Below are 57250 nucleotides of genomic sequence, written 5' to 3'. Positions count from 1 at the left end.
GAATTTCTCTAAGGAAATTCACCTCACCTAATGAATAGCTCAGCAGCTAAGAGCACTTGTTTCTATTGTAGAGGACATAGGTTGGTTCCAAGCAATCACACAGTGGCTCACAACCATTTATAACTCCAGTCCAAGGGGATCTGACACCTCTTCTGACCTCTGTGGGCACCAGGCACACCCATGGTACATATTCTTGCAAGTAGGCAAAACACTCATACTCACAAAACAAAATAAATCTTTAAAAAAAAAGTTGGCTTTTGTTTGTTTTTTGTTTTGTTTTAATTTTGAGGCCATCCCAGACTGTAAAAGACTCTGTCTTGAGTTAGGCAGTTGTGATGCATGCCTTTAATCCCAGTACTTGGGAGGCAGAGGCAGGTAGATCTCTGTGAGTTCAAGTCCAGCCTTGTATAAGACAGGCTACTGGACAGCTAGGGCTACACAGGAAGAAACTTGCCTCAACAAAACAACAGCAAACAAACAAACAAAAAGACCCTGTCTCAAAAGAACAAAATTAGTAAATAAATATAAAATAAATAGGCTAGGTTTGCTACACCCTATTGTATCTCAGTAAAGCTGGATAATTTTTCTTGTTTACATCTATTTATTTATGTGGGGACAGCAAGCATGGAAGGTCAAAGGAAAAAGTTATTCATCCTTCTTCCCTAGGTGAGTGCCTGAGAGTCTCCCAAGAAGCAGGCTGGAGGATCTAAGAGGCCCCACGGCATGCTGTTATCAGATCACAGCTCACAACTCTGAATTTTCCAGAATCCAATACCCTAGACTCTCCTGAAGGCCAACATTCCAGAAGCTGGAGGAAGAACTGGTGAATCAAGGCTCCCCAGCCTGCTCCTCAACCCTGAAAGGCACTGTTAATCACAGCTTCTAGTCAGGGTTCTGAATCCTGCTATATGTAAATCATTTCTGGAGAAACAACTTGCTAAGTCATTGGCAAGTGTCACGCCTTGCATGGGCTGTTTTCTCAGAAGAACTCTGAAGAATGGGGCCTGAAGGTTCTGAGTCAAGCAGAGCGAGGCTGCTGCTACTAGCTCAGGGCAATGATAACAAAGACCTGAGCTGCACAGCTCAGCCAAACAAGGCCCTAGGTGGGACACTGGAATTGAGCCTCTGTCGCATTCTCCTACTGGCCTCCTTTCTGTTCCTGTTGCTATCAAACTTGTTGCAGCCACAGGGCCTTTGCACCTGCTGGTCCTTCTGCTGGGAACCCTAATTCCTCAGATCTTCAAAAGGCCACCTTACCAGGTGATAGACATACTCATCACCTTCTTCGTGGGAACAGATGTAGACATGCCATGACTCATCAACTTTTGTACTCTTGTTATGTTTTATATTTATTGTGTGTGTGTGTGTGTGAGAGAGAGAGAGAGAGAGAGAGAGAACATCAGACGACAACCTGTGGGGAGAGGTTCTATTGGCGGAGGCCACTCAGACTCCAAATAATCACACACAAACTATATTATTTAAATCACTGCTTGGCTAATCACTTAAGCATGTTGCTAGCTATCTCTTATATCTTTGGTTAACCCATTTCTATTAATCTGTGCATAGCCACATGACTGTGACTTACCAGCAAGCTTCCGGCATGTCTGTCTCCAGCGGCTACATGGCATCTCACTGACTCTGCCTACTCTCTCTCTATATATATCTCTTTCAACTTGGCTATGCTAAACCATTGGCCAAAATCAGTTTCTTTATTAATGAATAAAAGCACACCACACATACAGAAGGACTTCCCACACCATTTTCCTTTTCTGTTTAAATAAAAAGGAGGGTTTTAACTTTAATATAGTAAGATTACATATAACAAAACAGGTATCAAACAAGGATGACAGTTACAATATTTATATCTACTTTATCTTTTATCATAACTAAGGAAAACTATAACTATCTATTCTTCAATTCCATCAAAGACTCCAGAACGATATAATATTACCTAAGGAAACAGGAAGGGTATTGTAAGCAACTTCCAAAACTCAAGAATTGACAGAGAGTCACCCAAAGTTCTTCTGTAACATTGTGGGCACTCATCTTCAGCCTACAGACCATAGTATCTGGCAGAATTTTCCACAGGTTCTCATCCTCTGAGGAAACAAAAAAAGAATCTCTTTTCCAAAGCAACAAATCCTTAGACCCAAATTTTGAAGTTAAGATACCTTTAAAATATATATGTAGGTTTAGCTTAGCAGCCCATACAATTAAATGTCTCTCTGTACTTAGCTCATTCACAGTCAAAAAATTCAAAGAAAACACAATAATATACACAATCCAGACTCTCTGCGTATATTCCATCTTTACATGGCTTATTTTTCTTTACTCCTTTTATCTATGACTGCACTCTGTCTCTTTAAAGACTTTGTTTTATTTTTTAAAACCATTTGTTTCTTTTTATAACTCTCTGTATTCTTCTTCTCTCTCCAAAGCATATGTACATTTTTTTCATATGTACATTTTTTAAACACACTGTGACCCATTTAGAGGTCTTTTTTTCTTTAAATATAAATCTGTCTTCATTGCTTATCTGTAATCCTTTTCTGACCAGGACCGCTTCTTAAAATGCAAAGTGGCATGGCTAGGACTAAGGCTGCTTTGCCTTTTGACTCTGCCCAGACCAACATGGCAGAGGCATTTCCACCACCTCCGCAAGCTGTGCACATCACCCCAGTTCCAGGTACGTCATGCCGTGAAGTAGTTTGTAACACGCTGCTCACAAGCCCTATTTAAATGTTCCATATTCAGACCTTCTGAAAAGAGTCAGAGCCGGCTCTTTAAGAAGCTGTGCAGCCTTCTTTGCCAAGGCTGAGTCAGGAAGACCTGTCTTAAAGGAGCTGTGGCAAGCCAGCAAACAGAGCAAGAAGCTGCATTAAACTCTGTCTTTTTGGATGTGTGTCTAGAATTCCTTTTCAAGCTCTCTCAGGTTTTTAAGTGGATTTAGTTAATCTGGTGCCAATTTGTTGGCAGAGGCCACCAGACTCGAAATAATCACACAGAAACTGTATTATTTAAATCACTGCTTGGCCAATCACTTAAGTGTATTGCTAGATAGCTCTTATATCTTTGGTTAACCTATTTCTATTAATCTGTGCATCGCCATGTGGCTGTGATTTACTGGCAAAGTTCTGGCATGTCTGTCTAAGGCAGCAGATACATGCATGGCTTCTCACTGACTCTGCCTTTTCTCTCTCTCTCTCTCTCTCTCTCTCTCTCTCTCTCTCTCTGTTAAACCATTGGCCGAAAGCAGCTTCTTTATTAACCAATAAAAGCAACACATATACAGAAGGACTTCCCACACCAAGGTTCTCTTGAGGGTTTCAGGAATTGACTCAAGTCTTCAGGTTTTGTGACAAGTGCCTTCACCTGGTGAGCCATCTGTGTGTCCCTCAAACTTGTTTACTCTAAGTAGGTCAATGATGGATGTGATGCAGCGAGTCTATAATCCTTGTATTTAGAAGGCTCAGACAGGAGGATTGCTTTGAGTTTAAAGCCAAGTTGAACTACATAATATATTCTAGTCTAACCTGGCCACAGTGTGAGACCCTCTCTCAAACAAACAAACAAAACCAGGCATAGTAGCGTACTACCTTTAACCATAGCACTGGGAGGCAGAGGCAGACAGATCTCTGGGTTCGAGCCCAGCCTGGTCTACAGAGTGAGTTCCAGGACAGCAGGGACTGTATAGAGAAATTCTGTCTCTAAAAACAGCAAGAAGAAATATGGAAACACGAGGAAAAAAAAAAAACCCTGAAGCTGGGGCTGGAGAGAAGGCTCAGAGGTTTTTTGTTTGTTTGTTTGTTCGTTTTTGTTTGTTTGTTTGTTTGTTTTTCGAGACAGGGTTTCTCTGTGGCTTTGGAGCCTGTCCTGGAACTAGCTCTGTAGATAGACCAGGCTGGTCTCGAACTCACAGAGATCCGCCTGCCTCTGCCTCCTGAGTGCTGGGATTAAAGGCGTGCGCCACCATCGCCCAGCTGAGAAGCTCAGAGGTTAAAAGCACTGGTTGCTCTTCTTCCAGAGGTCCTGACTTCAATTCCCAGCACCCACATGGTGGCTCACAACCATCTGTAATGAGATCTGGTGCCCTCTTCTGGGCATGCAGGCATTCATACTGGTAGAATACTGAATACATAATAAAGAAATATTTAAAAACAAACAAAAAAACTGAGGCTGGGGTTAGAGAAATGGCTCAGCAGCTAAGAACATTTGTTTCTATTGTAGAGGACCTAGGTTGGTTCCAAGCACTTGCACAGTATCTCACAACCATCCATAACTCCAGTCCCAGGGGATCTGACACCTCTTCTGACCTCTGTGGGCACCAGGCACACCCATGGCCCACGTACTTGTGAACTAGGGGGGAAGAGGGAGACAGGCTTTCTCTGTGTAGTTTTGGAGCCTGTCCTAGAACTAGCTCTTGTAAACCAGGCTGACCTCGAACTCACAGAGATCCGCCTGCCTCTGCCTCCTGAGTGCTAGGATTAAAGGCATGTGCTACCACAACCTGGCTTATTGTTTTCAATTATCCCTGCTACACAACTTAAATTCACTCATTCAAAACTGTAAGTGTGGCCAGTGTAAATCATGCTTGTGACAGTAGATGTAAACAGGTGGCCCTAATTGTGACCAAGGACAGGTGCCCTAGGACGCTTGACAGAAGGATGTGAGATCTACTACTGGGGATCCCTGGAGGGGGCATGCTGAGCAGACCAGAGAGAGCCAAGAAGTGTCTGGCCTTCGGAGCAGTCACCCTTGCTGTTACTGCTCCAGGCAGGAGGTACTCAGAGAGGAAAGACCCCGTCCTCCCATGAGTGACTCTCTCAGAAAATTCCTTGGAGATTTCCCCAGTCAATGCCAATAAGCAGCCACGTAGGACCAGTGCCAGCCAAGTCTGCCTTCTTTACAAACAGAAGGATCGCTTTAGCCTGAGGCCCCCAGTCACAAAACCCTAGCGATGTGGGAAAACCGGGGTGTTAACCCACTCAGGCGTCCACTGGATCTGAAGGTTGTGACGTCACCTCTAGGGACAAGAACAGCTGAGAAAAACCCATCTGTCAGTCATAACTCCCAACAACTCGTTGTGTTTTGGGTTGGCATCTGAAGGCATCTCAGGGCCCCCCCAGACAGCAGGGATGGGAGGCTCCACTCTATAAACCTTCCCCCACTTGACTGACCCAGATCCTGAGGGACAGCAGCAGCCCCTCGGCCACCAGCAGCCTCTCCTGCAGACCACCATCAGGGAACAAGAACTTGAGGCCAGGGATTCAGCCTCTCCTAAGGAAAGAGGCGCCAGCAGCCCCAGGGCCCACCTGGCGGCGGTTTCAACCTACTGGGGCCCACGTCTCTCAGCATTCACCATCCAGATGCCAGAGGCAGAGACTAGGGATGTGGCCCAGTTGGTAAAGGCGGGAAGTCCCAGGTTGCTCCTAGGTGGGTCATCACAGCTTTGGGGAGGAAGAGCTGGAGGTAGGAGGATGGGAAGTTAAAGGTCCTCTACAACTACAAAGGAAGTTCAAGACTGGACAAGAATACAGAGGTCCTCTGTCAAAGCAAAACCAAAAGCCTGGTGCAGCTTCTCTGCCCTTGACAGGGACACAGCGTGTCCAAGGAGCCATGGTAAAAAGAAAAAAAAAATGGCGGCTTGTGCCGGAGCAAAGGGGCACACGGGTATGTGGTGGTCAGAACACTAGGGGAGCAAACGAGGTGGGGCATGACCTGGTATGGGTGAAGTCCAGGGGTTGATGGCTTTGTCACATCACGTGATCAGAAAGACCTCCCCGAGAAAGTGGCTTCTTGAAGTAGGAGAGAGAAGGAGCCAGGCAAACAGAGGAGGCCAGTTGCAGCCAGTGCAAAGGCCCTGAGGTAGGAGTGGGCTACCCCTGAGGCTGGCAGGGTGAGGGACGGAAGAAGAGGAGAGGTCTGGTAAGGGGAGAGGGTGGGTGGGATTCTATACCTGCTGAGAGGCCACCATGGGGTGTGTCTCTTCCCAGGCAGGCAGTTGAGATCTGCTATGTTGAAAACAGGTGTGGAGGAAGGGCACATAGGGGCTCTCTGCTTCGTCAGGATAAAGGAAATGGAGGCTCCCACCAGGCAGGGGCAGTGAGGAGACAAGGAACCAAATTCTAGACCAAGTTTGGGGTAAAACTGAGGCAGTTTGCTGATGACTGGATATGAGCAAGGAACAAGAAGGAAGGCAGTGAGCACAGGCTGGACCAGGCTTCCTTAGAGCTGGGGAAGGTGACAGTCCTGACAGAAGAATGGCCAATTCTGACTGTGGGGTCTGTGATCAGGGACAGCTTCTCCTAAGAGAGAACTCTTTCTGAGACCTAAATAAAGGAAGAGGAAGAAAGGGATGCTGGGCAGACCTTAAGAAGGCTTTAGGGGGACTTCCAACAGCCCCAGGAGACCCCAGTGTTGAAGACAAAGGGAGTGAGCCCCAGAGGACGTCAGAAGTGGGCAAAGCCAGTCCAGGCTGCTGACTCAGCTCTGAGAAGGGAAGGGGCTCGGACTGCGAGCGACCCAATCAGATTGAGAACTGCTGGGTGAGAAATAGCGCTGGCTGAGTCATCTCAAGCCTGCTGCTTCAAGCCTGCCTCGCAGCTCACTGGGCCTTCATGCGACTCCCTAGGAGAGGGCCCCTCATCTCCAAATGACCAGGTCAGCCCCTTGGGGCCCCTGTGTGGGGAGTGTCCCACTGCACGGGTTCAGCTGGTCCCCATGGCCTTCCCCAGGACTCAGATGAAAACAAACAGCACACAGAGACTCAATTTGTGTCATCAAAGTCGATATGTGATTGGCAGTATCCAGGTGTGTGAAAGAGAAAAGGGGGAACAGCTCTCGTGGTCCAGGCTGCTGAAGGAGCTCTTTGTGATGCTTCTCTAGCATGCTGGAAGACCTGCGTTCAAACTCCTGCATTGCGTAAAACCCAGGGTGGCAGCATAAACCTATAATCCTAACATTTATGGAAGTAGAGGCAGGAAGATCAGAAGTTCAAGGTTATCCTCAGTTAGACAGCAAGTGTGAAGTCAGCCTGGGCTACTTGAGAAGTTATAGCAAAAGTGGAAGTAGGAGGGCATGGTTGGTATAAATCTTTAATTTAATCCCAGCTCTGGGAGGTAGAGGCAGGTAGACCTCTGTGAGTTCAAGGTCAGCCTGGTATATAGAAGGAGTTCCAGGACAGCCAGGGTGACACACTGAGACCCTGGTTTATATAGGGAGTTCCAGGACAGCCAAGGCTATACAATGAGACCCTGTTTCAAAATAAATAAATAAATAAGTAAAAGCCATGCCTACAACCCCAGTTCTGAGGTGGAAGAGGGCCAATATCCCAGAACTTCCTTTGTAGACCAGGCTAGCCTTGAATTTACAGACATCCCCTCTCCTCTGCCTCTGCTGGGTTAGAGGCATGCATCACTGTGACATTTGCTCTCTCCAGTGATTTTCTGTGAGAGCTCTTTGAGCCTGTAGGATGCTCTTCGCATGGAACTTAACCCTGGGGATGCTGAAGGGACACCCAAGGCAGGAGTCCCCTGTCATACGGGGGTCTGCTGGCAAGTCTACCCAGCCAGTGCTCATCGCTCCCTGACTGGCCTCAGCATGCTACATGGGTCGAGTTCATGCTACATGAACTTCTGACCACTACCTCCTAAAAACTGAGATCATGGTTTAGATTACGCAGTGCCAAGGCCAGAACATGCTAGGCAAGCACTCTGCCAACTGAGTCACATCTCCAGCCCTGAAAACATTGCGTCACTGGCTTGGGACAGCAACCCTCAGAGGCAGGGAAGGTCTTCCTGTGCTGGGCAGTGTATAGATGAAGACAGATCTCTGGGTCCCAGGCCTGTTCCTGGACAGACAACAATAATTAATTTACTTGTTAATTTACTGAGCACTTGTTCTGCGCGTGTCAGCCACCATGGTGAAAGCTGACCCACCACTCCCAATCTGAAAGTTCAAACTCCAAAACATCCCCAAATTCAAAATTCTTCTAGTGCTGATATTATGCCATACGTGGAAAATTCTGTCCCTGGCCTTATGTGATGTTTGGTCCTCACTGCCCTCTTGACTGGGTTCAGAGTCACCTGGGAAATACGCCACTGGACGTGTCTGTGAGGACATTTCCTCAGAACCTTTGCTGAGGAAGGAAGACACACCCTGAATGTGGGTGGCACCATCCCCATGGGCTGGGATCCTTGGCTCTGTCAAAAGAAGTGAGCGGAGCACCAGTGTCCAGCTCTCTCTGCTTCTGCACTGCAGACACAACGCGACTGGCCACTTCATGTTCCTGTCACTAGGCCTTCCTCGTTGTGTGGAGTTATGTCCCTCTGAAGCCAGGAGCCCAAAGCCTTCCTTCCTTCCTTAAGCCGCTCTGGTCAGGTTTGTTCTAATTTATACAGGTGTGTGGAGGTGACTTCAGTACTCACTCTCTCCTTCTGCGGTGTGGGACCGTGGGCCAGAACTCAAGTCATTGGGCTCCTGCGGCAAGCGCATTTACCCCAAGAGAAATCTCGCTGGCCCTTGTGTCAGGCTTTTCCCCCCATAGCTGCATGCATGAATTGTGAGTTTGGATTTGTGACTCACACCCAAGATGTTTCAATATGTATGCAAATATTTAAAAATCCTGAAATCTAAACTAGTCCTAGCTTCAAGCATTCCAGACCAGGGACAGTGTACTTGAAATAGCTTCCATTGGTTTGCCAGGGCTAGGACAAAACACCAGAGACCGGAACACTCACTCAACAGAAAGCTAACCGCTCCTAGTTAGGAGGCTGAAGGCCAAAGTCAGGGTTTCTGACCCTTGACTTGTGGACAGCTACCCTCTCACAGGTTCCTCCACAGCCTCTTTGTGCACGCCCCTTGCTGAAATCCCCATTTAAAAGGCAGCCATCCTCTGGAGTGGGGCCCCACCTTACCTTGCTCACCTTCCTAAAGGCTTTCCCTCCAGATAAAGTCATGTAATGAGGTGTCTAGAGTTTGAACACACAAGTTGGGGTTTCGGGACACACTTTTAGTACATGCTCACTTCTCTGCTCCACACCACACAAAGTGGGCATTATAGAAGGTGGGTTTTTTTTTAATTATTTTTTATTTTATGTGGATTGGTGTGAAGGTATCAAATCCTCAGAGTTACAGACAGTTGTTAGCTGTCATGTGGGTGCTGGGAAATGAACCCAGGTCCTCTGGAAGAACAGGCAGTACTCTTAACCGCTGAGCCATCTCTCCAGCCCCTAGAAGATGTTTTGTAGATCAGGTGCTGAGTTAAGGAGACTGGAGAGATGACTTCGTGGTAAAGAGCACTTGTTGCTCTCCAAAGGACCCAAATTTGATTCTCAGCGCTCACACTGGGCAGTTCACAACTGCCTGTAAGTCCAATTAGCCACAGAGGGAGCCTATACACACATCACATACACTACATAGACCTACATAGACATATACACAAGATTAAAAAATGTTTCAAGAAAGATACTGCCGGGCGGTGGTGGCACACGCCTTTAATCCCAGTACTCGGGAGGCAGAGGCAGAGGCAGGCGGATCTCTGTGAGCTGGAGGCCAGCCTGGTCTACCAAGGGAGTTCCGGGACAGGCTCCAAAGCTACAGAGAAACCCTGTCTCGAAAAACCAAAAACAAAAAAGAAAAAAGAAAGAAAGATACTGAGTTGAGGCAGCCATGACGATGTACATTTTTAATCCCAGCCCTCAGGAGATGGAGGCATGAAGATCTCTGTGAGTTTGAGGCCAGCCAGAACTACACAGTTAGAACCAATCTCAAAAGAAAAAAAAAAGATACCAAGTTTAGAGGTGACTTGCTCAAAGTCATATCAGAAAAAAAAAAAAAAGAAAGAAAACCTAGGGGTGCAATCCAGGGGTAGAGTGCTTGCCTAGCACGTATGAGGCCCTGAGTTCAATTCCCAGCAATGGAAGGAGAAGAGATAGGGAAACAGAAGGGCAAAGAGGAGGAAGAGAGGGATGGGAAGGAAATAGAGCAGCTGGTTCCAAGCATCCCACACAGCTGCAGGAAGAGTGTGTAAACACCAACAGGAAGACCCCAGAATCTGATGGTGAGGGGGTGGAGTGTGCAGGTGGCAATAGCCCTGGGGAAAGCCTGCCAGCTGCTGGTGACCCCCAAACACCCCACCAGTGTTCACAACTAGCTCATACCATAACTCTCTGAACCAGTTCTTCTCAGATGTCCCTCAGCAGGCCAAGATGAGGAAATTTGAATGACATACTTAATGGGGTCTGTCCCCACACCCCTCCTCCATGACATCATTTCTGGTCTTCCTGTCTCCTTCCTCTCTACCTTCCAACTCTCAAACTGCTGGGCTGGCCAGCAGGGAAGTCCTGGGCCTCTCCCAGCCCTAATGGACTCAGCGAAGAAGCAGGTGGTGGCCTGATGGCTTGGGGTTTGAGCACCAGCCACGGATCTGTCAAAACCACATCAGAGAAACCGAAACGGCCCCCTGCAGTCAGAATGAAAAGTGAGACCAAGAGAAACTGAGTTCGAGGCCTCAGCTACGGAGAAGCCCAACGATGGCTTCTGTGAAAGACACGCAGCCCCAAGGCTGTTAAATGACTCAGCTCTGGGGCCGTGGTGATGAGCGTGGTACCTCCTGCAGCACGTGTGTGCGCGCGCCTGCTTGTGTACGTGTGCTGGGGCATGTGTGGAGACGGGAATAGGAGGGAGGGTGCATGTAACTGCAAAAAAAAAAAAAAAAAAAAAACACGTTCCTCTTGGGAATTAGAGAAAGAAGTTTATTCTGGAGCCCATTTCAAGTGGTCACAGCTTGGGAACACAGACTTAGGAGACCCTAATTCCCCGTTCCAAAGTGAAAGCAGTTTCATGAAGCTTTTATAGCCTTACAGAACAAAGTAAGTCATAAATCAAGGCAAGTCTAAAATACACTGGTGAGTATGTACACTGTGGGGAAGGGTTTCAGTGAGATGGGGGAAGCTTTCCCATAGGCCCAAGATATTAGTTGAGCTTTTGGGTTGGTGGAAGCCAGTTGTCTGCTAAATTAATAGATCCTAAAAGACTTTTAGAACCAGGCGCAGGATGCTGCATGGGCAAGGAATGACCATACCAGAGGGCTAGAACTAGTCCAAGATAAACCAGCCTTTGGACTTGCATTATTCCACAGAACTGCAGTTCTAACCAATGGGTCTCTTCAGACATGGCTTCTTCCCAGTTTTCACCCACATAAGGGTGTTGTGGGAAGCCGAGATTACAGATATATATATATATATATATATATATATATATCTGTATATATATATATATCTGTATATATATATCTGTATATATATATATATATCTGTATATATATATATATATATATATATGCCACCATTTGTAGTGCCTGTCATTCAAAGGGACATCCAGGGTTAGAGGTGAGCCCTCCCTAATAGGACTAGCTTGTCTTTTGTTTTGTTTTGTTTTTTGAGACAGGGTTTCTCTGTGTCACTTTGGTTCCAGTCCTGGAACTAGCACTTATAGACCAGGCTGGCCTCGAACTCACAGAGATCCGCCTGCCTCTGCCTCCTGAGTGCTGGGATTAAAGGCGTGCACCACCACCGCCTGACCAGGACTATCTTATTTTAAGACACCTGCAATAGTCCCAGGAAGACTCATCTTCCACACAGGGTCACATTCTGAGGTCCCAGGTGTTCATACATTTTGGGGGCCACTAATGAGCCTCCTTCAGAGACTCAGAATGTGGTGAACTCTCCCTGTGTCAATGACCTTGGAACCTTTGAGAAGTAGAGGCTGGGGACAGTCCTCACCTGAAGACCCCACCCTTAGGAGTCCTAGTCTAGCAGGGCAGGAAGACCCAGTGAGCCCACCCAGCCTGGGTCAGGAGACCGTGGAGAAAAGACCCAATGTGGTGACCCAAAGGCTATCGGGAGTCCATATGGCCAGACAGGGACCTTAAGCTCCTGTGTCTGCACCACATGCTCCATCCCCCAAGCATCCCATGTAGGTAGCACTGGAACCCCACTGGGCAGACAAGGAAGCAGGCTTACTTACTAAGTAAGTCTTGGCTTACCCAATGGTAAGGGTGGACACTGAGCCCCAGACAGAGCCCCACCACCACAGCTAGCACTCCAGCTCAGGTTTAGAGTCCTGACTTGCTCAAGGGTGAGGGTGGACACTGACCTCCAAATAGAGTCCTACCACCCACAGCTACCCATGAGCCCATGAGAACAGGAGGCTTGGGACCTGCTGCCTCTCTCTCTGTGGTGGACAGAAACCTCCCAGGAGGTGGAAGAGTTGGCAAGTGTCGCCACAAATACTGATGGCACAGACACATGGATAAACACAGGAAAAGAAACGATTCAAAGAGGAAATTCTATTAATTACCTAGGTTACAGAATAGGGCTAGAGAAAATTAACCAACTCAAAAGAGAAACATGAGCTGGGAACTGCCCCAGGGCTAGCCTGCAGTCCTCCTCCAGAGGTTGAGCCAGGATCCCAGGGTCTTTTTTTTTTAATATTTATTTATTATGTATACAATATTCTGTCTGCGTGTATGCCTGAAGGCCAGAAGAGGGCACCAGACCCCATTACAGATGGTTGTGAACCACCATGTGGTTGCTGGGAATTGAACTCAGGACCTCTGGAAGAGCAGGCAATGCTCTTAACCTCTGAGCCATCTCTCCAGCCCCTCCCTGAGCCTTTTTTATGGGACATTTGCACAATATGCACTGGCATATGTGCAAGCTCTATTTCTTGACCTTAGCCAACAGCAGGAAGGCTCTAAGCCTGCAGGCCAATAGCCTCTCAGGTGTCAATCTTCAGACCGTCCCTCGGCTAGCCTAGTCCCTGTTCACCTACCTCAGCCGTGAGGACCCCACAGACACACCAGATCTTAGACCTGGAAAATCCTTCAGGTCTTCGCTTATCTTCCTCCCCAGGCTGAGACTCTGATAGCTCCCCAATCTGACCCAGCAGACGCAAAGATTCTCAGCATGGGAGCAGGAGCCTGTCCCAACAGTAGGGGCTGGCAAAACCAAGCAGTTTCTGCGTGTGGTCTCGGGGGCTATTGGGTCTGGGAAGAGGAGCCAGTCGCTGACAGTGCCAGACCAGAGGGGCCTGAAACACTCTGTGGTGGGGAAGGACTTAGATCTGTGCCACGATGGGATGTTTATATCGGACTGCCGATCAGAAGGTCTCAGATTCAGTTCTCAGCTCGCTCACCAACATTTTCACAGGAGTTAACGGGGCCAAAGCCTGGACCGGGCAGCCCTAATAAGTCAGATTTGGCCACCTTTTCTCAGTAGTCAATTTTAAAACATAGTGAAAAGCAGAAAAAGGGGAAATTTATTCAATGTGGTCACACTGGGAAGAACAAAGAAATTCAGTGACACCCCTGCCCCCCGACCCCAAGTTCATCTTCTGGGTCCTGACATGAGGTTTCTGTGCAGGGCTAAGCAGTCCTGGTCAGGGCCATCAGCCCTTTTCTTCCTCTTCCTCCTCTCTCTTCTTCTTCCTCCTTCCTCTTTTTTGTTTGTTTGTTTGTTTGTTTTTGTTTTGCTCTGTTTTGGAGATGGGGTTTCTCTACCTAGTCCTGGCTGTCCTGGAACTCGCTCTGTAGACCAGGCTGGCCTCGAACTCAGTGGTCTGCCTGCCTCTGCCTCCCAGAGCTGGAATGAAAGGTGTGCACCACCACACCCAGCTAAACTGGCCCATCCTTTCAAATCCAGTCTTTCCTGCAGCATGGTCTGACAAGTCAGAACTGTGTGATCAGGCTTTCTGCTCTCAGGAAGAGCAGCCTTTTCCTTCTCCCTGCATGGGATTCCTGGGCAATTCCAGTTTCTTGAGCTTTTTGCTTCAACCGTTTGAAAGTCAAAGAATAGCCTTGTTCCTGCCGGGCTGGCTCCATCTCCACCTAAACCCCCACAGGACCCCTGCTGCTGTGGACCCCAGCTCAAGCCACTCTGGCCACATCAGTCTGGATTTCACCTTTTGGTTTTCTGCTCACCTCAGCTGTCCTAGACAGTCACCCTCAGGCCTCAGGAGCTAGTCACAGGGAAAGCCCTGGTCACCCACAGCCCTTCTTCCTCTCTATGGACAGAGCTCTGAGTCCAAAAGTGGTAAGGAATGAAAAAAAAAATATCCCTGGGTTGTGATGGGGCATGCCTTAATCCCAGCATTCAGAAAGCAGAGGCAGAAGGATCTCTGTGAATTCGAGGCCAGCCTGGTCTACAAAGTGAGTTCCAGGCCAACTAGGATTTTTACAGAGAAACCCTGTCTTAAAAAAAAAAAAAGTTAAAAAAGAGAGAAAGAAAAAAAGGCCATGACTGCTCCTAGGTGTGGTGGAGAACGTTTACCGTAGATAAAAACGAGAGCACAGCCAGAGGCAGGAACATCTGGGAGAGTCCAGAGTGACATGACCAGGCTGAGCTGGGCCATGTGAAGAGATGGGGAGTGAGGGGGAAGCAGGTGCAGCAGCCAGGAGGCCAAAGGTACAAAAGGGACGGTCAACAAAATGTCAGGGTATAGGCAGGTGTGCCAGCCATACCCTGTAACAGGTTGGGACTGAGGGATGCTGGGAGAACCTGGCAGCCAGACTAACGGGTAAGAAGGTGCATCCCTATGTGTTCGCAGACAGGCAAAGGCAAAAGCCTGGGGAAGGCTGACCGAGAGTGGATTTGGATGATGCTGATGTACGACAGGCTAGAGCGGGGAGCAGCAAGAGCTGAGGGGAGTCTTAATGTCTTCCTAGGTGCCAACACCCCCTACCTACCACAGTCCAACTTACAGCCTTCCACATGACCACAGTACCTTCATGGGAATCCTGCAGAAGCCATCCACACCTCGACCGTGTCTTGTCTCTTCCATGCACAGGTGCTACATGGCAAGACCCTCTTTCTTGACGCTGGAGGGAGACCCCAGCTCAGATCCCAGCCATGAGACCATGAGGGTGAACCATCTAGACACTACATGGGTAACATCTGCAGCACCCTGGGTGGCTGTATTGTCCCCTTCGCCTCTTATTGGCATTGTCACACTTTTATAAGCAGTGAAAGCCTGCTCAAGAGGTCACACAATATACCTAAGGTCACGATGTTGGGAGGCGGTGCTTCTGAAGCCATATTCCACTCTCCCCATTTGGGCAGAAATGCTCAGAGCAAACCAAGAGCAAGGCTGAGGAGGACCTTGGGCTGGACCAAAATGTGAATTTCAAGATCAGAACAGCATAGAATACTTGTTTTAGAAGTAAATAATCTTGTATTTCACACTACATACACATTCAGAATATAAGACTGGAGGAGACAGGTTTCAGACTCAGTCCTATTCTGAGATTCCTGGAGGCAGGATCACCATTTCAGACTGAGGTAGAGATAAGAGCCAGTGGCTTAGCTGCATTGCTTTTCTGGTCTTCAGGTTGAACCCCAATTATCTGTCTCTGGGTTTTTATTAATTGTGCTACATTTGAAGCCATTTAGACCATCTTGATCTCAAAACACACACAGACACACACAGACAGACACACACACACGCCTCTGAACGGTTCAAGTTCCCATTTGCTCTGTTTTGTTCTATAAATCTGGCATTTAAAAAAAAAAAAAAGGTTTCTTACAAGTACGGGCGTCTGGCCTGCATGTACATCTGTGTCCCACGTGCATGCCTGATGCCTGCAAAGGCCAGAAGTCATCGGGTTTCCTAGAACTAACATTTCAGAAAGTTGTAAGACACCATGTGGGTGCTGGGAATTGAACCCGGGACCTCTGGGAGAATAGCCTATATTAACTGCTGAGCCATTTCCCCAGCCTGAAACTGGAACTTAAGAAAAAAAAAATTATGTTGTGTGTGCTCACGTGTGCAAAAGTATCTACAGAGGCCAGAGAGGGGTGTGGGATCCCCTGCAGCTGGAGTCACAGGCACCAGTGTGCCCTCAATGCCAGGCCTCCGACAGAGCAGTGTGTTAGTGACTGTCCCACTGCCACGGTAAAACACCATGACCAAGGCAACTTACAGAGGAAGGGGCTATTTGGGTTTATTTGGGACTTATGGTTCCAGAAGGTTAGAGTCCATAGTGATGCAGATAGTACAGCAACGTGGCAGTTGGAGCTAGAAGCTGAGAGCTGAAGATTCACATCTAGAACCATGAACAGGACACATGGAGAACACACTCAGAAGAGTGACTCTTTAAACTCCCGAAGCCCACTTCTAGTGAGATACTTCCTCCAACAGAGCCATACACCCCAAGCCTATCGAAACCCAACCACCCATACAGAGCAAACATTCACATGCTAGAGAATCATCTCACTCAAACACAAATACTATGTGCTTTTAAGAGGGAGCCATCACTCAGTGCCAAAGCTGAAAATTTTTATTTTAAAGATTTTATTTATTCTGTATACAGTGTTCTGCCTGCACATATGCCTGAGTGCCAGAAGAGGACACCAGATCTTATTATAGATGGTTGTGTGCCACCACGTGGTTGTTGGGAATTGAACTCAGAACCTATTGACCTCTGAGCTAACTCTCCAGCCCACAAGGCTGAAATGGAATATTACGCAACCCAAAGCACACAAGGGATGGGAGAAACAGGATCCTACTCCCTAACACCTCCAAGCTCTGGTCTGATGTGCTGCTTGGTAAACTATCAGCTTCTCAATTTATCCTTCCTAGGGTTGTAAGCCACCCCGTTTCTAGAACTGGGCCCAGAAAAGGGCATGGAGATGCCAGGGACTTCAAGAGAACCCTTCTGTTGAGATCAAGGACAGAGCTCACCTATTTGATATGAGACACATTTTTAGTGAGTCTGTACATGTGTGTATTTGTGTGTGTGTTTGTGCGTGTGAATGCAGGTGCACACATGCCATGGTGTGCATAAAAAAGGCAGAAGACCACACTGGGTGTTGATCTATACCTTCCATCGTGAGGTAAGGAGTTTCTTTGTTGTTTTTCCAATGTGTAAGCCAGGCTAGGAATTCCTCTGTCTTCACCTCTCATGCCCCCCATAGGATTACAGACACTCAGTACATGTCTGGCTTTCACATGGGTCCTGGGGATTTGAACTCAGGTCCTCAAACTTACATAACAAGATTCTTACCCACTGAGCCATCTCCCCAGGCCTGAGGTACTGTAACACTGACCTTGGTTCTAGCCTGCCTTGGGGAACCACCCCATTTGCCTGGTAGACGGCCTCTATCTAGATCTGAGAGCTACAGAAAAAGCTAGAAGCTCAAGTAGGGCACAGTGGATATGCCTGTAATCCTAATACTCAGGAGGTGGAGGCAGGAGGATTGGAGCAGTTCAAGGTCATCCTTGGATTGTGAGTTCCAGGCCAGCCTAGGCCATGTGAGACTCTATGGCAAAAAGTATACAAAAAAGAAGCCACACTCCAAGTAATGGGTGCTCACTGGGTGCTCGCCTGCAGGTAGCCAGTGTCTCCCTTAGGCAAAGTGAAGCCAGTTGTGACCAGGACACCTGGACATCAAGGAGACCAGCAGGAAAGGCAAGCTATGTGGGGATGGGAAGTATAGGGCCCTGAGTTTTATTTGCATACTACTGACAGAGTCTCTGCCCCCTCCACCCTTGAGTTCCTACCCCAGGAGAAGGAAGGATGGGCCAGCGCCAGGCCTGGACCCTCCCATCTCAACAGCACAGCCACTTCTGTCTTGACAGGTTTCAGCCTCATTGTAGGGGCGTCCATCCATCTCTCAGGTGCTGCCTCCTCAGGGGAGGTTGACGACACAGGTAGAATACTGTTCCCTTCTGAGTGGTCAGTCCACAGGGCTTCTAATGGGCGGGACGGAGCTGGGAAACCTGAGGCTCTGACCAGATTGGTGGTGGGACCTGTGCTGGCAAGGCCTGGAAGGTGAACAGGGAGGTGTCAGCAGGGGTCATCCGGGGATAGGTCGGGCCCAGCATTAGCCTCAATTCCTCCAGCACCTTGAAGTAGACTCGGGCAGGTGGGAAGGAATGCCAAAGTTGGAGAGGCGAAGTTTTCAGGGCCTGAGCCCCCATCGTGATAGGATCTGTCCTACCTGGACCCCCCTCACCCCAGGTCGGGACACACCCTAGACCCTACCAGGCGGGATGGGCTGGTGGCTGACAGATGTCGGCGCTGCGCTCCACAGGAGACAGAGGACCAGAGGTCAAGACTCTTGGGGACACAGCTTTTCTCAGGCTTTGGAGGGAAGATATCCCAGCCCAGCAGACAGTGCTGTGGAGAGAAAAGGTTAGACGCATCTGCCATCCAAAAACACGAGAAAGACCCCTGAGGAGCCACGAGCCTCTCCCTGGGGACCCAGGTATATCTACCCATTCCCAGTCCCTATTAACCTGGCAACTGGCCACCCCAACCCTCCCCAAGATGGACGAGAGGATGTGGGTATTAATGGAGTCCTTTCCACACTGAACTTGGCCCTGAACATCTAAATTGCATGACTTCACTAAACCATCTTCATGACCCCAACATCAAAGATGCTCCCTTTCTACCAGTTTGTAGGGGAGCTGAAGGGTCTTTCCCCTCTTCTCTTCTCCCAATTACAGCTACCCTGTCCTTCACCCAATGTGAGCAGGACGCCCTTTGACTTCCATCCTGACTAGGAAATGAGACGCATGATAGAAACATAAAGGTCTGGGATCAAACCCATCTCTCCAGCCAGCTCCACTCTGCCTCTGTGGCCTGCGTGGGGATGTCTGCATGGCTCTGGGAAACAGCCCTCCTAAGAGCCATGCATATGGCACCCAAGAGCTCAGTAAATAGTGCCCATGTAGACACCCATCTTAGACATCATGTGGGGGATAGGTGACACACCAGCCTAGGTGAAGCCAGAGGCCTGCTAGCATGCAAGAGCCTTGGAGCAAGCTCTCTTCAGGGCTAGTTCAGGATCCTGGCCACACAGGCCAGCCTCTAGCATCTTCGGGCAGGCGGCTTACCCGAGGCAGAGCCAGGGTGTCAGAGGCATCAAAGCTTTTCCGTCTATGAATTCGATAGCGGTGTGGGGGCTCCAGGATGGACAAGGGGATGCTCACCCTGTGCAAGAGGCACAGCATCAAGATCAGCAGAGGCCACGTTCGGTACCCAACTCTAGTTGCAACTGTCCAGTGGGACCTCCAGGGAATTCCAACGCTCTCAACACTCACCTAACCTGCGCGGGCTCCGCCAGAGTCTCAGGTCCCTGTTGGTCCCGGGGTATCCCACATAGGCGGCAAGGGGTACCTGGGTCCACTGGCACAGGAAACAGGCGCCGGTTGACACGGTAACAGTACACACCTGTGAGACCCATGATAAACCACAGTTGCCCCTAAGCCGGGCAATTTGCTGCCAGGGCCTCTGGCTGTCCCTCAACACACAAACCATACCATCCATTGAGGGATCACTCTGGGCCACTTTTCCCCAGCCCCTTTCCTCCCAAAGTCTTGGGTCCACACTCAGGGGCCCCAAGAGCTGTACCCCGCTATCTCTGAAAGCTGCCAGAGAGAGGTGGTTACAAAGGGCAGGACCTAAGCCAGCCGGGCCCCAGCCAGAATGGGTCCCGCACTGCTCAGACACCAGGCTGCCCTCCCCGAGTCGCCAGCTCAGAGTGCCCTGGTGGGAGTGTTCACTCACACTGGTGGCTCTCTTCCACACCACTGCTCTCCTGCAGGCCTGGGAACACAGCTCTGGGGGGAGGGGGCGAGAGAAGATGAGCAGGATGAGTGACAGAGTCCCCTCACCACCCCCCACCCTCCTTGTACACGCCCGCTCACTCAGGGGAGTCGCAGACGCAATCCTCTTTGTTGGCTTCTCGGAACCTCTGAAGCATGGAGAAGAAGGCCTCGGGTTTGCTGGTGACGGGAGAACTAGTGTCCAGGGACCCTGGGGTGGACAAAGCACCAGTGAGGGAGGCAGGGCTAATGGGCTGGGGCCCCACCTGGCCCCAGGACTCTCCACTCACTTGAGGGCCAGCTCTGTTTGAGCACCGGTCTGCCCTGACATAGCCATCCACAGACAACTTTCTCACAGAGCCCTTAACAGAGGCCACACACCCATTTATTCCAGAGACAGGAACTGTGGAGCCCTGGCTGGCCTGGAACTTCATATATAGACCAGGTTGGTCTTGAACTCACAGAGACTGGACTGCCTCCGCCTCTTAAGTGTTGGAATTAAAAATATACTATATAGGGCTGGAGAGATGGCTCACTGGTTAAGAGCATTGCCTGCTCTTCCAAAGGTCATGAGTTCAATTCCCAGCAACCACATGGTGGCTCACAACCATCTGTAATGAGATTTAGTGCCCTCTTCTGGCCTGCGGACACACACACACAGAATATTGTATACATAATAAATAAATAAATATTAAAAAAAATATACTATATACTGTTACTTCAGAGACAAGATCTCATGTAGCCCAGGCTGGCCTCCAACTCAACACTTTTGCCTCTACCACCCAGTACAGAGATTATAGACATATACCTGGCTTACATTCTTTTTTCTTTTTTAAGATTTATTTATTATGTATACAGTGTTCTGCCTGCATGTGTGTCTGCACAACAGAGGAAGGCACCAGATCTCATTATAGAAGGTTGTGAGCCACCATGTGGTTGCTGGGAACTGGACTCAGGACCTCTGGAAGAGCAGCCAGTGCTCTTAACCTCTGAGCCATCTCTCCAGCCCTGCTTACATTCTTACTAGCCGGGAAGAGCAGGAAGCCAGACAAGGTTCCCACTCTGAGGAGGCGATATTCTAAAGGACGAAAGACTAATTAGTCACCAAGGAACTCGGAGATGTGATACTGAATGGTGCCGGGAATCTGGAGGCCAGGGCCAGGGGGCTGAGCGCCACAGGGCAGGAGGCTGCAAGCGAGGTCTGAGAAGGTGACCAGAGCAAAGACCAAGGAAGTCACATTGGCCAATCAAAAGGATAGCCCACTCGGTGAAGAATGCAAGTGCTTGGCATGTGTGAGGAACTCAGGAGCGACAGGATGGACAATGGAGGGTGAGGGTGGAGGGGTGAAGCCTGGAGTCTGAGACATTCGGGGACATGGACCACCAGAATCAAGTCAGCCATGTTTTTACAGGACACATCCTTGAGGTGAGGGAAAGCAGGGACAGTTAAAAGGAGGCAGTGGACTCTAGAGATATACTAAGGAAGAGAATGTTTTAATGCTCAGGACATGAAACATGTAACGGGAGGCAGGTTGAGGCTGGGCCCGAGGTCACAGTCTGACTCCTTAAGTTCACCAAGCTGCCACTTACAGAGATGGGAGGGAGAGCCGCTGCAGGAAGGAGGAGGTGGAAACCAGGACCTCGGTTGCAGAAGTTAGATTACTTTTAAAACTGCATTTTATCTTTATTTATTTGTGTGTCTAAAACACTTCTTTTAGTGGGGTGTGGTGGCATACACCTTTAAACTTCGTCTTCGGGAGGCCGAGACAGGATCTCTGTGAGTTCAAGGACAACCTATTCTATATGGGTAGTTAGTTCCAGGATTACCAAGGGCTACATAGAGACCCTATATCCAAAACCAAATATATGTGTGTGTGTGTGTGTGTGTGTGTGTGTGTGTGTGTGTGCGCACTTAAGGTAGGGCTGGAGAGGTGGTTCAATGGTGAAGAGCACTGGTTGTACCAGGCAGTGGTGGCGCATTTCTTTAATTAATCCCAGCACTCGGGAGGCAGAGGCAGGTGGACCTCAGAGGTCCAGGCCAGCCTGGTCTACAGAGTTTCAGGACAGCCAGGGCTACACAGAGAAACGCTGTCTCGGAAAACAAACAAACGAGCACCGGCTGCTCTTGCAGGGATTCAGTGCCCACCTCCCACACTGGCTCACAACCATCTACAACTCCAGTTCCTGGCTCTGATGTCCGCTTCCGGCCTCTACAGGTACCAGACATGAACGTGATGCAAATACATACAGGCAAGCACACACACACACACACACACACACACACACACACAAATTAACAGTTAAAATTAAAAACAAAAAGCTAAAATGGCAAAATTTCTGCAGCATGCATTTTAGCGCTCAGTTGACAGCAACGAGGCAGAAGAGGCTGGAGGGAAGACAGGAGCCCGGAGGTGCCAGGAGAGGAGCAATAGCGTGAAGATGTTCCCACTAGGGTTGGGCAGGGGCCTGGCCTCTATAAACGCTCAAATATCGAGCAGCCCTGATTCACTCATTCATTCAGCTTCATGGGTATCCGGGCTATGATTAGCCCAACCCCACCCCTCACCTGCAATCCAGTCATAGCCCAGGTATGGCTGGAAGCGCCACCTGCTCTCAGGCATTGCAGACTCTTGGGAGAAGGTCACTTTGGGCTGAAGAAGTAGACAAGGAGGACATGGGCTGGAAAGGCAGGCCTGGCCCAGAGGCGGCTCCGTTTCAGGGGAACAATACACTGGGTATTGACTTAGACTCCAGGTTGGCGCCAACCTCAGCTGGGGAGCTCAGAAATGGGAAGGTAAGTTTGGTCCCACTTTGGGTGTGGCTTTGAACAAGCCTAGGCTCCAAGCCTCAGTCCTCCCACCTGACCAATAGGGTTGCCTCCTTCTTCCAAAAGGGCAAAGATGTACTAGCAATAACTGGACACACCTTACTGGATCTCCTAGAGGCCTCACCTCCTACTGGGAGGCTTGTCCAGGAACAGTCTGTCAGACAGGAAGGGAAAACGGAGGCCCAAAAGCTCCCCAGGATTTCCAGGTGCTCCTGAGTTACCTTAGATGGCTTGCTTGGTCGTGACAGCATGGACTTTGGAACCTGTGTCTCGTGAAGTCCCAGACCTTTTGGTGGCCTCTTCAGACCTTCAGTGGCTAGCAAGGGTACTGAGGGGGGCTGCCGTTCATCCTGGGGCTCCTGGTGTTGGCACGTGACAGATGGCAAAGAGTCCACCCTGTAGCTGTCCTTGCCATAGAAGGACCTATCAGATGTGGCTCCTCGGCGACCGTCCAGTGGGTCCCACTCCTGTCTTTTGTCCTGTGAGCTCGGGGCCACCGAGGAGCTGGAGGAACTCTCTTGGGACAGTGGCATCTCTAAGTTGCCGCTGCTGCTATAGTCCAGGTTTGACTGCAAGAAACAGGTCAGGTTACTCAAGCAGCAGTCTGGCCAGTGCCCAGCCACTCAGGTTCACTCTGGACTCATAGGTCTTCATTCTGCCGTGGCCTCTGGGTGTCCCAGCCCAGTCCCTTCCTCCCATGGCCTCAGTTTTGCAACGTCGGTGAAATGGGTGCATTGGATAAGATAGACCCTGGAAGTGTGGACACAGTCACAGGTGGTAGGCAGTCTTTTCCTCACCGCCTGGGCATTACCAAGGGGGTCACCTACCTCTGACGCTGCTCTGGCCACTGACCGACACATGGCATCGTGCCCAGCCCACAGCTGCTTCAGCAGCCCCAGGCTAAGCAGCCGAAGCTGAATGGGGTCTTTATTCTCTGCCATCTGGGGCATGGGTCTCAGCTTTTCACAGCTTGTCACTGGCTCTGGGCTGGATGATACTCACAGGAGATGCTCAGGCTACGTTCTACCTGAAGTCAAAGGATCAATGACAAAAGATGAGGGAGGGAACCTGTCCCAGAGGCCTGAATTCAAACCAGGACTCTCCTGTACTCTGCAGCCTCACCCTGGTTACTTAACCTCTCTGTGCCTCTTGTCCTAACCTGATAAACATGGCAGCATAGAGTTACCCTACCATGCTGTCACTAGGGCGACACAGGACAGTGCATGTTAAACGCTCAGTACAGCACTCAAAGAATGTCCATCAGTACCAAGCCAGCCAGGATGTCTGGCAGGTCTCCAACATTCTTAATTCCCATCTGTTTTGTGTGCCAACTGTGCTATTTCTTCCCCCCAAAGACCACGCCTCAGAGTGCTGTGGAAGGCTGTTTTTGAATGATTATGGACAACAGGAAAATGCTTGCCTGTTAAGAGACTAAAACTCCCATTGGGCCTTCCTTAGTTATCTGACCCCTGGGCCTGTGAGATGGCTCAGTGGGGAAGGGTCTTATGGCCAAGCCTGACAACCTGGGTTCAGTTTTCAGGGTCTACAGGGTGGAAGGAGAGAGCTGACTCCATGAATTGGCTTCTTATCTCCATACATGTGTCATGGCATGCGCCTGCTCATATAGACAAAAAATGTTTTTAAAATTAATCTCATTCCTAGCCGGGAGGTGGTGGCGCACGCCTTTAATCAATCCCAGCACTCAGGAGGCAGAGGAAGGCTGATCTCTGTGAGTTCGAGGCCAGCCTGGTCTACAAGAGCTAGTTCCAGGACAGGCTCCAAAGCTACAGAGAAACCCTGTCTCAAAAAACAAAAAAACAAACAAACAAACAAACAATTAATCTCATTCCTTTGTCATACAGAAAGAGACTGGTACAGAGTGCTAATTCAAAGCCTAAGAACTTATGTTATCTGGGGCTGGCACTGAGCCCAGGCCCTGCAGCAGTAAGCTTGTTCGCTGACACAAAGCGGCCCCCAGCCACTTTTTGATTTTTTGCTCATGTACCCCAAGGTCACATAGCTAGTGTCAAAGCAGGGTTTGAACTAACCTGTATGTTCCTGGTTGTTGCATAGCAGCTACTACCCCTGACATCCAAGCATCTCCCTCTTGGTGGGAGGTGAGAGTCTCCTCAGAAAGTTGCAAGATTTTAAAGTTGCTTTAAACAATGGCTAGGGACAGAAATCTGGAATGGAGCCACCTGCAAGCTGTACAGGGGTGAATCAGAACCCACACTAGGTGTGTGTGTCAGCGGTGCAGCTGCCTGTCTTTGGGTCACATAAGTTCCTGAAGTGACCCCAATACACTCATTGGTTCACCCATGAGCGACCCAGCTACACCTGGATGGAATAATTTCTTTGCTCTCTTAGCAGTGCTCTGGAGCAAACAGACCTTTGTTGACATATGACTCCCGACTAAGGGTCTGCGCTTAGGGAAGCCTGGCCCTGACAGGGCTGGTAGGTTCCTAGAAACCTCCCTCTTCTCCAGGCAACTTTGGTCCTTCAGAGGTCCAGCTCAGGAGCACCTCCTTTGCTTCTGGAAGGGGTGTCTGCAGTGTAAGGAAGGGCTTCCCACTTTTAGAACCACAGGTCCAGACTCCACCACCAGCACCGGAGTTTTTACTCCGGGTTGGGTCAGAACCCCTGCTCTGTCCCAGCCCTGCGGCCCCACACGTTCCCGGGGACTCGGGTCTCCATGCAGTCTGCAGTGGGGAGCAGAGCAGACCCCAGCCTGTCACTCCCGCGCACCCAGGCAGGGTGCGCATCGGACCTGGAAAAGGCGCTTGCCCCTTCTCTACCTGGTCTGGCCGGGTGCAGGTACATCTCTCTGATCCCAAGATCAGAGCCGCTTAGGATAAAAGGACTCGGACGCCCTCCACGGGGAAGCCGAGGTCCCCAGCAGCCCGGGGATCCGCCTCCTCTGGGTGGGGCCTCGGATGGTTGTCCTAATTGGGTAAAACTGGAGCGGGGCCTCCGCCAGCTGTCCTGATTGGCCAATTGGCGGGGCAGGACGTCAGACAAACGTTAGTGCGCATCCGGAAGCGGCAGTTTCAATTTGGGGGTGGGGCTAAAAGCCGCTCATTGCTGATTTGTTGACTGAAAATGTCAAGTCTGCCAACTTGAATTTTACTGAATGGAAATCACCGGAACTACAGGTTCCGATTGGTCAGTGTGGCCCAGCTACGTAATTTCCGGATGATTGTGGAGCTGTAAAAGGCTGCGAATAGGCGGGACAAGTGGCGAGGGCAACGCATTCCATCTTTCAAGCTTTTTTTTTTTTTTTTTCTTAAGAGAAAGTCTTTTGAAGCCTAGGCTTGCTTCGGACTAAGGGCTCCTCTCGGTTGGTGGGGGAGGGTGGATTTACAGGCGTGCGCTGTTAGGCCTGCTTTCTTCAACACTTCAAGTCTCTGTGAGGTGCCTACTTTGTGTCTGACGCCCTGAAAGGCAAAGATTTAAGAGTGGAGACAGAGGGAGAGAAAATTACCATATAGATACCAAAAATCTGGTCCGGTAAAATATAAACCAAAATTAGCCGGGCATGGTGGTGCACTCCTTTAATCCCGGAACTCGGGAGGCAGAGGCAGGCGGATCTCTGAGTTTGAGGTGAGGTAAGTTCCAGGACAGCCAGGGATACCCAGAGAAACCCTATCTCAAGACAAAATTTAATGTAGCTCAGACTGGCCTCGAACTTGCTATGTCATGAGGATGGCCTCAGATTGACTCCTTTCTTCTTCAGCCTCTACCTCCTGTAATACTGGAATTCCAGCCTATTCCAGCATACAGAGTGTGGAACTGAACCCAGAGCTCTATGCACGGAAGTGTGCTACCTTAGTGTTTTTAACGGCTCTGTGTCTTAAACGCCCCTGGCTGCTAGCCGTTCTCCGTTCTCCTTCCTCCCTGTCACAGAAGGCCAGCCGCCCCAGGAAAAGGTCTAGACTGGAGGACACTTGAAATAAGCATCCGGGAGCCGAGCAGTGGTGGCGCGCATGCCACCCTTAATTCCAGCACTTGGGAGGCAGAGGCAGGTGAACCTCTGTGAGTTCAAGACCACCCTGGTCTACAGAGCGAGTTCCAGGACAGGACAGGCTCCAAAGCTACATAGAGAAACTCTGTCTCGAAAAAACAATATAAATAAATAAATTAATAGAAAAGAAAAAGAAAGGAAGCATCCTGGAGTTTAGTGTAAGGGGCCTGCTTTGCTCTCACTGTCTTCATTCAACAAGCACAATTTACTGATATTGCAAGTGCCCGACAATTCCGTGCCAGCTCTTGGGGAGAGCGGGTGCATGTAGCTGGTGCACACCTTCAGTCCCAGCACTCAGCAGGCAAGGACTCAAGACCAACCCGGTCTACCTAATGAACTCCGGGGCTGCATAGTGAGATACTGTCTCAAAACAAGACAGAATTTATCATGTTAAAGGCCAACCTGGTCTACAGAGTGAGTTCCAGGGCAGCCAGGGCTACACAGAGAGACCCTGTCTTGAAAAATAAAAAAATAAAGAAGGCCCTCTCTTTTGACCATGTGGGATCTGGGGTTCAAACGCAGTTCATTAGGCTGGGGGGCAAATGCCTTCACCTGCCGAGCTATCTCTACCCCGACAACCCGGATTTTTAAGTGTTCTGACACTTAAAACAGATAAAACAACAGATACTTTATTAAAAAAGATGGACTCATAAAAATGAAGGAAGGGGAAAGAGGAATATTAGTACTGCTCTTATGTAGCATGATGTGCCTATCCAACTGCCTTCTTATTTACGTACATAGATTATTGCTGCTGTCAGCCTTGGTGAGGGGAGCTTCCGTTTCGCTACTGAGGAAGCCAGTAACTGATCAAAATGCCGAGAGTTCAGTGACTGTTGCTGTGTTGTAGTGGCTCAATGCTCAACCTTAAATGGAAGAACATCAGACATCTTATCACCCTCTCCAGCGCTCAGGAAACAATACAGAAGAGGGAGCCGAAGGAGAGAAAGAGCTGGAAGAAGGGTAAAGGGTTATGGAATCTGGTATGACATGGCTGTTGCCATCTTGAAAGCAGAATGGCTGATGGCTTGTGTGGCCATCACCTTTACAAGAGGTGGAGCCCACTAATATCCCTCATGGAAGGGGAAGGCATGTGAGGCAGCGGAACTGCAGGGGACCGGGAGACTCCAGTGGCACAGCTTCCTGTAAGTTATTCATGTTCCTGTAAGCCCAGTTAAACTCACTGCTTCACCAAGCTGGACTCGAGCGGAACGGTTTTGCTGGTCCATCTGAGACCAGTGCTTTCTCCTGTCTGAAAAGACTTCTCAGAAAATGTCATGCAATTGTTATTGGCTTTTTCTGGAAAGTAAGCATGATGTAAAGATGTTGGTCAAGTTAGTAAGTTGTGGACCTGTGATGATTGGAATTGGTTGTCACCTTGACTGAATAAGGGGACATCCAGGACTGGTGAGATGTGCCTGTTTGTCACTGGGGATGTTTTCGGAGAGGAGTGACATGGAAGGCCCCACCCTTGTGGTGGGCAGCACCTTCCAAACTGCAACCTAGACGGAAAACATTGTGAGAAAAACAGTACCAGAAAAAACTGTTCTGAGTGCTTCAGTTGTCACTGCTGATATCATCCTCCGGCTTTGTTGGCCCTTCAACGCGGATCTGATACCAGCCACTGTACAGGGAGCCTCCAGGCTATCAGGACTGCTGCGCTTCCTTCCTTGGAGCAGCTACCAGATTCTCAGCCTCTCCAGCATGCGCACGACCACTTCGGGCCACCCAGCTCCATTGTGTAGCCAGGCTAATCAATCCCCTCTTACAACACATGTGTACATTCAGTTGCTTCTGTTCCTCTAGAGCACCTAATACAAATGCTCAACGTAACACTACCACTGAGGCCTGCCATGCACACCCCTGTCCACCACGGGCACTTCTAGCGCCAGCTCCCATCCTAGTGTGGCTTCTTCTCTTTGCCTGGGATCTGCTCACTAAACACATACACTAAAATCACAAGATATCAATACATAGATATTCAGCCAGGCAGTGGTGATGCATGCCTTTAATCCTAGCACTCAGGAGGCAGAGGCAGGAGGATCTCTGTGGGTTCAGGGTAGCTCGTCTTCATAGTGAACTCCAGGCTAATAAGGCTACATAATGAGAAAGAAAAAACAAAGCAAAAGGGGTAGAGAGATGGCTCAGTGTTGACGGCCTTTGCTGCACAATCATGACAGCTGGATTTTGTATCCCAGAATCTACATAGCAACCCTAACACACACACACACACACACACACACACACCTGCTTTAAAAATACACATGTACACATTGTAGTGTTTTGAAATCTGACCCTTTTTGCCATTCCTGTTGTAAGCACCCTAGTTGAGGGCACTTTCATGCCCTCCTAGAATGCTGCTGTCATTGCCTGGCTGGTCTCTTTGCCTCCATCCTCAGTCACATCCGACCACATTATGTCCTAGAACTGCGGCCGCCCACAGGCTTCCAGGAGCGCTTGAGCTCCCCAGAGTCCTGGACGGCAAATGTGCAAACACTAGAGCAGCCCTCACAGAGCCCAAACACAGCAGCTCCTGAGATGACTATTCTGGAACACATGCATATCCTGTGATACACACCAGGTAAACTGCCAGCTCAGGAAGAACGGCAGCGCTTGTACACAAGGGGGGAGAAGGGGCTGGATCTGAAGAACCAGGCAAGAACTGGAGGGATTCTGGATGCCTGGGGTGTGGCACACGCTCAGCTCCAAGTGCAAAGGTCATAAGAGGTAAGGGTAGGAGAGGGGCTGGGGGCACAAATCTGTCACTGTGGTGAGGAGATCAGGGTCTCGGAGATTCAGACAGAAAGTGACGGATTGGTTAGAGTATGGTGTCATGGACTCGATGACCCCTCGAGTTTGTGGTCTGAGAATCTGGAAAGATGTAGTTACCATCAGCTGAGCTCAAGAGTTTTTGAGACAGACAAGTGGGTGGGTAGGGGTGGGACCTCAGTCAAGAGGACACATGAAGAAGGGCAAGGAGAAGCCACCAATGGCCTTTTCCACTCCCAAGGGCCCTTCTAACAAGAAAGGTCACAGCCAAGTTCTCAGAAGGCAGAGTGGGGTGGCCCGCTGAGTCACTGATGTTTTACATGAAGCCTGAGTGTGTGGCGTTACAGAGAACTGAGTACAGGAATCGCTCTGGATCTGCTGGCCCTCAGAGGCTGGCGTGTTCCTTCCTCTCAGACCAGCCCACAGACTTTGCGGGGCCACTGCCAGGCAGAGAGTTCACACAGGGTCATAACTGGGGCTTTATTTTAGTTTCCAATACATCAGCAGAGATACAGGTAACTCAGACAAGTGCATCACCTCGAATATGCCAGAAGCAAACTCACTGTGTCAGGAGCCTGTTGCGCCCCAGCAAAGATCACACAACCGTTAGCAGCAAGAAATTAAAGTGCTCTGCTAAATGTCTCAGGTGCAGTCTCTCCCTGGTGGTATAAGTGGAATTTTTACTTATGTAAGTTCAAAATTTCATTCAGTACTCAGGGGCTATACTGAAAAAGAGTTTATTCTACTCCCCCCCCCCCAAAAGAATACAACATTTGTTGGGATCATGTGACACTGATTTGTCCTGACCCACTGTGAGGTGACCCCATCTGTCCAGCCTAGTAATACACTCACGACTTCTTCCCATTACATGCTGAGCCGGATCAAGACCATCACTATCCCAGTAAACAGGGTAGGCTGAGGGGCAAGAGAGCACATGGCCATGGGCAGCTAACCAGCAGGACCTTGTCCCCAGGGGAGTTCCTGGCTGTGGGCTTCTGGGAGGAGATGCAGCCCAATGGTTTATCTCTAAGACACTCTCTACCCGGTCTACAAGTCTTCATTAACCTGAAACTGTTTTTTTCAGACAATCCACCTGGGTGACTGGAATCTTCCCCACTTTGACCAGTAACAGTTTTAACCCTCAACAAGGGGAAGCTCAGAGTCAACAGGAGGCTAAGCAAGCAGCAGGAGGTTCAGGAGTAGAATGGGACGAGGCTTGAGGGTCAGGGCAGTAGGAAAATGGCAGCCTGGCTTCTCATGCTGTTTTGTGGCCAGCTGCAGGCATCGACACAGGGTACAGTCTAGAGAATGGTGGCCACGGGGAGCTTGCAGCAAGGCAGAGATGAGCTGGAGTTAGGGAGGTGGGCTCACAGGCCGTGTGCCCCTCAGTGCTAGGTCAGGTCGCGAGAGGGATCTCTTCTGTACCCACCTTCTCCAGCCACCCCAGGCAGCCCCATCTTCCACCATTCCTCCTGCTACATCCTTTAACCACCTGGACCACACTAGCTCTCACTAATAAACCAGGACCATCAGGCCAAGAGCTGAAATCAGAGCAAGGGCCTCAATGGCAAGAAGGGAGGCAAGCCCCATCTCATCCTGTCAGACGTCAGCACCACCACATCTGATACCCTAATCCACATGCCTTCTCCTGAGCTCTCCCTCTGCTCTGCCTGGCAGAGGTCCCCAGCCTCCCATACGAGCTGACTGAGTCTAAAGCCCAGGGTGTGCTGAGCCTGGCCACCAAGCACAACTCAGAGACTGCAAGTGGGGGAAAAGCGCTAAAGCTGAGGCCAAACACAAGATACAAGTCCTTCTGGGACAAACATGGCCCTTCCAGAACTATCCTGAATTCTTCTGGGGAGTCCAGTCACCCCCACATTGTCTTTCTCTAGGTGTGCCTGCTTGGGCTGGAGAAGGTGGGAGTGTCTGCCTGATGCCTGTGAGGGTTCCCCTCAGTATTCTGCAGGGTGCTACCCTGAGGAAGACCTCAAATGCAGCGAACTTCAACCAGGTGAACATGCTGAGCAGACACGGACACGCGTGACTCCTCATGCTGAGCTGACCCATCCTTGTCGGTCTCCAATTAGGGTGTGCACCAGGGTCTCCTGCAGGGGTCGGGTAACTGGTGTGGAGGCTCAAACAGTACAGGACAGTGGATGCTTTCCTTCTCTCCGCAGTGGCCAAGGACTGGAGCCCATGGGAGGTGCAGCCCTGCCTCTCTGCACAGGCCGCCCCCGATGCCCACTATCTGCTCGGCTGCAGGTACTGGTGTGTGAACATGTTGAGTTCACTGTCCAACCAGCCAGCTTTATTCCTGCGAAGACAAGACTGCTTTGTACAGGCGGCAGACTGAACAGGTCACACTAGCCTATCTGAACCGTCACTTAATCCTTCAATAGCACAATTTCCCACTTTGTAGATGAGGTAAAGGACAGAGTCCGGCTTTTAAGAAAGAGGTGAACTGAGAAAGAATCTCACTAAGCCGCCCAGGCTGGCCTGAACTCATTCTCAGCTGTGAACTCCTCCTGCCTCAGCCTCCCATGTGCTCTGATTATATGAGTCAATCACCACAGCTGGTTTGGGTTTTGCTGCAACCCAGATTCCCCAAACCTCTGGAGGTCAGCTTTCTTGATTGACAGTTGAAGGTTTGGGTGCTAGCTCAGCCTATCTTTGTGGCTACCAGCAGCAGCAGAAATTGTCCCGAGAGCCAGAGCCAGTCAGTGAGCGGTGTGTCCCTGGTGGTGGGCAGGAGGGGCACCTCTGCATAGGCCAGACACTGACCTGTTGGGGCTAGTGCTGAAACTTCTGAGTACCTCTCTGTCCTCTTTGGGCCTGACATCAGAGGCGGGGGCAGGATATGCAAGTCCCCATGTGCTAATGCTATCACAGCCTGAGCAGGCTGAGGACTACAGTACTTCTACCTTTAGCTGTGGCTGCCATGAAATTATATTCTTATCTCACAGATGAAAGCCACAAGACACAGGAAAGCTGAGGAGGGAGTGCAGGGCCAGCATCCAGAACCTGGCTCCTCCAACTGATCCTCCTCCCAGCAAATGTCACAGTTCTACAGAGGCCACCAGTCCTGTTCCTGTGCAGAGACCTGGTGCTAGGCACTCCTGCTCCTGGGCTCAGAGAGGAACTAAATATGACAGACATGGTGGCAGATCTCACAGGGAAAGAAGAGTCAAATTGCAGCCCACCTGCACCCTAACTGTGGAGCTCCAGACAAGGGCCTCAGCTTCCATGGGCACCAATTTTCCTATTAGAAAGTGGAGCTGAGATGGACATGGTGGCACACATCTTTAATCCCAGCACTAGGGAGGCAGACGTAGGTGGATCTCAGTGAATTTGAGACCAGCCTCATTCACTATCAAGTTCCAGGCCAGCCAGGGCTACAAAAACTGGGTGAGACAGTCTGTGCCAAGTGCTGAGACCCTGCAACATCACAGCACTGCCTTGTTTCCTGTGTCACTACGCCCCACCTGCAAACACCCTGAGGACTGTGACACTGTGTTAAGCCTCCAGCAACCAATGCCATCTTGTACTCAGAGCCTGGCAAACATCTCAAGAGAGCTAAATCCCTGAGGAGCACCTGGGATCCACACTGGAGACAGCAGATGCAGACAAGCCCCAATCCCCCAGCGTGGCCACTAGGCCACTCACCTGAGCAATTTGGCTTTGCTCTGAAGTGACTCCAGAGCCTCGACTTTCTTGTTCATGGCAGCAATTTCCTGCTCCAGATTTTCCCGGGTGATGTCAACTTGCTGGCACAGATGAGCAAATGTCCCAGATAGTTCCCTGAGGGGACAGAGATGGGATCAACTGGGAAGATAGTGGTTTAGACAGGATTCTACTGGTGGCCAAATCCACCCAGAACAGAGAAGCAGCTGAGTCCATCCACATCTGCTCTGACCTTAAGTCCAGATCCTTCCCAGCTCTGCTATAACAGCTCCCGATGCCCACATCAAAGACACTGGGCATCACCACAGGAGACACATCAGTCCAGGGGTGAAGCTAACTGGACACAAGAGGCCAGGGTTTTGACTCTAATGCTCATCAGCTAGGCAGCGAGGAAAGGTCCTATCTCCTTTATCTCCAAGTATCAGCATCCTCTCGTGCATGTGCGTGTGTGATATGGTAGGGATGAAAGGCAGGTTTTCATGCACGTAAGGCAAACTCTCTACCAACAGAGTTATATCCCTAGCCCTATCAGTACACACCAATAAAAAAACATATAGCTCACAGCTACAAAGCCAGTGCAAAAAGAGTCTGCCACGCCACAGTTCGAGGGCAATCAAAGCATGGTGGCTCAAGTCTACAATCCCAGGACTCAGGAGGTAGAAGCCAGAAGACTGCCCTGAGTTTGGAATTAGGCAGTGCAAGGTAGTAAAACTGCCTCTCTGTGCTCCTGACCTAACGAGGCACTGTAACCAGGCTTTGATTTAGGATCACACAGCTAATGCCCTTCAAGGCAACCTTTAATATTTATTTACTTAAGAGAAAGGGTCTTATGTAGTCCAAGATGGCCCCAAACTCTCCCCATATAGCCAAGGATGACCCTCCTGCCTCCAGCTCCTCAGCCATGGATCCCTCTGTCATCCCTGGACACAAAGCTAGCACTACACAAAGTCCTGGGACCCATGATGCTGAGACCCAGGGGCTCTTGGGTCAAGCTGAAAGAGAGATGGGGAGAGCCCACCAATTAGCGTGTCCTTCCTCAGGTCCCTGGGTTACTCACTGCTGGACTTGGTGGCTGCAGTTAGAGCCAGTGTAACTGATAATGAGCTGCAGCTTTTCACTGGCGTATTCCACAAACTGGCGCTTGAAGGCCCTCTCCTTAGCCTTGGTGGTCCAGGTTAGCCGCTCATAGACGTAGAGGAGGCCGTACAGTCCAAATGAGAGGGCAATGAGTCTCCAGCCCACTGCCTTCCACACCTGTAGGGATGCATGGTTAATCTGGAGCGAGGTCTCTGCGGCTCCACTGGGGCTAAGAAAGCAGGCACTGTCTCCAGCTGAAGTCAGGGGACTGGCGTGGCCATGGGCGATAACTCAGGGTTAGAGCCACTGTCCTGATCTAGTGAGGAACTGCTTTAAGTTCTGGGGATGGAATTCAGGGCCTGGCACACGCTGGACTCCCCTGCTGCGCTTCAGCCCCAAACCTGAGAAACAGGCTTTGTAAGAGAAACCCAGGTGATCCAGAGCAACAGCTTGTTCTGGGGCAGAATCTGGAGTCACTCCTCACAGCCCACTGAAGAGAGTAGACTTTCCTGTCACACTTCATCCTGGCTACATGAACTTGGGCCAGTTTACTGACAAGCTTCTTCATTGACAAAGGAGGTATGTGATGTAAATTTAACCCACAGATGGTATACCTAGGCAAACAAAATGCTGTAAGATCTATAAAAGGCCTGTCAAGTGTCAGAGCTGTAGGTCACAACCCTTTCCTAGGCCACTATCTATGGAAAGAGCCACAGGATGCAACTCTTAGTCCGAGGGGAGCTCGGACTGTCAGCTGATCTGACAGTGTTTGTGACAGTCACCCTTTGCCAACACCACACCCCCAGGGAGATCTCAGATGTGAGGGACGGTGGCTACAAGGGTCTTGAGTCAGAACACGGTGAGCCCCACAAAAACAGAGGGGCTGACCTCAGGGCTTGAGTCAGACAGAGTCACATATCTAGAAGCAAGAGATGAAGTTCAAGGGCCAGGTAGGCCTCCTGCTTAACCTTTAATTGTTCCTTATTCTCTACTTGTTATGGAAGAAGAGGCCTGTGTCAGAAGGGGAGGCTTCAAACTAGCAGTGAGTTTGCAAACTACATCCAGGAAGTGTGTGATGTCTCAGAGGAACAACTGCATGTGAAAGGCCCTGGCCACACAGCCCCCCGGGTAGAAAACACTCACTGAGCCCCCCGGAGCACCCACCCTCCCCAAGCAAGTGTCACTGACCACTCCTCCAACCACGAGAATGCCCATGGAGGTTCTGGATGTCAGAGAGGCGAGGCCGGTAACCATGGAGACCATAAGCTCCTCCTGTGTGAGGGAGCCCTGAGGCAAGGGGGGCATACTGGGGTTGGCAGGTGTTAGAGGGATAGGCCGCTGAACCTGAAGAGAGACGACAAAGGATGAGAAGGATGTTACAAATCTGTCGTTCAAATACACCCTCAATGACCCTCAAGACTAAACGAGGTAGGGTAGGGACTGAGCAGCTCTTCAACTCCCAAGAGGCAGAAGAGGGAAAATGAGCTTTGTATGCACCACAGTGGGATATCTGCTTCCTGAGAGCCCCACTAGCCCAAGGCGAGCACTGTGGCATGTCACAGGATGCAAGCCCTGGCCACTGGGCTGCTGCCAGCACAGAACTTTTACTAAAAGTCGTAATTAAAGCATTTGTGAGTGTGTGAGTGCATGTGTGCATGCGCATGTGTACACACACGCATGTGCATCTGAGTGTGTGGGTTTGTGTCAGACGTCCTCCTCCAGCGCTTTCTGTCTTTAGACTGTTCTCTCAATGACTGGACGCTTCGTGTTTCAGCCAAGCTGAGATGCCAGCTTTGGAGGAAGAGTAAGTGCTTGCATCCACTAAGCCTTCTCCTCAGTCCCTAATGTACTTTTTTTTTTAAATTTTATTTATTTATTTATTTGTTTGTTTATTTATTATGTATACAATATTCTGTCTGTATGCCTGAAGGCCAGAAGAGGGCGCCAGACCTCCTTACAGATGGTTGTGAGCCACCATGTGGTTGCTGGGAATTGAACTCAGGACCTTTGGAAGAGCAGGCAATGCTCTTAACCACTGAGCCATCTCTCCAGCCCCCTAATGTACTTTTTATTCTAAAATTTAAAGTCGTGATGTGTAGTATTTTTTTTATTGTAAACTTTATTTAATTGCATATGTATGAATGTTTTGTTTGCATGTATGTCTGTGCACTACACGTGTGTCTGGTATGCATGGAGGTCAAGGGCACTGGATGCCTTGAAATTAGAGTTAGAGGTGGTTGTGAACCATCATTAGGTACAGGGAAGAGAACCTGCGTCCTCTGCAAGAACAGCAAGCACTCTGAACTGCTGAGCCATCTCTCCAGTTCCTAATGTATTTTTATTCTAAAATATTTCTAATTGCTCAGTTATAAATTTTAAAGTGGTGGTTTATAGGTACGAATTTAAAATTCCCTCCCCTCTGTGGTGTCAAAGATCAAATGCAAAGCCTCCTATATGCGTACAAGGCACACATTTCCCCACTGAGCTATGTCTCCAGCCTCCAAGTGGTCTGTTTTGAAGAGCACACACTGAGACAAGCACTAGAAACCCCCTGCATTTGTAATCAGGACAAGACCAAGCTGACAACAGTAGCAATGCTGACCAGTGACTGAGTGGCACACTATCATGGCTGTCTGCCTTAGGGAGCCCTGGTGGCAGGTGATCTCCCATGATGCCCTGAGGAAAGCAGCTTCTTGCCTGATCACTGTAGCCCATCAAGGCCCGGCGGCTGTTCTTGGGACCCAGGAACCTGTTCACCAGCATTGTCCATCCAAGGGAGAAGTGGAACTCGATGTCCTCCTGAAAGTCAGCGCACAGCTTGTCACAGTTCAGGTCATAGCTGAGGGAGAAGCACTGGCGAGGGACCAGCATGTCTATCTGATTTCGCGCAGACACAGGCAGAAGGGGCTTCAAGCCATCTGTCAGGGGCGCAAGCAGAGAGAGTGTGCATTAGTGTAGGCCTGTGCCACACCGGGGCCCAACCTCAGGCACAGAGGCCATACCAGCTGCTAGGGGACTGGCTGACAGGTCACCTTCCCGAACCTGCCAGCAGTCATGTCAAAGTCTCAGCTTGTATATTGTCCCACATGGCAACCCAAGTTCACAGAGAATGAATTCAGGACACCACACTGGAAGGTAGTGGGTTAAATCACCACCAAAGGTAACAGATAAGGAAAATCCTAGTTGACTGATTATTTTGATTACGTGTATGCATTTGCATGTCTGTGGGACTATGTGTTCATGGGTGCAGGTGTATATGGAGGTAGGGGCATAGGATCTTCTGAAAAGAGCTGAAGTTCAGGCTGTTGTGGTCCTCCTGACATGGGTTCTGGAAAACAAGCTCAGGTCCTCTGCCAGAGCTGTACACACTTTTAACACACCGAGCTATCCCTCCAGCCTCATCTTAGATACGGCAGCTCCACTGACCCCAAGGTCCCCCGTGACACTAACCTATCATGTCTTGCTGCATAGTCTGTAGGGAGTTGGTGATGGCCGTGGAGCAGCGGTCAGACATGTTCCGGCCCAGGCCTTCCTCTATATGGCGGTGTAGTTCCTGCCTCCAGAAAAGAGAGGGTGAGAAGAAGCACGACCACCAGGAGTCTCTCAGGGTTCAACAAGACCGCCAGTGACCAAAGAGGCTTCATGTCCCTGCCTGGCACTTCCACTCAGGGACCCTCAGACAGTCCAGCTTCACTCACATTCTTATAAACCTTGAGGACAACTGGGGACGGGTGGAAGTCCATCTGGTACTCATCAACCAGCACAGAGAGGCGTCTGATCTCTTCAGCCATGGCTGTGGACACCTGCAGCCAAAGGAGGGTGCTGTTAGCATCAAGAGGACTGTGCTTTGCTTTGGCGGGAGGGGCTGCAGTGAACTGCACGCCTGTCCCCATACCAAGCAGCCTCCTCAGCTCCTCTTGATTTGAAGCTTCAGAGATGGAAGAAAATGGGCAATCAAAATGGTCCTGGACGGAGGCCCAGAGGAAACTATTCTTCAGTCAGGATCACAGAAAGCCAAGGAAGCCCCTGGGATGAGATGCCTTGCCCTCGGCATTTGCTGCCATGGAACTTGACTTTGACTCGGAGCCCCAATCTCCCCACAGAACTTTCTCTTCCTTCTCACCTGCCTTTCCACTTCCTCTGTAATCTGCTTAATTCTCAGCTTATAGTCTTGAGCCAGGAGCTCCAGCTGCTTGTCGATGAATCTCAGCCGGTCTTGCCGCTCTTCCCGCATCTCCAGACAGTAAACTCTGGAAGCAAAAGAGCACTGCTCAGAAGCCTATGTCCCCACATGACAAAGCAGGGACGCCAAGGGAAGCTGGGAAGCTTACGGTGGCCACCTTTCTCCTGCCTGGCCAGGGTATCTGAGGCAGGCAGAAGACAGCCCCTCATCCCTCCGGCTTCCTTTAGGGGAAGGGGTGGTGACAGAGAGAGATGGCTAAAGAGGTGAGACAGTTCTGCTAACTAATAAGGGAGGGGGTAATGTGTGGCAAGCCAGCAAGATGGCTTAGCGGATTAAATGTTTGCTATGCAAGCCAGATGACTTAAATTCAGTCCCTAGAATCTAGATAAGGTGCAAGGAGAGATGTGATTCCACAAAGTTCTCCTTTGACTTCTACACGTGAGCTGTAACATAGACACACACTCTATAACAACAGTGTGAAAAAAGATTTTTTTTTGAGACAGTCCTGGCTGTCATGGAACTCACTTTTGGCCTCAAACTCACAGAGATTGGCTTGCCTCAGTCTTTTTGAGTACTGGGATTAAAGGCATGCGTCACCACTGCCCAGTTCTATTTAACTTTTATTTTATTTTTTTATTTTTCAAGACAGGGTTTCTCTGTAGCTTTGGGAGTCTGTCCTGGAATTAGCTCTTGTAGACCAGGCTATTTAACTTTTAATGTGGTCTGGGTGTGAGCCCATGGACTCAGCTCAACATTAACAATCTGCTCTTAGATGTATCTTTTTATTTGCCCAAAGCAAAATACACAGAACCGTAATTTCCCAGCACTCCCTCTGCCTTGGACTTGGGCTCTCACCGCTGCTCCTGGGCGGCAATGTGCAGGGAATCCATGATGAGACGAACGGCTTCTGCAATCTGCTTAGCCCGGACTGTGTGTTGCTCAAATTTGGTCTTTACTGCAGACTGGGAAATGCATTCCTGGAACAGACAGAGGCACTGAGGGAGGTGGGGCCAACACCTCCAAGGACTAGACTGTGGCTTTCATAGCCAGGGATCCTGGAACAGATAGAAGTGCTAAGTGAGGTGGTCGCCAACACCTCTAAGGGCTAACAGAAAGAGGTACTGAGGGAGGTGGGAGCCAACGCATCTAAGGGCTAGGCTGTGACTTTCATAGCCAAGGACAGGGCTAGAGAGAACCTGGAAGGACAGAATCACTATATACCAGAATCAAAGACGTACCTCAAATCGCCGCTCAAAATTCTGAAATTCAAACATCCTCACTTGAAACCCTTCTGCAAGAGCGCCCCCTAGGAGAATGGCAGTGTTAGTGAGAAAACAGCTGTACAGAGAGGAAAACGGGGGAAATCCCTTCTCTAGGTTACTTTCTTTTTAAAATTTTAACTTTATTTTACGTGCACTGGTATGAAGGTGTCAGATCTCCTGGAACTGGGGTTACAGACAATTGTGAGCTTCCATGTGGGTGCTGAGAATTGAAGCCATCCTTTGGAAGAGCAGCCAGTGCTTCTTAACCATTGAGCCATCTCTCCAGCCCCCTAGGTTACTTTTCTAACCCTGTGGCCAAAATCATCTGACAAAAAAACAACTTAAGGGAGGAAAGCAAGCTTCCCTAGGCTCCCAGTTTGCGGAGAAACAGTCGGTCATGGCAGCATCAACTTGAGGTTGCCTGCCTAGACCTTACAGGGCAAAGAAACAAGGAATGCTGGGGCTCACTGCTTTCTCCTTTACACTGAGCCTGGGACCCAGCCCACAGGATGCTGCAGCTCACATTCAGGGTGAGTCATCCCCCTCAGGGACTCCTCTTTGGAAATGCCCTCAAAGACAGGCCCAGAGGCGTCTCCTAGTTGATTTTAAGGAACAAGGACCTCCCTCCAGGCTCTGAGCACCACCTCGCTGTCAGACCAAGTGCCACCAACAGACCCAGTAAGAGACCCAACATTTCAAATATCCATAAAAAAGGAGGCCGTCGGCTCTCATGGTTACCTCCTTCTGGCATGCCCTGGGCTTTCTGGACCCTGGCACTGAGCACCTCCTTGGCAGATACGAAGAAGATCCTGTCCCCAGCCTGAGCTCGATCCACCACGCCCAGCTCGTCCACCAGAAAGCTGGTGCAGCGTTCCATGTGCTGCCGCCGCACCTAGGCCACAGACAGCTGTGTGTGAGCAGGGCAGGAGTGGGGAAACACCTCTGCTCTCGAGCCGCTGGCTTCCCTAGTTCCTCTCTGGGTGCTTGAGACACAGAGCAGGCCCAGACAACCTCAGGTCAAAGTCTGCCTAACACTGTTCTTTGGTGTCCCAGAAAGAAAGGAGACTAAACCTGGCTCTACACGGACAAGCCAAGTGTCCCAGGACCTTGACTTATCAAACAATAGGCACCCCTAGAGAGTCTCAGTTCCCAGGTAGAACTTAAAAGTGTTAAGAGTCTCCACAGACCCCCAGCAAGCGTCAGGCATTGTGAGCAGGTCCCACTCCCTCAGGTGTGGAGACAGGATCACAACGAAAGCTCCATGACGAGCCTCAGCAGCATTTGGACTCACAAATCCCTTTTCTTTTATTTCACATAAAATCAGAGTTGGGAGTTGTCCTAGAAAACACCCACTCTTCATTCTCTTTAAGCTTCTTTCCCAAATGCCTTCCTAAAGTCTCTTTCTACAGGTACTGGTCCAAATGAAAAGAAAAACAAATATGAAAATAATCATGGCAGGGATGCTCTTTCAACCCAAGAGAAGTCAAGGAAAAGAGAGAAAGTGAACGGGAGGGGAAGGGAATGACGACCGCCATCAGTGACCACATCCAGTCGTATGTAGTCAAGGCAGTGACTTGACCCACTAGATCTGAGGCTGCCGGGGGGGGGGGGGGGGACACACAGGCAGATCCGAGTGGTTAGTGCTCATGGCTCATGGCAGTCTCCAAACTGCCAGAGAGATACCCACCTCCTCCATGTACTCAGGCTCCGAGGCAGAGGCATCCCAGCGGTTGTTCAGGATGAAGATGTTGGGCCGGGAGAGACGCTCGCTCACTTTGTGGAAGAACTGCTTCTCCTAAACAAGGGCAGAGGACCTTGGTGGAGGAGGGGTCCTGCCAGTCAAGGCCCCACTAGCTGTCCTGCCCAGCGTGCCCAGGGACAAGGTGGAGAAGAGTTACCGTCTGCATCAGTGTGGACTCTGAGTTGGCCACCAGCACAAACACATCAGCATCCAGGCAAAACTTATCAATCCAGCTGTCCAGCTCCGTAGTGACATCGATCCCAGGGCTGGTGGGGGCAGGTGTGAATCAGCATGATCAGGTGCAGGGCCTGAGCCCCAGTGTGAACAGCCCTGGGACTTACAAGGCAGTCGGGCGAAGGAGGGAGGCAGGTCTACCCTTTCCGGGAGCTTTATTTCCTTTCCCTGACCTTCCAGATCACTGAGGAATTCGCAGTTCGTGTTTTAGCACCTATTTCCACCCCCACCCCCGTTTTTTTTTGTTTGTTTGTTTTTTTTGTTTTTTGAGACAGGGTTTCTTTGTATAGCCCTGGCTGTCCTGGAACTTGCTCTGCAGAATGCTGGAATTAAAGGCATGTGGTACTACCACCAGACAGCACCTGTTATTTTTATAAAAACATAATAACTTGTAGTTTTCGGTTCTCTAACTGAAACTAAATTCAACCAAATTCAAGTTTTGAATTTTCCTTTTTTAAATTGAGATTGGCCTCATGTAGCAGAGACTGACCTTGAACTCCTGGTCCTCCTGCCTCACCTCTCTAGAGTGTGATTAAAGGCACGCACTACCATGCCCAACTTCCAAGTTTGTATTTGAGTCCAGTTCAAGGCCACCATATAAAGTATTGTATTTTTCAGTGTAGGAGTAACGTGTCCCAAAGGCAGGGCGTTCCTTCAAAGGACTAAAATGGCCATATATGCTACCCAACACACATACTAACTGTTGTGGAGTCACCAGCCTTCCCAGAGCCACTGTCCTGAGGATGGCTAAAGACCTGCTCTGCCAATGGCATTTCAGACACTGGCAAGTGAAATGATTAAACAGGTCCTACGTTGTCCCAGGCTGCGGTCTAGAGAACAGTGTTTTGGTGTTCCAGAAGGAAAGGAACTAAGGGAACAAGGAGCCTAAATCTGTTGCACAAGTCTTCCAAGGACTGTTTTATAGAGCAAGTGCCTCTGAAGCCAGAACCAGCTTGGACTGGCAGAATCCAAACACAGTGACTGGCATGTAGAGCCTCCCCTGTTTTTCAGCGCCCCTATCTCTCGAACAGCCCACTCCTGGACATCTGCAGGGCACTGATGCCAGTGAGCATGATAACCAACCAGGCCCTGGAAGAAATCCAAGGGGCAGAAGGATTTGGTTGAGCTCTCCGAAAGGCTCCAGTACTTAAACAGAGCAAAGAGAGGACACAAGGACCTTCAACATGAATCACCCAGAAATGGAGAGTTGGTACCCTCAGACTGGGATTCTAGGAGTCTCCCCCCTCTCACCTGTCCATCAGCACGAGGTCATCCTTCAGAAGTGGACACTTGGAGTTGGGCCACATCACACTCACCAGGCTGCCTGCATGCAGCTGCTCATCCTGATGGAGGGCATGTGCCAGCTGGTTCACAGTCTGACGGTGGAGGAAGGAAATAAACATCAGGCCAAGAAGCATCATCAGCTGGGAGATCTCCTGTGTCACCTACTACAACACAGCAGCCTGGGATGGCTGACCAACTAACTGGCTAGCCCCTGTCCTTTAAAAAAAAAAAAAAAAAAAAAAAAAAAAAGACTCAAGCACACTGGCTGATCTCCCAGAAAACCTGGGTTCATTTCTCAGCACCTTCAAGGCAGTTTACAACTGTACTAAGTTTCAGGGGATCTGAAGCCCTTCTGGATAGACTGTGTGCACCAGACACCTCTGTGCCTCTGTGCTATAGATATACAAGTAGGCAGACACTTATACACAGAAAATAAGAAAATGTTTAAAAGATTCATTAATTTTTATCTACGTGCATGTATATAGGTGTTCACACAGGCCAGAAGAGGGTGTTGGACGTGCTGGAGCTGGAGTTCTAGGAGAATGTGTGAGGCACCTGACAGTGCTGGGAACTAAACTCGTGTTCTCTGAAAGAGCAGCAAGCACTCTTCACAGAGGGACCATCTCCCCAGCTCCCTTTCTTTCATCGCACTCTCCTTTAAGCCTCTCTCTCAAATATCACCCTGGGGCTCAATTTATTCTGCAATGATTAATCCCCTATGAAACAAAATGCACACCTGGCTCCAAGTAGAGCACAGATGCCTCTCGAAAGTGAGAACGCAGGGGCTGCTGGCGGGGCATGAGAATCCCAGAGCACACTCAGGAACCACACCCTGCTGGCAAGCCCAGGAGGAACATATGTGCTCTCCTCCCTGCTCAGTGCACAGCCAGCCGGCTCAGCCTCTCACCCTCAACAAGCTGGGCCTTGTTCCTGGTGCCCCACTTTCCCGACCCTCCCAAACACTCTCACAATCCCCCCCAAAGCTCATGAGCATGAGGTGGGTGAGCCCTGTGACACTGCTGTGCTGGCTGCTCCGTGTCCAGACTGCACCCACTAGCGCCCACAGCAGAGAGTTGGCTGGACGGAACCCACCTTGACGCTCTTCTTCTCTTCCGAGCCCTCAGTGAGGAGGAAGGCCTCGTGGCCATCTGTGCCCTCCACCCGCAGGAAGCAATTGGTGGTGTGGCCAATCCCAGATGGCAGAACTTTGTCCCAGAGCATGGCATTGATCACGGTGCTCTTCCCATTGCTCGTCCTAGGAGAAACAACAGTGAGGCCATGAACAATACAGTCTGGGCTGTCACACTGTAGTGCCCAGCCTGGGCTGAAGTCTTATTCTCTGCCATGTGTTTGTTAAAATGGCAGGTGAACATCCCTCGGCCTGGACCTGTAACATGCTCAGCGCTTCAGATCAGCTTGCAGGCAGCTGGTGCAGACGCGACCTGTCTCAGAGTTCAGCACCACTCAGTGAGTAAGCACTGGTGGGAACTGCCTGTCTTCAAAGTAAACCATGCTCGTCCTCTGGGTTGTCATCCTGTCCACATGATCCCATGTCCTTGTTTCCCAATACTGGGCCTGCTGTGTGGCTATTTTCCCATCATGCTTCTCCTCACACATGAAGCCCCACTTCTCAGGCCTACCAGTGTCAGGCAAAAGGGAAGCTTCCTTTAGTGCTCTATTTAACACACCCCTTTCTACATTCTGCTTCTTGTAAACAGCTCCATTTGCACACTTGCCTACTCCAGGGTTTAATGGGAACACTCTCTCTCATTCTGCATGGCAATCCCCAGCAGCACACAGCTTCCGAAGCCACCGATCTCCATGTGCCCAGAGACATGGACAGACACTAGCACCTGGGTGAGGGCCAGGCCACACCTTCCAGGAAAGGATGAACAAACAACAGGCCAGAGAAGCTGAGGGCACACTTGAGATCACAAGTCATCAGGGACAGGACTTGAGACACAGTGTTCACTCTATACTACCACTGTGTGCCAAGCACCAGTTAGTTTATCTAGGACCTTTAACCTAAGTAGAAGTGTAGCTTTGTTTTTGACAAACTGGCTTCAAACTCCAAATGGAGGATGACCTTAAACCCTCCAACCCATCCCCTCATCTCCAGAGTGTTGGTATTGTAGGTGTGAGTGCCATCATGCTGGGCCCCAGGGCTTCACATACATAGCAGGCAAGCACTTACCAAACGAGACACACCAGTCTCAGGTGCTAATTGCTTTTAGTGCCTGATCCTCCTTATTACATTTGAAACTCTTAAAACTAAGGGGGAAGCTTCACAGCACAGCACTGACTAGGTGTGACCCCACAGACAGGAAAAAAGTCTACGTAGTTGATTAGACTAAACCAATAAAAGGGCTAGACACCAAAGGATATAACTGTCAGAGTGAAAAGGTAGCCTGCAGAATGGCTAAGATCTACAAATACACAGAATCTATTTAAAGGGCGGGAGGGAGGGCTCTGTGCAGTGGCTCTCAACCTTCCTAACTGCAACCTTTTAATGCAGTTATTTCCTCATGTTGTGGTCACCCCCAATCATAAAAGTATTTTTGTTGCTACTTCATAACTGTAATTTTCTACTGTTATTAATCATAACATAAATATGGGTTGTCTGACCCTTAAAAGGGTCACAACCCACGGATTGAGAACCACTGGCTCAGTGGTTAAGTGTGTGCACTTCTCTTGCAGAGGACCTGGGGTCAGTTATCAGCAACTCTCAACCGTCTACTCCAGCTCCAGTGGGATCTAGTGCCACTGGTTGGTACCGAGACCTCTACCAAGTGAACATACCCATGAGCATAACAGAATATAAACGAGTCTTTAAAAAAGACCCACCAATGTATTTAAAAGCTCCTACAATGCAACAATAACCAAAAGAACAACCTAACTAAGGAATAGATATAGATATATAAAAGGCCAATCAACACGCGAAAAGCAGCGCAGCAACCCTAACATTAAGGAAATACAAATCCAACCACACTGGGAGCCCAACACGAAGGGTCCAGCACTGAGGCTGGGGCAGCATCACCTGAGCCCAGGAGTTAAAAACCAATTTGGACATCACAGTAAGGCCCCTATCTCCAAAAACCAAACCAAACAAAAATAAAAACAAAGAACCCCACATCAGACTGTTACTTCCCACTCAGAGGCATGACCACTATCAAAACACAGAATACTGTGGACAAGGGTGTGCAGAAACGACCCATGTGCACTGCTGGGGACTATACAACGTACAGTTGCTGAAGAAAACACTAGTGAGATCTAGTGAGCTTCGGAGCGGAACGACAGGATTCACCAACAATCCCACTTCTGTGGACAAACCCAAAGAACCAGAAGCAGGGACCGGAAATGACATCTACACACATGCGCACACAGTGACATTATCTGTTAGAGTCACAAAGCAAAAGCAACCCAACTGTTCATAGAGATGAACAAATAAAATGTCACATGCACATGAAATGGAATATTCAGCCTTTCATGGGAAGGAACTGGGCTGAAGACATTCCCAGAACCCATGTAAAAGCCAGGGAAGTGTGGCAGCCACCTCCAATCCCAGCTCTCCAATCCCTGGGGCAACCTGGTTACCTTGACAAGCTTAGAATCGGTCAACTTCGGTGTTAGTGAGAACCTGACTCAAATAGTCAAATCCGAGCACTGGGAAGATCAGGCAGGATGAGGCCAGAATAATGGCTGCCAAGGGCTGGGGAGTGTGGGGATCAGGAAGTCACTATTTACTAGGAACGACTTCCGCTCCACCAGATGAAAAGCTCTGGGGACTAGCTGCATAGCATCATTGCTATCTCCCCAGGGACACACTCTCTGTTGGCTCATCCAGGAGCTGAGACACAGCTCGGTGACAGACACAGCTCAGCCTAGTTCCAGCTCCATGCATAAAGAGGTTTGTTAAGAATCACAATTTAAAAATTAAAGAGGGCTGGTGAGATGGCTCAGTGGGGAAAGATGCTTAATGCTTACTGCTAATCCGGACGCTTGACTTTGATCCCCAGGATTCATAAGACAGAAGGAGAGAACTGACTCCCATAAGTTATCATGACCTTCTTCATTTTTGTGCACATCCCCCATCAAATAAATAAAAATGTAATTAAAAAAATAAAAGCAACAATCAAAAAGAGCATATGAACTCAGGGCACACCACTGCTCCCCAGTGGAGAGGACCTCCCCTGTCACCTGTATCCATCCCCATCCCACCAGCCAGGGAGGGCTTCCAAGTACTCACCGGCCGAAAAAAGCCACCTTCATGTGTCGCCTGGCCAGTACCTCGCTGATACCCCTGACTTTGGACAGATACCCTTTGACGTCCAGGACCTGCTCTTCGGTAGTTACTGGGTCCAGTTCTGCATTCCTGTGGGTGTCTGAGGGAGGACGACAGTGGGTCAGTGTTTGGTCAGAACTCCAGAGTGATGGCCTCCCTCATGCTGAGGCCTCACTCTCCAACCCAAGACCACCTCTGTTGACTCTCAGCTCTGCCACCAGATGGAAGTTCCAGACTCCCTACTATAGTCCTACTGTGTGGCAGCTATGAACAGACTGGGGAGGAAGACTGACAGGGCTCCCCCATGCTGTTTGTGCTCCAACAAATAAAGCTTGCCCAAAGATCAGAGTATGGCGCTAGCCACACTAGTTAGCTATAGAGGGCAGGCAGTGGTGGCGCACACCTTTAATGTCAGCACTGGGGAGACAGAGGCAGACAGATCTCTGTGAGTTCAAGACCACTTGGGCAACACAAAATTGATCCTGTCTAAAAGAGAAACAGAACCAAGCAGTGGTGGCTCACACCTTTAATCCCAGCTCTAGGGAGGTGGAGTAGGGAAGTGATATGATTGAGCAGAGAGAAGAATATAAGGCAGGAGGAGACTGGAGCTCAGGAATCACTCTGAAGTTTTGTAGAGAAAGCATTCAGTCTGAGGACTTGTAGAGACAGAACACCCCATTCAATCTGAGGAGTTCATAGAGGTAAGAACTAGTGGCTGGCTGCTCTGCTTCTCTGATCTTTCAGCTTTCACCCCCTAATATCTGACTCCGGGTTTTTATTTAGACCAATTAGAATTCATGCTACAATAAGAACAGCAGTATCTTCTTCCCTAAGCGTCTAAAAATGAAATGAATTCAATGCAAAGTGCTGGGTGACTACTTGAACACTTGACTCTTCACTTGTACATGATGAAAGGGTTTTATGTGCCACAGTACATGTGAGGTCAGAGGACAACTTTTCGGAATCAGTTCTCTCCTCCACCTCCACCTCCACCTGGGTTCTGAGATCCTAATCCTAGGCTTGCTCGGCAAGTGCCTTTACCTGCTGGGCCATCTCAACAGCCCTATTGCTTTCTTCCTTTTTAGAGTCTATTTATTTTCATGTTTATTAGGGTTTTGCCTTCATGTATATACATGCACTACACCTGTGCCTGATGCCCTTAGAGGTTAAACAGAAGCACCAGAGTTACAGATGTGAACACCATACAGCTGCTAGGAGCAGAACTTGAGTCCAGTGCAAGAGCAGCCGGTGCTCTTGACTGCTGAGCCATTTCCCCAGCCCCATCAGTCATATTACTCCTTGACAAATGCTTACAAAATTCTCACATGCTAGGCACTGTTAGAGTCACTTTTTTAAAAGTTAATGTTTTTTTAGCATGTGTGGCACACATGTGCCACAATGTGCACGTGGAGGTCAGAGGACAACTTGCAGGAATCCTTTCTCTTCCACCACGTAGGTCCCAGGGATAGATTTCAGGTGGTCATGGAGGAGACAAGAGTCTACTCACCAAGCCATCCGCCAGCTCTCTAGTCAGTTTTCAAATATGGTCTCATTTAATCTTTGTTATGCACACAACACACCATTTGAAGCAAGCAACATGGCTCTGGAGTATAGGACCTCTCCAGTCCATGTCACATTGAGAAGTCCTTCCAGAGCTGGGCCTGTCTGGCCGCATAGCCTCTTGTGCTGCCAGCCCCCACGTGTGTGTGTGTGTGTGTGTGTGTGTGTGTGTGTGTGTGTGTGTTTTGAGATAGGGTTTCTGTGTGTAACACAGTCCTGACTGTCCTGGCATCTGTTCTGTAGACCAGACTGGTCTTGAACTCAAGAGATCCACCTGCCTCTGCTAGGATTAAAGGCATATACCACCACACCTGGCCTTGCCAGTCCCCAGTTTTAACTCCACCACACCACCTCCCCAAAGTCACCAGCCTCTTCTCCCTCTAGGCTTGGCTTGCTGCTACCCACCCCAATTCACCTGATGCTCTAAAGAACAGAACCCTGTTGTGAAGTAACGTGGCTCATTTCCACTTTGTCTCATGTCTAGCACGGACAGCACAGGCTCAGGAAGCCTTCCCTGGCACACTGCCTCCTGAGCAGATTCCTGTCTATGCATTCACGTACCTGGCTAGCTCAGCTGTCTGCATTATCTACCATGTGACGGCTAGACCATCACTCGCTGAGTAAATGAATGCCCAAAGGATTGTGCTGCTTTCCCCTAGTGCCCTTGACAGGCAGATGGATTAAAAAAAAAAAAATCACTACAGAAGATGAAACTGAGCAAGATCCAGTCTCACCCATCCACCACAAACTGCTTCAGCTATCTGACAAGCAGACGGGTGTTGGGCCTGCAGCAAACTCTTGCAAATTACCAGGCTGGCAGGTCCCAGTCCCAAGAACACTCCCCAAAGCATCTGGAGTATGAAAAGTGGCATATCAGAGACTACCTAGTAAGTTTTCCTTCTGATTAGTGCCATGAAAGGAAGTGACCCAGCCAACATGCCACCCCTGTTCCAGCAGTCACCCCACCCCAGATGCAGCAACATTCCTCCCTTATATGGGCACATGGGCATGACCTTTGCAAAGCCTCGTAGGAGGAAGCTGGCTCTCAGGCACATGGCTTCACTGAACAAGTGCCTGCAGGCTGACTAGCTCTAACTGTTTGCCTGGGTGAAGCCTCCTCTCCCTAACCAGAACAATCCCAAACACAGCTCCATCACTCAGCTTCTTTCCTTCCATGTGATCAACAAACAAGGGCCTCAGAGTCTCACTATGAGGCACATCAAAGAGCTGTGACAGGATACCTTCCCCAAACACCTGCCTGTCCACAACATCACGTGAGAGAATGACTCAGGGCAGAGAGGGCAGTTGGGCCCTGGGAAGACAGCAGCCTGGCCACCACCTCTGCATACCTAGGCTCAGGGAAGGCAGAGCAGAGCTACTGATAAATAAGCAGGTCGTAATCTGCAATCATTTCAGCCTCAATCATAAGATTCAGGGTCAAACCTGAAGATTCCTTAGCACAGGGCAGGGCACAGGGAGGTTAACAAAACTGGACATGGTCTTTTTTTTTTTTTTTTTTTTTTGGTTTTTCGAGACAGGGTTTCTCTGTGGCTTTGGAGCCGTCCTGGAACTAGCTCTGTAGACAAGGATGGTCTCGAACTCACAGAGATCCACCTGCCTCTGCCTCCTGAGTGCTGGGATTAAAGGCGTGCGCCACCATCGCCCGGCTATGGTTTTTTTCTTTAATGGGGCCTCATATACTGGCTTGCCCATGTGAGACAATGAGCAGGCTGGAGAGATGGTCTACCTGAACTGGGATGGATTCCTGCACCATTGGACCCGAGCTTGGGGTGCACCCCTGCACCACTGGACCCGAGCTTGGGGTGTACCCCTCCACCACTGGACCCGAGCTTGGGGTGCACCCCTGCACCACTGGACCCGAGCTTGGGGTGCACCCCTCCACCACTGGACCCGAGCTTGGGGTGCACCCCTGCACCACTGGACCCGAGCTTGGGGTGCACCCCTGCACCACTGGACCCGAGCTTGGGGTGCACCCCCCACCACTGGACCCGAGCTTGGGGTGCACCCCTCCACCACTGGACCCGAGCTTGGGGTGCACCCCTGCACCACTGGACCCGAGCTTGGGGTGCACCCCTCCACCACTGGACCCGAGCTAGTGGTGCACCCCTACACCACTGGGTCTGCAGGTTCTGCAGCTAAACCTGAAGATTCTTAGTCTCACATGAACCCCTCTTTCACACACAAGGAAACCAGAGACAGAGAAGGCTCAGGACCTGAGTCTCCACAGATAAGCTCCAGACCTATGGCTGGGCACCCTTTAGAGGGAGCCTGATAGCTAGTGTCTGGAACTGCCCGCACAGAGAGGGGCACAGGGAAGCAGCCCTCCGCTGACAGAGGCTCTGCTCAAATTAGTAACCAGAGAAAAGACGCAGTGACATGAGTTTCCTACTTGCACTTCTATTGCCAATCTAAAAATACCAACTAGGGCGCCCTGTCCGGAATAATCAACACACAAGTGTTTGGTGCTATGGCAGCCAGAACCAGGCCAAATAAACACACACGGGTTGTGGCATGAGAGACACCTGGGTAAAGCTAGGCTCAGTCACTCTAAGGCGTCAGGTAACACTCAAACCTTAGTCTACCTGCCTTTTGGTTTTTCTGTTTGGTGGGTTTAGTAGACAAGGTTTCACCTCAAACTCACCAGCAGCTAAGACCTTAAACTCTTGCTCTTCCCACTGCGGTCTTCCAGATTATAGGCACGCACCATATACCACGTGCTGGAGATGCCAGCCAGGCTTTACCAACAGAGCAATCACCACACCACACCTCCACCTGCTTGCCTTTTTGATCGGGATAAGATTCATCTTGGGAGGGCATGGTGGCACATGCTTTTAATCCTAGCACTTGAGAGGCAGAGGCTGGTAGATTTCTGAGTTTGAGGCCAGCCTAGTCTACAGAACGAGTTCCAAGACAGCCAGGGCTACAAAGAGAAACTCTGTCCCAAAAACAAACAAACAAAAAACTCCTTCAAATGAAACGTGGAATTTCCAACTTAATAGTTCATATCTAATGTTCCTGGTACTCATGATCCATAGGAATCCAAGCAGAGCACAGGTAAGGCAATGACACACTTGGGCTTAAGTTTCCCTAAAGCAGGCCTGTTTGGAACCCCCAAATCCTGCTACTCAAATTTCTCATAGAACCTGACTGAGCAGGCGCCCAGCTCACCTTCAAGGAAGCTGGCACTCTCTTGGATGTAGGCCCCCAGCTGCTCGAAAATGCCATTGATCTTTTTCTTGGCAGTGACAAAGTGCTTGAGTGGGGAAGCATTCACCTCAGCCATGTGTCGCTTATCCTTCTTGACGGTGACGATGGAGTTGCATCGAGAGAAGAGCAGGGACATCTCGCTGAAAGAGAGCCAAGACTGTGTGAGTATAATGTTAGGCCATGATGCTGGGGAGCAGGGATGGGAGGAGAACTGAGACCACCAAGAATATGGCTGCTCTGTACTCACTCAAGGGAAACAAGGTCCCAACATCTTAAGGAGGACGGGAATTCTCAGTTCACTTGGGCCCATGTCCCTGTCACACTGTGTTGGTTCACAACTGCCTGGTTGTAGAGCCCTGAGTTCAGGCTTGGTGCTAGCAATCCCTGCCTTGCCTGTTCAACAATGACTAGTACAGCAGAAAGAGGGGAGGGATCTTGGGGTCACACAATCTCACACACAGGAATCCTCAGAAGGAGAAGTGGTAGGAATTGAACCTATCTCCTCAACACCATCAACCTAAAAGTGCATCAGACAGGGAAAGCAAAGTGCAAACAAGGTCAGGGTCAGCCACACCCTTCCATGGCCACTTTGCGGTCCAGGAACAGTGGTCCTCACTCCTAATGTGGTTTGTTAGTCTGCTTGCTTATGGAGTAGAGACAAGGACCAGTGAACCTCAAGAGGGAGAGATCTACTTCTAAGACTAAAAAACAAAAGAAAAAGGGATGTACTGGGAATGGCATGGAAGCACAGGCGATAGGGGCAAATCTATATTGCCCAATCAACAAACCATCTGGCATGTTACAGATTCTGTAGGACACAGGGAAGTGAGCACACTGCCGTTTCCCCCTTTCCCCTTCTTTCTTTAGGTGGTGGGGTGTGTATGGTGTGTGGTGGTGGGGTGTGTATGGTGTGTGGTGGTGGTGGTGGTGAGATACATGGTCTCATGGAGGTCTTAAACTTTTCAACCTTCTGTTCTCTTTCAAGTACAATTATGGGCATGCACCACCACATCCAGCTTCTGAGACATGCTTTCTCAACTAGGAAAGACAACAGAGCTCAGAGAATGGGCACTGGAAATAAAATAATTCAATAATGTAAAGGAAGAGTGCTCTGAAGTCAGGTGGGGTGGGCAGAAGGAGAACAAGGAAGGGAAAGAGTGTAGGATGGGGTGAGGTTGCCCATGACAGAGATTCTGAAATCAACAACATAAAAGGCCCTGTGTTCTTCTTGCATAGATCCAAGCCAGTCATTTCACTCTGGGTCCCTGGTTTCTTCACATTCAACAATGGGATATGGTGTACATTGTAAAATGACTAAAGATGATGGCACAAGCAACATGTCCAGCACAGTTAGGGCTCAAAGGTAGTATGTCTCATGGTCTCACACAGTAGTAAACTACAGCCAGATCACAAGACTCTCCCCATGGCCACCCAGCAATCCAGTCTAGGAAGCTGGGAGCAAAGCTGGTGAGTAACCCTATCAGCACATCCTGTACTCCCCCACCCGCTACCATGGAAATGGAGTAAACAGGTCAGCTGGAAGAGATAAGTAGTGCCCAGCCCACAAGTGACTTGCAGGAAGAAAGTTGCTTGATAACAGCTGGGCTTTTAGATGAGTGCTTCCAAGATGCTGGTCATTGTCTTTAAGCCCAAAGAATACAAACCAAGAGCTGTTAGTGTTCAGTAATTCAAGACTCAAGGGCATGCACACTAGTAAAGCCGAGCGGCTGGGTGTTCAGCTGGCCAGGAGCTGCTCTGACCTCACACCTGCAGCTATGCATCGTAGCCCTGCAGAAACCTACCACAGCTGGCACCAAGCTCGAATTTCTCTGGCTCTGCTGATTCCCACATTGTGTGTCTGCATCTGTCTGACCTTGCTTTCTGTCTAGAAATCACTCTCTCCTATTCATTTTGCATACTCTTACTTTCCTCCTAGAAATAACTCTAAGTCACGCACATGCGGAGGACACAACCTTACCAGATTGTCAGTTTGAATTGTTTTTACAATCACGCTGTGTCTCTACATAGGTGTTGAGCTTCTAGAAAGCCAGTCTTTGACAGCATTGCGCCCTCCCCATTTCCACCTTCCTCATCCACAACTGCGAGAGGCACAGGCTGCGTTAGTAATAGCACTGAGGGAAACAAGCTAAAACCTTCCATCCCTAAACATCCAAATACACTTTTTCCTGAAAAGCAGTTTCTAGCTAAGTTTGGAGCTCAGCCCGTCAAGAGAGACAAACAAATTATTTCCGATTCTGAAATTTAATCCAAAGAGCAAACTGCACATATCTATGTGCTCAAAAGGAATGAATTTGTGAAATAAACACACAAAAGCCCCCCAAAGAACCCTGCTCTCTGGGGCTCTGCCTTCAGCAAGATGGTGGGAGGAGGCTGAGTTCCTGTCCCTCTTCTGGAAAGCCCTGATAGGCCTCACCTTACCACAGGGCTCACTGTAGGCATGTGGGGCCTGTCCCCTAAGTACAACTGGGCCAGAGGGTCCAGTTCCAATATAAGTTATGCAAAATAAATAAATCTGGAAAAAAGAAAAAACAGCTTAAGGTCATCCTCAGTTAATCAGGGTGTTCAAGGCCAGTCTGTACAAGTGGGCCTGCCTTTCTCAAAAGACAGGAGGGGTGGGGCCAAAAGAAACTTCTAGCAGGCTTTAAAATTCAAAGGCTCACACTTCAGGGAAAGGCTCATTCTGACAGACTTCTCCCACCCCAGAAGTTGCAAGAGCACAGTAATAACACACTAACTTAAGATCAGAAACAAGCCCGATTCTAAACAGAAGTCAGTATTAGCACTTGAAGGCCATCAGAAGCTTTGCCTCGACACAGGCTATTAGTGGAGGAGTATTAGGTGTTCAGACAGCAGCGTCAAAATTCAGTGCAAGGTGTGTGGATCCCAGGTGTGGTCCTGAATCCACATCACCTCCTTACCCAGTTTTATGTTCAGCAACTCCTAGCAGATAAAATAAAATGGTCCAGAGATGGTCTGCTGGCACAACACAGGAGAAGCTGAGAAATTGAAACAAAAGAGTATCCAGGGTAAAAAAGACAGAGCAGACTCCCAGAGCCATGGTAAGGAGCCAGCTTCTGCCAAGCAGAGAGAGAAGAGCCAGCACAAGGGAAAGAGACTAATTCTTCAGGGACCTCAGGAGATATAGCTCCTGGCCATGTTTTGAACTGTCAACGAGTGAAATCCCATGGAAGCAGAAAGGAGAAACAGTAGTTTCTTCCAACAGAAGCCAGAAGCCACCAGCTCTGTGCTCCAGGATTCCATCCAAGAGACCTGCCACCCGAGAGCCAGGGGAACACACTCTTTTGATCTCAATCCAGATCCACAGTGCCCAGAACCACAGCCTACACTTACTTTTTAGCTGGTAAGAGACCTTTACAGGGTGGACATCGTGGACATGGCTGGAGTCAAGACGATGAAAAGAACTTGAGGTCTCTTCTGTGTTGATTCAGGTCCAGGTTGGCTACTGATGGTGTTGACTCCACCTGTCCCAGCTTTTTGAAAAAGAAAAAGGAGAGGTCAATAGGCAACCGAGAAGGAAAAAAACCCCACCTCATGTGCAAAACACATCTGATCAGGAGTCAAAGTCAAACTAACTCATCCCTGAGGGAAGCTTACTCACTGAGGTACTTTAGAAGCAGGTGAGGAAGTGTGGAGGGGAAGAGGGAAGATAATGGCAAGAGACCCAAAGCACAGGCATGCACAAACACATTCCTAGCCACGTGCTAGTGCTAATGCACAAACACATTCTTAGCCGTGCTAGTGCAAGGTGCCAACGAGGTCCCCGCAAAGGCACATTCAGGAGGGAGGAAGGAGCTGAACCAGGACAAGGCCTGGCCTTGAGGACTGCGAGAAACTGTCAACTAGCAGTGGAAGGGGAGAGGAAAGGAGGAGATCTGACTGAAAGCCAGTGTATCCCAGCTGCTGTAAAGTAACCCCTTCCATCCTCAAGTCTATGGAATAAACTTGGGCTTAGAGTACTGGGAAGATGTATACAATCAAAGAGTGGTCAAGCTAGAGACCAAGATACACTAGCTGTGACTCCAAAGCTCACTTGTGTTTCCCAACACAAGAAAAGAAGGGGACCATCAAGAGTCCTTTTCTGGAAGGAGGGAGAGATGATTGGAAAGGTAGATGAACAGGATAGGGAGTATTACAAGAGATGGAGGCCGGCAGCTTTGCCTTTCTGCATCCACACAGCTATCTTTTTCAGTATTCTCTGAGGCTTTCAATGTTCTAGGTGCTAGGGTCAGGGACGGATAAGAATAGCTCCAATCCTCGAGGTCTTAACAGGGCAATGAGAAGTTATACAAGTAAAAGGGCCTCCGCCATAAATGGCGTAGGCGGTGAACTGGGTCCTAAAAAAAAAATGCTGGCAAAAAGAAAATAGAAAAGTATTGGATGAAAACTGGAAAAGGGATGTGACCACAGGGCTAGGAAGACCAGGGTGCCGGGAGCTTCGAGGAGCCCACCTCCCAGCCCAGAGTCCTGCGGCCCGCCCCCTCCTCAGAGCCGAGGAGGGCTCGACGGCGAGGCTGCAGCAGGGGAACGCCCGTGTGACCCGAGCCTGAGCCTGGGCCCAAGCCTGAGTCCCAGGGGCCCCAGCGTCCTAAGCTGGGCCGCTCAGGACTCTCCCGGCGGGGGCCTGTCGGTTCCACCACCCCGGCGCGCTCGCCTCTCACCTTCACCTTCCCGGCCTCGCGGCGGCCATCACACCCACAACGTCACTAGCCGGGGCCACACCGAGAGAAGAGGGAGGGGAAGGGGCTGCGCTCGTCACTCGTCCCGACGCAGCCCAGATGAGCCGATGGCCTAGGAACTCAGTCACTTCATCCCTACCACTCCAATGCGACAGCTTCCAGAGACTCCGTGCTTCAAAAGGAGCCTCCGCGTGCCTGTTAACCGTCCCGCGTCCTTTGCAGATGACGTCTGTTTTGGGTGGGGCTCCCCGTGCATCATGGGAATTGTAGTTCGGATCAGGGCCAGGCGGGGTAGGGCGGAGCCTCGAGCTGTCAAGTGTGGGGGGTGGGGGAACGGGAACAACGACGTTGGCAAGGGTGTGTATTAGAGGTTTGTTGTGTTGTCATTTGTTGCTCCAGAACTTGACCTTGTAACACCTGCCAGCTTTGAAATCCAGATTTGCATTTCATAATTTGAGAGAAGTGTCTTCAAAGGGAACAGACCTTTAGGGTGAAGTAATTGTCCTTCAGTTGCCTTTGAGGCAGTCAAAACAGCAGCCACCACGCAGGCACCTACTAGGTGCCGGTTACTGAGCTGGTATCTAACATACATTTTAAAATTTTTCACAGTAGTTCCTTGACAACCAGGGCATGAATATCCAACTGGCCCAGTATTTTGTGCTAGGAACTAGAATACAGCAGACGACCAACCGCAAGCTGGGAGGGCTCCAAGCCTGGGTTTTGTAACATCACCTACAAGCCACTTGTGGCTACCAAGGCCCTGAAATGCAGCTAGTGC

General features: G+C 49.8%; 2 protein-coding genes across 5 annotated transcripts; both read right to left on the bottom strand.

Annotated features, from left to right (window-relative positions):
- Window positions 1-16382: 16382 nt before the first annotated feature.
- On the bottom strand, window positions 16383-25323 carry LOC121448348 (migration and invasion-inhibitory protein-like). 3 transcript variants are annotated; one of them, XM_041652300.1, is made up of 11 exons: window positions 25231-25323; window positions 24484-24640; window positions 23263-23462; window positions 22657-23004; window positions 22175-22259; window positions 19711-19819; window positions 19571-19623; window positions 19105-19234; window positions 18898-18994; window positions 18044-18178; window positions 16383-17823 (listed from the first exon to the last, which is right to left on the bottom strand). In XM_041652300.1, exons 3-11 carry the CDS (start codon window positions 23383-23385, stop codon window positions 17752-17754), a joined length of 1152 nt encoding a protein of 383 aa, XP_041508234.1. In that variant the 5' UTR covers window positions 23386-23462; window positions 24484-24640; window positions 25231-25323; the 3' UTR covers window positions 16383-17751. The 3 variants fall into 3 exon arrangements, with proteins under 3 accessions (XP_041508234.1, XP_041508236.1, XP_041508235.1); XM_041652302.1 differs by lacking the exon at window positions 24484-24640 and having other exon boundaries at window positions 25231-25310; XM_041652301.1 differs by lacking the exon at window positions 25231-25323 and having other exon boundaries at window positions 24484-24767.
- Window positions 25324-29683: 4360 nt separating this feature from the next.
- Window positions 29684-56688, bottom strand: LOC121448168 (mitofusin-2). 2 transcript variants are annotated; one of them, XM_041651960.1, is made up of 20 exons: window positions 56455-56688; window positions 55127-55266; window positions 54694-54771; window positions 51716-51894; window positions 46931-47066; window positions 43777-43939; window positions 42652-42776; window positions 41324-41432; window positions 41113-41220; window positions 40164-40317; window positions 39402-39469; window positions 39019-39140; window positions 38104-38230; window positions 37679-37783; window positions 37431-37533; window positions 36678-36898; window positions 35169-35324; window positions 33961-34157; window positions 32886-33020; window positions 29684-31536 (listed from the first exon to the last, which is right to left on the bottom strand). In XM_041651960.1, the coding sequence occupies exons 4-20, from the start codon at window positions 51888-51890 to the stop codon at window positions 31467-31469; spliced, it is 2274 nt and encodes a 757-aa protein (XP_041507894.1). In that variant the 5' UTR covers window positions 51891-51894; window positions 54694-54771; window positions 55127-55266; window positions 56455-56688; the 3' UTR covers window positions 29684-31466. The 2 variants fall into 2 exon arrangements, with proteins under 2 accessions (XP_041507894.1, XP_041507895.1); XM_041651961.1 differs by lacking the exon at window positions 54694-54771.
- Between the last annotated feature and the right edge of the window lie 562 nt (window positions 56689-57250).

The sequence above is a fragment of the Microtus oregoni genome, unplaced genomic scaffold, assembly GCF_018167655.1.
Source record: "Microtus oregoni isolate MIOR12 unplaced genomic scaffold, Mior012 000005F_ref0000423, whole genome shotgun sequence".
In the NCBI taxonomy this organism is placed as follows: domain Eukaryota; kingdom Metazoa; phylum Chordata; class Mammalia; order Rodentia; family Cricetidae; genus Microtus; species Microtus oregoni.
This window is presented reverse-complemented; position numbering and strand designations above follow the sequence as displayed.

What these genes read in the sequence shown, in the direction of transcription:
- LOC121448168 (XM_041651960.1), bottom strand. Translation starts at nt 51,890, where the DNA reads ATGTCCCTGCTCTTCTCTCGATGCAACTCCATCGTCACCGTCAAGAAG. An exon ending in ATTGCCGCCCAGGAGCAGCG is followed by an intron (nt 38,231 to 39,018) that starts GTGAGAGCCCAA and finishes TTTTGCTTCCAG; the next exon opens with AGTTTACTGTCTGGAGATGC. An exon ending in CAGAGGAAGTGGAAAGGCAG is followed by an intron (nt 37,784 to 38,103) that starts GTGAGAAGGAAG and finishes CTTTGGCTGCAG; the next exon opens with GTGTCCACAGCCATGGCTGA.
- LOC121448348 (XM_041652300.1), bottom strand. Translation starts at nt 23,385, where the DNA reads ATGCCCCAGATGGCAGAGAATAAAGACCCCATTCAGCTTCGGCTGCTT. An exon ending in TGGCCAGAGCAGCGTCAGAG is followed by an intron (nt 23,005 to 23,262) that starts GTAGGTGACCCC and finishes TGTTTCTTGCAG; the next exon opens with TCAAACCTGGACTATAGCAG. An exon ending in GGGCTATGACTGGATTGCAG is followed by an intron (nt 19,820 to 22,174) that starts GTGAGGGGTGGG and finishes TGTCCACCCCAG; the next exon opens with GGTCCCTGGACACTAGTTCT.